Genomic DNA, 72,089 nt, shown 5'->3' with positions numbered 1-72,089 from the left:
TATTTGACTTACGAAAGAAACTTTCCAAGTGGGAGTGTCAGTGCAGTGAAACCAAGCCACATCACTCTTCATGGTTTCCTTGTCTGTTGTTCCTGATTGCCTTGTGCCAGCAGAGCCAGTGGTGTCTCTGGGAACAGCTTGGGAGCTCTTCTCTCATCCAGGCTGTTGCCCTAATAATTCAATCATGCTGCCATCCTCTAACTATAGTTGTTTCCTTTTTTACTGAATCTCAGATTGAATTGCCCTGAATGTTAAATTCTAGTTTTGTTGCAGTTTGAGTGCATGCTGTCTTCTAGGCTGTCTCTGGCCGGTCTTCTGACTCCTTTAACACAGGTAGGTGAAGAGTTTCTTCTGTTGAGACATGTTTCTCTATGAGCAGTCACAAGTGTGAGTTCTTGGTAAAGATGGCAAAGTCGTAATTTCTTCCCTCTTCTATTTTAATTCTTGGAAAAGCTTTCAAAAATTTCTATTTCTATTCTGCCTGACCTCCCCGTACTTTTCCCTTTCTGAAGAGGAAGAGACTGCAATGTAGGAAGTTCTGTTTTGTTTTTTATTCTGGTACCTTCAGCAGTCTCACTGCGAACAGAGAGTTAGGCTGGTACAGTGAAGAAATGCTGAAGCTAAAGCTGGACCAAGCAGCAGGGGAACTTCTTGATCCTGCTTTGCTGCCAGAGAAGTGTTTGTGTAACTATACCATCCACATGGTGTTTATGCTCACGTTGTATAAGACTTATTGGATAGCTGACAGGTAGTAAAGCAAGATGCTTAAAAGGTTGGGGATTGGGCATGTTTTCCCAAATCCAGAGAAAGGGCTATTCTGGGAACTTGTTAGAAGGGTAGAATCTACCTCTAATGGGTGTAGCTGCTGTGTACATTTACATGGTTTTGGTCTGTTCTTGTAGCTCAGATGGAGGATCCATAGCTACAATTTGGTGATATCCAAGATTGATGAAATGGGTGTGACTGTAACTACACTAATTTTCACTGGCACTGACAGCCCTCTGGAATGACCTTGGAGACTTCTGGCAGGCAAGGTGTCAGTCTCATTCCTGGTGTTTCTTGTATGCTGGTGACAGGCTGGGTGGGATCACTCAGATTTGGGTTTGAGAAATAAGGAAAGCCTTTCAACCTGTTTGCACTTGATGTTATTGGAAGATCCCAGTGGAAGACAGACCTGAGCCCAGTTTACTACGACTTTCTCCACAGATGAAGTTACGATTGATCACGTTTATTTTCGCAACTGTTCAGCTGTGACTAGGCAGCACTTTTAGGCTGTTGGATACAGCAGGCCCTGAGCACGGTGTGTGTAGATGTTTTCTCAGGTAGTACAGCTCCTGGGGTGGCAGTTTCATGGCAGCCCACACTGACCTATGGTAGTGCTGGTGTGGCTCTGCTCTGGGAGGGTGTACACAGTCCTTGAAAGACAGAGCATGATTTTGTCTTTGGTGGCCAGAATGGCCATATGGTTTTCTCATACATCACTTCTTTCCTCTCCAGCTATACAAACTAGGTAAATAATTTGGATTAAACCAGAGACAGAGGACTGAGTGGGACCACTCAGACCATGGAGCCTTGTCCCTGTACTTGGAGGCAGTTAGACCTTAGACACTTGGTGAGATGTCACAAGCCTATGCTGGTGCGTGGGAGGAGAGCAAGATTTATGCTGAGCTTCAGCTGCGTCCCACTTCAGGACAAGAGGAGAAATTTCCTTAGATGAAAATGTCTGAATAGTCCCGAGTAAGTACATCATACATCACACCATAAAGGAGGGCAAAAAGAAACAGCTAAAACTGTCTCCTCCAGTCTTACCATGAGAGCAGAAAACAACCTTCATATTTTCAATGAAGGAAATGTTACATAAGTAAAACACTGAATAATTGGCAGATTTTGAAAAATACAATTTAGTGAGAAGTTGTCAGTGAAGGAAGATATGCTTAAAGGGAGGCTATGCAAAGGTCAACACTGAATTCACTATATTTTATATATGCAGCAGTGGATGTTAAATTCCTGCTCCTAACATTTGCAAGTGTATTGGAGAGGGGCTTACCAGACTGAAGAAGAAACAGCCCTTCAGAGAGACCAAGAATACTAAGCAACAGAGTCCATTTATATGAAATGCATTTTAATATGTCTAGAAACATAGAACAAGATAAACAGGAAAAGGAAAGCAGTGGTTCTGAAAAGAGGGCATTGTATCAGTGTGAGAGACCCTGCAATGACAGGAAAGTTGGCATTTGCTTTGGAGTATGGGAAGAAGAACGTATAGCGGCAGCAACATAATTGTCTCCTTGAGTACAAGTCAGAACCTGAAAATTGTTTCCATTTCATACTTTTTAAAAGGATATTAAGGAGTATGAAAAAGAAAGCAATAATGATTACTCAATGGGAAGAGGAAAAGCTGTATAATGAGACAATTGCAGATCAAGTTGTTCTTTATACTAGAGCAGACTGAGAAGTGAATTGATTAGTGTATAAATGTTTCATGGTAAAAACAAACGGATACAAAAGAGCTCCTTAATTTAGCAGAGAAAAACACAACAAGAACTAATAGCTGGAAACTCAATGGGACAAGCTCGAAATTAAGTATTAGGCAGGCAGCTTATATTATTATATTTATTTAGCTGTTATTAACCACTGACAAAGTGAACACAAATCAACAAAGGCAAGGGTGGGATACCTTCAAATTAAGAGCCAACTGTGATCTAGTCTGCTTAATACAGGTAAAATATAAATACAAGCTACAGAGAAAAATTTTTTTTGTCAAAAAATTTAAGAATTGTGTTGTATTTAAAATAATGTAAGCAGTGGGGAAATATTATTATACTCTTTTGGCAATGTCCCAAAACACATCACCTGCACCTCTTTTTCAAATGCATGGCTACATCTAGTTACAAATTATTTTCATCTGAGTGTGGGTTTTTTTTCTTATTATTGATGTTAAATAAATTGATATCAGGATTTCTTATCACCACCTGTAAAACACTGACCTTCCTCTGAGCCTGACTCCTCCTAATTCAGTAGTGTATGGAAGAGGATACAGTCCACCTTCTTTTGTGGTAGTGAAAGTAAATGTGGAAGATGCCAGAAAAAAAACAATATTAGGGGTTTTTCTAACAAATGAGAAAAGAAATCCAGAGAGACTTGTTCCTCAGGATCTGAGAGAGATGCAGAATTGCTAAGGACTCCAGAGCTGCACGAAAGCTGCCACCTCTCTGTTTCTAAAAAGTAACATAAACATCAGTTCTTCTATGAAGAGACACAGGGGACTGCAGACTGTGCTAGTTTGGGCTGGGACAGAGTTAATTTTCTTCCTGGTAGTTCCTATGGTTCTGTGGTTTGGACCAGTGACCAAAACAGTACTGATAACACAGAGATGTTCTTCATTACTGCTGAGCACTGCTTACACAGTGTCAAGGCCTTTTTGGCTTTTCTTACCACTCCACCAGTGAGGGGTTTGGGGGCACAAGAATCTGGGAAGGGACATAGGGGGGACAGATGACCCTAAGTGACCACAGGGATATTGCACACCACGTGGTGTCATGCTCTGCATATAAAGCTGGGGGAAGGAGGAGGAAGGTGCGATGTTGGCATTGGTTTTCCTGAATCACCTGATCCATCATCCCAATACATGATGGATCCCTGCTTTCCTGGAGATGACTGAAACTGCAGCTGCCCATGAGAAATGGTGAATTAATTCGCTGTTTTACTTTGTTTGGGTGTGTACAGTTCTCCATCATATCCATCATTTTAACTTGAACAGTCTCTGTGCTTGTTTGGGGTTTTTTGTTTGTTTGTTTTCCTCTGGTTGTAACTGCAGTTTAAGCATCTGTCTGGACAGCTTTGGATCTGCAGAAGTTAAACATCCTGTGATTTGTCTTCAGTTGTAGCACTTGAGTCATTTTAAAAGACACACATCATGCACTACTTAAAACTTTTGTTTAGCTCATTAGTAATTTAAGTGTAGCTTAATGATATGCCAGATGCTCTCCAGTTCAGAGAAATATGCTTTGCCTGCACTCCCCCATCTGTGTGTGACTCTCTCTTATGAAATCTACTTACTGCAGCAGATTTCTTCAGACAGATCAAATTGCTTCATGGCCCTGAAGAACTGACTCCACATCCACTTTTGTCCAGTTTGCACAGCTCAATTGCTGCTTTGTGCTCTGCTCCCAGCCTCAGCCCAACAGATATGCTGCAGGGTGAGTAATGTGACACATTGGTGGGGCCACTGAGAACAGGTTGCTACACAGAGATCCCTGGAAGGTCTTAGGAGCTTTGAGGAAGATGAATGAAATACAGCTGCAGAGCACCCTCTTGCAAACCAGAGTCTTTTAGCTTTAAACAACGTGGACGGTATCAGCTGTTGTAGATACTGATTTCACTGAACATTTCTTTTTCCTTGGCAGCACCACCATTGTGATGCGCTAAATATTCTATTTGTGAATAGCATGTTTAGTGCTTTTTTTCCTTTAGCCCTTAACCAATGTAGTGACTTTCTCCATGTGCTTTCCCAGCCAGAGAGGAAGATCTTGTCTTTGTAAATTGATCTACTTAAGGAAAAGCCGTGCTGCTTCTTCCTTATTAAGATTCAGATCTCTTCTAGATTATTTGTGTAAATTTCTGGGGAACAAGCAAGAAAGTGAAATGGAGGACAGAAAGGATATTTTAGGCAGCCGTTCAGGAACCTGTGAAATAATCTGAGGTCTTAGCCCTACAGATATCCGTGTGACATACTCCCAATCACTATTTATAACCTTTTTGGACTGTGCATGGAGATGAAGCCAGTTCCCCATGCCTAGATGTGGCACTCCAGTTGATGGGCAGAGATACTGGGAAAGAATATTGTGAAGGCTGTACCTAGGGAACTGGTGCTCTCACACCCCCCAAACTGCACCTAATTTTTGAAGGGAAGGTGGGAAAATGACTTTCAGACTCCAGATTGGTTACAGCAGAGCCTTTCATGAGAATCGTAATCAATTCTGAAAATTCTCCTTTCCAAAAGCCTCAGAGAGAAATTTTTTCTTCATATGTGACAATAAAATGAATGTAAAAAGAGTTCATATGTGGGATTTCACATTGAATTTTAAAGCTAAAGCAGTGTCAGGCTTGGTGTGAAAGTAATTTCATTAATTTCATTCAGTTGATGATCAGTTACAGCTTTTATATCTGCATCAAGGTCAGTTAACTATAAACTTATATGGTAAATTGGTGAGGTAGTATGTTTTAAATTATGAAAAAACAACAACTGCAGTGCCTGGTATGAGCCTGCTTACTGTGGGTAGCTGAATAAAACTGCCATTTTCAACCAGGAGATTCTATGCTGAACAGTTGATTGCATTTTGTTCACATGGAAATTTGCCAATGTGTTTAGCTATTTACAGGATGAATTGCTAATGGAAACCATCATCACCTACTTGAGCAGAATCAGGCTGTGTAACAGTGGTACATAGGATATTTTTTTAATAGTTATTTTTTGATTACTGCACCTTTATGTTTTTGCCTACATGAACAGTCATTTTAAAACCCAAAGTCCACTGCCCACAATGACAGGGTGTTGTTCCTTGACTTCTTTGGCCTCTACCTCAAAAGAAGAATGTTGTAACTAAAATCAGGGCAGACACCTCAGGTGCTTCCAACTCACAGAGTCTTTAAAAGGTGGAGGAGGTCAGTTCATCAGAGTGTAAATTCCAGGAGAATATACACATGCTATTCCAGGCCTAACTATGTAAGAAGGCCAGGTAAGACAGGTGACTTTGATGTCTTATGAGCAAGAAAGACACAAATAAAGAGGCACTTATCTCTAATAAAATCACTTTTAAACCCTCCTCTCCCTCACTCCTCAGATGAAGGTATGCACAGCAACGAGAACCAAAAATGAGTTTTGAATGATTCTGCATTAAATTTTGCTTCCCTGTGTCTTGTGATTAGCTCCTAATTACTTAAATGCTCTACAGAAAACTGCATTGTGAAAACCAGCTGTATTCACTAGCTCAGGCAGTTTGTAACATGTGCCTTGGGTAAAAATGGTACTTGTTCTAAGTTAGCCCATGTGAAAAAATGTTCCTCTTCTAAGAAGGTCACCTTGCTTAATGGGAACTGAGTCCTTTTGCTTTCCTCTCATGAGTTCACAGAACCACAAGGGTCATTAGCATTTTGGTTTGGATCAGGTGCTCACTTTAAGCTGACTGGTTTTATTATCTCTGCCTACCAGGCTTTGCTTCCCCTTGCCAAGTGGTGTGACAGCACATGAGCTGAACTCTGTTCAGCTGAAACCTAACTAGAAGATGCTCTCCAACAGCTAGTTGGTGGTTCATCCACAGAAACAAGCCAGGGCAAATTCAAATCTCACCAAAGCATGCATAATCTGAATTCTGAAGTCCACTGCAGCAGGTATTTCCCTTTTTATTTTCTCTCCTATTAGGATACTTTACATGCAGTTGTCAAAAGCATATATTAGAAATTAACTGTGTTTGCCCAGTTTTCCTCAGAGCACTGATTTATGATTTACTAAACCGTTTTCTGTTGTTTCTAACTACCTTTTTTTCTTCTACTTGTCTTCCACTTACTACTTTGGCTGAGGGACTCCAGTCAGGATAAGAATTAAAAAATTTCTGGTTGTTGTGTGACTGTATATGCAAGACAAAGTTGAGCCTTATTAAAAGGTCAGTCAGTGAAAATAATCAATTGCTTCTCCACAGCTAATGTGATTTTCCCTGGCCTTGCAAAGTCTGTGCATGCTACCTGACTTGATACACCTTGTATTTTATGCCTCAGTGGGCAATGATCGTTTGGTTTTAACAATTAAGTTAGGGATACTCTCTATCAATCTTCATAGTAATCTTCTATTATATCTTAACAAATGAGATGAGGAATAAAACACCTTCACTCTTGTATTAGCTCTGTGCAGGGTGTCCTTTTAAAGGTCTAAATTGCATGATGCAGCCTAATAGGTATTAACTGCTTAGAAGTCCATGCTAAGGAAGAAGTATGTAAAAGCGGAACTCGCTTGTTTCAGCTCACAAATTTTTTGGAACAGGAGACAAAAAAGCCCTTATGTGAAAGCATTGAAAATCAGCTTGTTGAAGTGTTTTAATCATTCCATAGAAGGATTGGGAAGGATGACTTGAAGGATGACTTGCCTCTGTAGAGGTTTATTGTAGCCTTTACTTACAATAATGAAATTTACCATAGGAGTGAGAAATGGTTACAGCCCAGGCAACAGGGAGAAGTCATGAACGCAAAGAGATGGAGTTCCTCTGAAGAGATGATAATGGTATAGCCACAGTCACACTGTTCTCCAGATATTGTCAAGCTGCCTCAGGAGAGGGTGGAATCAAGAAAGTATTCCTATCATAGACAAAAGGCTCATTTTTATTACCCAACAAAATTAACCAAAAACAAAAATTTCATTTTGTAGTGGTCTTGAAGTCAGGTCCTCATTCATTTTCTCTTTAGATATGTCTTTGATAGCTTGTAATATTCACTGGGGAATTACTAAAACATTTTACACATGATGTTAAAAGATTTTCTCCTGGTGCTATCAGGGAGCATGAGGACTTTCTAGGCTCTGAAATATGGAAGCTGTTAAAGCTCCGGGAATATGGAGATCTGATCTTTGACAGTGTAGTAATTACACTGATATCAAAATGCTGTGTCCAATGCTGAAGTCATTAAAAAACAAGAATGCTTTCTTCAGTGAAAGTACACTTCCTAGGTAATAAATTGCTTTTTGAAAAGAAATCCCTGTCAAATTCATTAAAGTTGTCCATTACTCTGTGATCTTGCAGAAAATGATTGATAAATATTTTCAACTTCACTTCCCCTTGCACCATTTAATGAACTCACTTGTGCTTGGTTGCTCACCATTAAGTTTTGTAGGAGTGTGTCGCCTGATTAGGCTCTGGCTTTACTTAGATAGTTCCAAATATATAGCCACATTAAAGACTTATGGATGGCTAAAATTAGCCAATTACCACTTTTAATTTCTCACTTACATATCGTTTAAACAAGCCAGTATGTTTTCCCTACATCATGCAACAGTGAGAATAATAAGTAGATAAAGTTGCTTCCTCTTCACACTGTACAAGGGACTTGGTTCTAACAGTAAAATTAACTCAGAAGGCTCTAGGGAGACTTGAGGATCACTGTGGGTCCAAGCTGAAGTAGCAACTTCCTTCTTTCTAACCCATTACAGCTCTGAAGGAAGTTCCATGAAGATGATATCCCGGAGAGCTACTTTAAAAGTGAGAAAAAGAGCATACCAGGAAAGACTGAGTTTGAAGCTTTGCGCGAGAGCCATCAGGAGGACCCTTAGTGCCAAATCTGGGTTCTTGGGCAGGCCCTGGTGTGAGACCCTGGTTGTTGCAAGGGCTTCCAGAGCAAGCTGTGGGTTGAGGGCCTCACACCTCTGTTTTTGGTGGTGGCAGACAATGGGAAAATATAGAGAAAGGACATAATCTAGATAGAGAGTCTCTGGGAAACTGATCTTCACTGTGCACCTTCATAGTGGAAACTGAGCTTGTTTCTTGAAACTGCCCCATCACTGGACCAAAAGCAGTGTAAGGAAAGATCTAAGATCCCAGATGGACTTTTCTGCTGGATTTATCTCCAGGCTATGTGTAGTGCTGCCCGTCTCTCTACCCTGAACCTCAAAAAGTTTCAGCAGGAACATGCTGAACCTCATGAGCTGCTTGTGCAGATGCCTGAGGATAGAGCTTGAGCTGCTGATGGAGACAAGTGAAATCATGACAGTGAGCTCTTATCTGCTGCAACTGAAAAGCAGGCACAGCTTCAGAAGGATGGGGCAGAAGCAGTCTTGGCTATGCTGCAGAGGGGTTCTCCCCCTCTTCTTTTGGGGGAGACTCAAGTGTTTATCTGTGACCAGAAAAGGATCATTTTAGTAACAAACCTTTAAAAACATTTTTTGCTAATATTGCCCTTTCATCCCCTGAAAGGATTCTGCACTCATCTGCATGCATCTCCTTTTAAAAGGCTTTCTCTGTTTAATGGCTATGTTCCACTTCCTTGAAAGATTAATAGCAGCACAATTATTAATTGCAAATCTATAGCCATTTGCCAAAGGTAGGGAGAGTGTAACTACTCATAAACATTAGCTCCAGATGAAATGCCAAGTTCAAGGTCTCAGCTGTGAATCTGTGCTTTTAATTAATTTTCAGATTTTTCATTCATTCTCAGATATCACAAGAATCTGCAAGCTCTCATTTAATCTCCATAGGCTTTCATACTCCTAGTGACTGTGGTGATGGGTTTCTTCTTGCATAGATGATTGCACTCTTGAGCCCATTGGCACAACAGTGTCAAAGGCTTTTGAAAACTCTAGGAGCCTTTTCCACAAAATCAGAGATCCAAGGGTCCCACCACCTAGCAGGAGGATTTGTCTGCAACAACTCACAGCCTAAGGAGCTGCAGTAAGAAACACCACTCAGAAAAAAACAACCAAATCCAGCATCTAGACACATTCATGCTGAGAACCCATAAAGTTGTCTATTCTAGTGGTTTAATCTTCCTGCTAGAAAGTGCTACAGAACAAAAAACTGTCTACTGCCAGATCATTTTAGCACAGCAATCAACATTTTTGAGTCTATCTTCAACAAATGGAGATGATATGAGTTTTTGACACCGAATGGTACAGGCTTTTCTTTTCCAGCCACGTAATTTTCTTTTTCTTGGCAGTACTCCCATCTATTGGAATTGTTCCAGTTTTCCACTATTTATTATAATAAAAATAATTTTTAAATGTTAATGAATTGGAGAACCCTTCAGCTAGACAATTTTAGGCATTGTGACGGTTATCCAGACTTGTTGATTATCTATACCCATGTTTAATCTTGGCAGATGTGGCCTTTTTAAACTATTTTGAAATGTTTTGTACTATATAAAATAAATGAATTCTCATTTTATAATTCTCATTATAGAATGTAAATATCTAGTGAACATTTTAACTTTTTTTCTGGTGTTATTCATGATATCTCTCTCTGTCTTGAAACGCATTTAACCCTTGGCCAGGCACTTCTTGTTCTTATTAGAAATTCTATCTTATTGTTCTTAATTGTTTTGCCTGTTGAGATTTCACTGAGTTTTTAAATTGCCATAAGTTGCTCACGTCTTTAATTTTTCCTTTCTTTAAATATTCATTTCCTCTATATTCTTGCAACTAAGTCTCCTTATCAGTAGGAAATTTTTTTGCTGGTAATGCATATATAAAATGGGGATGTTTGGAACTTTCCAGTAGTGTATCAGTAATTATAAGTTTATAGCTCTTGAATATTTTTGGTAGTTCTGGTAGCAAATATTTTAAGTGAGGAAGAAATGGCTTTTTATGTTTTCCCCTATTATGTATATTATGACTGACTTTACATTCTGGGTGCACAGTGTAGATGTATATTGACTGTGATTTTCTTTCATGGGTGAAGACCAGTTTTGGCTAATGCTTACTGCTTTTTTACCCATTAAGGTGAAATTCAGTTTCGAGTCAACTTACATTAAAAAAAAAAAACCAGGTCCCTTTGTTATGAAATTTGTCTGTTTCTTTTTCTTTTTTCAAACTCAGACATTGAATTCTAGCTTTTTGAGATTCGCAGTACAATTTTTCAGTTTAAAATCAGCCATGACTTGTTCATTCTGCACGTTCTAATTGGAAATTTAAGGAATAGTTTGTTTAGTTTTCCAGTGGGATTTTCTCATCTGGAATAAATCTCATCCATCTCTTAATTTTATTTTAATCAGTTACAACTTTAATCCTCAAATTTTTAAGATTTATTAATCTGATTTAAATTAAACAGATAAGTGGTAAGTATTGTGAGCTCCAGCTTGCAGCGTTACACTGGAAAATGGAGATACCATGTGCCAACTTAGTAATATGTATTGTTGGTTTATTTTTAAGTGTGTGGTCTCTGTGGAAACACAGCATCTTACAGATAATGGTTTCTCTGACATATTTATAAATTGTAATCAGTCTATGAAAAATGCAACAACGAAAGTCATGGTGCCTGGTACGTGGAAAATCAGGCAAATTCCAGCTCAGTTCTCTCTCCACTGTAGTGTGAGAAATCAGTATGCCAAGTTTTTGTGTAACCCCCAGACAAGCCTGAAAAATATTTCTATTTACATATTCATAGGCTCATCACAACTGGTATTATATTCCCATAAAATTAAATAGTAAGGGGAATGTGCTGATATTCTGGTCATACTCAGATGTTGCTGCAGAAGAGGTTCCTTTAGCCTGACCCCAGTCTGTTGTGGAGGTCTGTATCTCACAGATGCCTCTGTGGCGCCAGCCTCAGCTGCCTTCAGCGTGCCACAGCTCTCTAAGCCTTGGTAGCAGACAGAGTTTAGGATAGCCTAGTAGTTTGTAGTTCCCTGCCTTTTTTTCCTTTGTGTGCAACTGTTTCTGCCTAACCCCTTTGCTTTGCTGAGATTAACTTGTTTTGCATTTTTAAGTGTCTCAAGATGAAGCCTAACAGGCGCAAGGGCCCCCTATTTTCTTTGAAACAATAGATCTAAATAAATCAGGGTTGCAAACAAAGCCATCAGGGTGTCAGCCATCCCAGATGAATCTGTACATCCCAGAAGCTGGAATGCGTTTCCTTGACGCGGTTCAAGAACTGGGGGAAGGCTCGTAGCATGGCATGCCAAAGGGCAGCAGGGGTAAGGTTGCATAGCTCATTCCCTGGCACAAAACAAAGCATGGCAACTGCAAAAATAACCTCCCTGTTCTGGCAGGGAGTTAGAAGCAATCAGGATGCTGTAACAGGTAGAAGACCAAGTCTGTGACACGTGTGAACCATTCATTTTAATCTTCCACCATTCCAGCAACTTTTTAATTCTAATCAGTTTTTTCCTCACATGGTGAACACTGATAGCCCCCTTTGCTTATTGCCTGTCCTCAAGCCTAAGTATACATTTGTGTGTGTGTGTATAAATGTACGAGTGAATATTTATTATATATGAATATACATAGAGATGAGTATATGCGTGTATGCACACATGTTAGAAAAACGTGTTCCTTTGTGCTTAAAGTTACTGCATGTGTAATGTTGTGGGTGTGACATGTTTTGTGTGGCTGGACTGGTGCTTGTACAACTACATCTTTTCCTTTTGTTTCAACAAAGTTGAACAATTGCTCCTGGGACAAGGCAGCCATCTGTCCTTTACAGTCCCCCCGACAGCTCAGCCACCTTATCTCCTCCCTAGATTTGTGTCAATCATTCTGACATGTTAGATGAATGCTTATAAACTATGAAAAAAAGTGGGCACAAATTCTGTTTTCCTTCTCACTGTAGTCAGATCTCAAAAGCCTTCTGAGGTGTCAAGGTGTGCACAAGGTCATTTTGCCCTGTGCAGTGCCAGGTAAGTGAAGTGATTTTCATTTGTGCTTTGAGGAAGGGTGGCAGTATCTGTCCAAGATTTTTCCACAGTTTTCAGGGTCAAAGACAAGGTTGAAATAAAAGCACAGTATGGATATCCCCTTGGTTGCTCTCCCAGTCCTAGAAAAGCTCTTGGGGAGGGAAAATAACTTTAAAAGAGAGTGCTAGAATGTCTGCTTCTAAAACCAGATACTGATCTATTTATGTAAGCTTTTGCTCCCAGATCATGGACTACTTTTGGATGAAAATTACATAGAAACCAACAGAAGAAGCTGAGTAAGTGTACAAAATTCAAGAAGAGATCTGTTCATTGAACCAGAAAAAAAAACAACTAAAAAGTTAGTTTTCTTATTTATCATCACTGTTCTGCTGTTTTGCTTTTCTCATTCAGTGTGCTATTGCCACTCTCTTTTCTGTTGCTATAGATCAGAGCTCTGGCCTATCTTAACCTTGGGACTTCTGCATGCAGACTGAAGCATCTTGTCTTTTCTGTGCGTGGCTCGCTCTGGAAGAACAGAATTTAACTCTTGCACTGAAGCTGATTATTGGCAAGTCAGGCTCAGGAAGCAGCTCTCAGAAGTGGAGTCCTGACCTATGTACCTGTATTTAAAATATCAACCGGTGACTGTGACCATGAAAAAGGCCACATAGATTCCTGCTGCTGGAAGCTACATCCCTGGGCAAACTGTCAGAGATTCGGGAGGAAAATAGGGTCAAAGAGGTTAGAAGAAGCAAACTTTGAGGGTTTACTACTTTTACAGATGGTATCTGAGATTCCATCCTTGCAACCTCAGTACTAGTTAAGATCTTGATGATTGTTTTAGGGTTTATATTGAACTGTGTTCTGGAAGCACAGTTCTTTTGTTGAAGATGAGTTATACCAGGAAGGGTTTTCTAAAAGGGCTGACAGCACCTGCTGATGTTAACCAAATCCCTTCCCTTTTGGACAGTGAGGTTAGGGGTGTGTTCATGGTGGTGGCTTGAAGTTAAAATACAGTTTGTGTGCCTGTGCAACCACTTTAATATCCAAGCACGGTTTGGCACAGGCTCCTGCTCTCTCTCTGTGCTTGGGAGGCAGAGAATACTAGCAAAGGGGGAAACAAAACCCTGGGCATTTAAATCTGCTCAGCCACCACATTTGCCTGGCCCTGCATACTGGAGTCACTGGTGTGGGGGTGGTGGACCACTTTCCGCAGCTGTTTCTCTTCTGTCCTCTGTGCACATCCTCCATGGGCAACCACTAAGAAGGGAGATAAAGGAGGTGGTGATTTTCTTGTGAGAAATTAACAGATACATTCAGCTGAGTCTGATCACTCACCACCAAGGAAGTATTTTTTTTTCTCAGAGCTGTCAACAGAAAGCAAGAGTGTTACATTCAGCTTATGGGCAGTGGGCCTATAGTCTCAATTATCCAATGTTTTTGGTGGTGTTGCGCCAAGACTACACATCTCAGTTTGCGTGGATGTGACCAACCTTCCTGTCTGTGCTACCCTGTGCTTTGGATTCATTTTGCTTTAATACTTGAGTTTGCTTTAGGCCACCATGCTCAAGGAAGATGACAGCAGCATCAGTGTCTGTCATTAAAATTGGAGAAACTGAATAGTTTGTTGATGTCAGCAGGATTATTTTCTATTTTTCAATGATGCGAAAGAAAAGTCAGATCAATTATGCATCTCACTCCTACACTGCTAATGGATGGACAGACAAGGGTGTTTTTCAGCTGACATATGCTAAGTAAGGAGATTACTTCCCTCAGTTTGATTCCTTCATGTAATGAATGATAAGTAGATGAATCAGTGAGGTAAAATGCATGACAGATAACAAATAAGTTAACCACTTTGTAATTTTGCGTGAATGTCCTGACACAGGGAAGTATGTATGTGCTGGTGTGGAGAGTTGCAGTCACTTCTGATTGTCAGTTGTTTAAATAAATTGTACTTACAACTGATTTCCCAGATGTTCCTAAGATTTTAGGATCTTTTTAGGGCACAAAAATCCCTTGATAAAGTTTCTTAATGAGCTTTAGAATTGAGTTTAGTTTACTTATTTCTTTTCAAGGAATAAGACTTTATTACAAGTTGTGATATTTGTAATTATCTCCTGAACTCCCAAGCACTGCTTTGGCTTGTGGGAAACTGGTCTCAGGTGAGTGTCACGCAAACCAATCTCTTGGTCACTGGCTATAACACCAAGGCAACAGCAGAGGAAAGCCTTTGATTCATTGCAAATTAAAATTGCACTCACATTAATAAAGAACCTGGCCTTTTATTTATACTTTGAGTGGTGGGAAGGAAAGGAAACAATTTTTATTCTTTTTCTTGTGGAGTCCATGAGCCCATGATCTTCTGTGATATGGATTCCCAGCCATGGACTATCAAAGCCCTATTTCTTCATTTATAACTGGCCCCTTCTCAAAGCATTGGTAGATTGATTCTGAGCAGTGCAAGATCTTCTCTTTCATTTTCTTGTTCTCTTAAATTGTTCTCTGATAGTACGTTCAATAACTCTGGCAACTAGTTCCTCCACTGACTCTCTTTAGGGATAAATAAAATAATAACAAAACACATAGTAATATAATTTTAAAAAATCACTTTATATAAAGTATCTATTTTTTTTGTACTAACCTGAAAAAGCATAGCTTATAGTAAAAAAGTAAATAATGTCCATCAGTAGCAGTTGTTTTTAAAAATAAATATTTGTCTTATAGTAAAACACAGTACTAAACATTTTTAAGTTTCCAACTTGACTGTGCTGGACAAGTAATCTAAAAAATCATTTCCTGCATTCATAAAGAGTAATTTAACTTGTACGTTGCTTCTGGTGTTCACTTTTTGTGAATAACTCCTGAAGGATATAAAAAAAAAATGGTACAGCAAAAGTAATACTTGCAGCAAAGGATGGACTTAGAACATCTAACAAATTTAAAAGAGGAAGTGTCTCCCACTGGTAACTCTAATGTTTTCCATTCTGGGAATGTTAACAAGGTTGGCTCAAAGTTTTATTTTATCTCAACCATGTCACAATGTATTATGAGATATGTGTTATTTTTCATGTAGTAAACTGAAGCATACCTATATATGAAAGGAAACTGTCCATCAAAACAAAATTTATGGGATTATTATATATTATTCTCTTATTTTCTGTTCACTTGTTTCGAATGATCAAAAATATAGCAACAGTTCATCATGACTAAAATTACTCTATTCTGTTAATGAAGTTATATGGAATAATTTTTTATTACTCATTAGCTGAAACAATTACTAGGAGGAAAAATAAGTACCAGTGTTCTTAAAAAAATGCACAGAGATTACAAGATGATTATTTTCTGCATTTATTTTTATTATCTTACCTGTTTTCACCATTTTTGTTCCTGTTAGGTCAGTAAAGAGGGGAATGCCTAGCCTAGCAATCAGGTCCTACTAGCAAAGTACCTGGGAGCAGTGATCCTTTACATCATAGCTGTCTTTGGCATTGAGAACAGGGGCAGTATTCTCAGTTTGTGGCCCCTATCTTGGGCATCTTGTCCTCAGCTAGCATTTATTTAGAATATTTCGGAGATACTTTGGCTTTCTTGCTGAATCCAATCAAGGGGGAGCCTGAAGGAACCCCTCCTCACATACAAGTTTCTAAGATTAGATTGAATTTTCTTAATATTGAGTGCCTTTTATGTTGCCTGAAGGCTTCCAAAACAACGAAACAACATTGTCTGATGTGACACAGAGCCTAGAGAAGAACCTTGCTTTCCTGAATCAGCAGATGGAGCAGACTCAGGGTTTAGACATAGTCCATGTTGAGTATTCTCCATATTGATTATTTATGACTCCACTGCTACACGTTAATCCACTTAGTTGTTTTGTTGCATAGGGTCTCATCATGTCCCATATTTTATTAAACTTGGTGTACTTTCCTTACTGTATTCTCTTATCCTGCCGACTTCAGAAATATTTATATAGGAGATGTAGATGTGGGTTTTTTAGCAACAGTTTTCTAAAGACAGTAGGTAGAACCAGATGTGAACATTGGGATATCATCTTTTATTTAATTGGCTGGCATAATTTGGAAACGTAGACAAATTTTCAGGCACGCAAGCCTTCCTCAGATCTGAAATAGAATTAGCAGACTTCAGAGCTAAGCACAAAATGAAAGCAATTGCTCAGGTATGTAGCAAGAAAACTGTCTCTGACGGCAAGTGTAGTTAGTATGTGCAGAGTAGAGAAAGTTGATAAGGCATTTACCTCTCTGAGGGAAAGAAAGAAAAAATAATTTATAGTCTCTGGAACATGGAAAGGTTAGTGGAAAGGAAAGGAAATTATACTCTGCCATGAGATCAATATCTCTGTTGAATCTCTGTTTTCAAGTGACCAGTAGAGTTTAAACTGTTAGCTCTAGGCTTGTCTTGGAAGGCATTTTGGAGACCTTTAAAGATCAGGACTGTGAGATCAGCAGTGGCATGGTTGTGAAAAGTGTTCTTTGTATAAAATGGGGATATTAAATCTATGTCAAGAGTCTATCACAGAGCTGAATCTCAGAAATATTTCATTCAGTGCTTCTAGTCCTTTGAGTGTGCCATGCTGAGTCCCACAGGGTGAACTTTTGAGATTGGAAAGGATCTTTTAGGTCAGATGTATGTTTGCTTTTGTCTGCGCTCTAGCAGATAGTGTAATGTATCTTGTTAAACAGGATTTACTCTTGCTAAGTCTACTGACATCTCCCTTTCATCTACAAAATAGCTGTACCTAAGTGCTACTGCTGTTGTGTTCAAATCCTCAAGTCTCTGCTAAGTTTTTATTGACTCGTTTCTGAAATTCCATACTGTTCTTAAAACTTAAGTCAATCTACTTCACTGTGACAGTACAGTGAGCAGGGGAGTCCTAGAGCACACACTGCTGCCCCAAACATGAGATCTGTCCCTGGTCTGCTGTCCTTGCTCTGGAAATATTTCAATAAGAATAAGGACTTCTTAACCCCCTGAAATTATCTTGTAGTTGCAGCCATACGTGACAAACCTGGTATCTTCTTATTCTGCGAAGTTCCCTGCTAGCACTGAATCTGTTTCCCTTGCCTCCCTTTAATCTTGATTCCTTAAGCCTGAAGAAAGGTCAATATATCATAGATTCATAGAATGGTTATGGCTGGAAGGGACCTTGAAGGTCGTCTAGTTCCAACACCCCTGCCATGGGCAGGGCGACACCTTCCACTAGACCGGATTGCTCAGAGTCCCATCCAACCTGGCCTTGAACACTTCTGGGGATGTTAATCTACAGCTTCTCTGGGCAGCCTGTTCCAGAGTCTCACCACCCTCACAGTGAAGCATTTCTTACTTCTATCTAACATAAATTTCCCCTCTTTCAATTTGAAACCATTCCCCCTTGTCCTATCACTGCCTGCCCTTTTAAAAAGTCCCTCTCCAGCTCTTTTGCAGGCTCCTTTAGGTATTGGAAGTCTACCATAAAGGGTGCCTGGATCCTCCTCTTCTCCAGACTCAACAACCCCATCTCTCTCATTCTGTCCTTACAGAAGAGCCCTATAATCATGGCCCTTCTCTGAACTCACTCCAACAGGTACATGTCTTGTGCTGGGGACCCTGGACCTGAATGGAGTATTCCGGATGAGGTCTCACAAGAGCAGAGTAGAGGAGGAGAATCACTTTCCTTGGCCAGCTGGACACGTTTGTTTGGGTGCAACCCAGGATGCAGTTGGCTTTGCTGGGTCATGTGGAGCTTCTTGTCAACCTGCACCCCCAGGTGCTTGGCAGTGCTACTTTCAACCTATTCTCCAGCCTGTATCTGTGCTTAATGGGACCTTCTTGTTGCTCAGGTGAGTCCTGGTCTCTTCTCCCTTCCAGAAGTTCCATTGCTATGGTGGCAGGTCTGTTATTACCACACCTTTTCTGGCCCCCCACATGCAATGAACAGTGGGGAGAACAGCCACCACATCTGTGACACCAGACAAATCATCTCAGGCTTATGACCTTACAGCTGGGTGCCAGTTAGTGAAAGATCTGAATAGCTTTTCCTTACCAACACTCCTTCAGGAGTTAGCTGTCAGGAAGGTGGGGTGACAATTCTCTTATTTCTTCTTTTCTTCTCCCTAGGAGTTTCTTGACCTGTACTGTTCTTCAAAAAGGTGTGCTTACCTTAAACTAACATCATCTCAGCAGCCAATGTGGGATGTTTCAGAGGGATGCATAGAACTCTGAGGGTAGATATTTCAGTGTGGTTCTGCTGCTGCTGTGTGGGACAGGCATTTTACCGAGACAACAGCCAAGGAGCAGTGGCAGGGTATTTCCCCGAGCAATAGTGAAACGAGACTACTAAAGTAATTAAAAAGTTGTTTTACTACTCTGGTGGCCCCTTGAGAGTCTATTGCCATTTTCGCATTAAATAAGGCACAATTAGGTCTGACATGTTGTCTTTATTTAGAGCTCCTACCTGAGCTGATGACAGGGAACAAATTAATCTCAGTTGGATCTAGTTTAATTAAACCATCTCAAAGGTGTTACAGTGCTTTGGGTGTTTTGATTTTGTTATTATTTTTATTTATTGCAAGTAGTGTACCATTCTTGTCTGCCTCTTTCCACAAATAGGATTAATAAGTCAAAGTTAATATTTTTAAATAAGAGTCTGTGATACTTTAGTTGAACAGTATTGTTGTGTATAGATGGTATAACTGGTAGAGATATTTCCAATCTAGGTTTGCAAACATTTTCAATCAGGCTGTTACTATTCTGTTCCTTGGGAAACCAAGCTTGTGATAAGAATGTCACACATGGAGCATTTCTTGTTCCTTTATTCCAGACCCTTTGTGAGCATACCTGATTATTCTTTCATTACTGCATAATTACTGTTATTACCTATTATTTAATAAGTTAGATTGAAAGTAAAAAATTATTTTATTGAAATATTTTATACAATTTTGCAAAGATGGAAAGCTTAATAATGAACTAATCACTTTGGCACACTCAGGTTAATAATTCAACAGTGCATTAGCTATGCCCATGTTAAAAGAATTTTTTCTTTTATGTAGCAGAAAAGCCATACTCTGGCCAGCTTTGTACCTTTTATATTTATTAATATCTTGGTATTTATATGGTTATTATAGAGCCTGTAGTTATTGTAGTGCCTTATGTGGTTGCTGTAGTGCCTTAAGTAGTTACTATAGTGTCTCTGAGTGCCTTGAAATCAATACTATCTGTTTGCTTTGATACAACTCAAGTGGTTTTGTTTCCATTTTATAGACCGAAAAGTGAAAAATGGCAAACCTGTAATTCTGAGGTGGCCCAGCCTCTGTTCATAGGTTTTTACCCATCTTGATCTGTGGCTTTGGACCACTCTTGATGCCACAGGATAGAGAAGTTGAAACAGGTCTTTATTTTATTTAATCCTACTTACATGCTGGACGTCCGCAGCAAGTGTCCTCACCGAGTGTATCAGGTAAGTTACTCGCTTCCTGTTCAAGCCAGAAGCAGAACTTATCATCTCTGAAGACACTGGTTCCTTCATAAGGCTAATGAAGGTGCAGAGAGTGAAGCTATATCCCAAGAGTTATCCTTTGTACCTCCATTTTGGAGAGGTCCATAATCAGTTTCCTTAATCCCTCTTGCAGAGTTTTCCTAAGGGCTGTTGAAACTCTGTAGTCTGCATTCCCTCACTCAGAGCAACACAAGAGCTATGACTCAGAAGTTCATTCCAGTTTGTTTCAGTTACCTTAAATCAATGTATCTCACAACTAAATTTGGTTTGGAAGTGCCAGAAAAAAGATAAGGCTGAATTATTAAAACAAGTCCAAACACATTGTTTGGCTAGAAACAGTGTTTTGCTCTATATTAAAATTCTAAGGTTAATGTTGTTTATCCTATTTCCCAATAATATTATTTGACTTCAACAACAAAACTGAAAAATATAATTTCTGAGCCCAGAATTGCCAATCATAGCACTTCATTCAAAACAGTTATTCTGAAATATGGGGTTTTTTTATTTTTACCCCTACTACTTCCTGTCCAAGAAGTGTTTTGGTCTGCTCAAAACTGCATGTTGTGGAAGACTGTCAGAAATGCTTCTCTCAGCTCAAATTATATGAGTCTGGATATCTTTTTCCTTAGCCCAGTCTGAACCCAGTAAGTGAAATACTTTGCTTCTTGTGGTACCAGCGGTGAAAAAAGTGATAGTAATAATGCATAATTCTGTGATGGGAGGGCATTGGCCAATTTCTACAGCCAGTATACCCCCTTTTCCTGAAGCTGTCAACTTCATGCAAGTGATCTCTAGATCCATCTGTGCTGTTTGTTTCTACCTGTTCAGTGTCTTCTTCACAGCCCTGTAGTGTTTTTTTATAGTCCCACCACAATAACTCAATAAATGCTCTCTTCCTGCACAAAACCGGCTGATGCTTAGCTTTTAGATGTTACTACCAAATTACACATATTCTCATGGCTTTCAATTTTTTTTCTGAATTTGACAGGTTTTCAGCTTCAGTAGGATGTAGGTATTCAATGAGGGCACTGTAGCTCCATCTTCATTTTTCTGTGCTTTCCTACCTCTCGTGCTCTCTTCCGATTTTCTGTTTCAAAAATCAAGTCACTTCCACAATTCTATTGTAATGTGTTCTGTCCACCCCTTGCTCTCCAGCATTTCTAGGAATTCATGCTACCTTCCCACCTGACCTGTCATTTATGGAGTGTATCTGTAATTCTTGGGTGGATACTTGGTAACCATTCTGAATTCTGATAAAAAAGCAGAACATTTCAGATCTGCAATACTTTGTAGACAATAAGCTGTCTGCAGGCAAGGTGCAATTATTGTTATTCAAACTGGTTACTAAGCTGTCCTTGCTCACCAAACATAAGGAACTGTGTGTTTTGAGTGTGAGTTTAATTTGGTCAACTCAATCTATTACATCAATGCTAGAGCTAAATTAATCTTTTCATGCAGGCAGCTACATTTTGAGATAAATTGAAACTGTGTTAGTCAAGGGTAAGAAGCTGGCAGAAAATGCTGGCCTGCCTCATTGCTTAATTAGGTTATAAATATTTATTTTTACAAAATTAAGACAATGGTATTGAAGATCTTAGTCCTTTCTCACTCCTATGAAGTTGTAATCCAAGTTTCTCTCTCATGAGTACAGCCACCTCTTTTTGTTCCTCTTTCTCATGCACGTCTACTTCTTCAACTCTAGGTTTATAAGCAGATCATTCTAAATGACTGGTCTTAAAAAGCAGATATGTAGGTGGTAGTAATTGCTTCTCAGAAGCTGAGATGGTTTACTAAAGTGTGTTAGTTTTTTGGTTTACTGATGTGTCATTTCTATTTAGTACACCTGTTGACAAGTTTTCTGCCAAACTTAACATTATTTTTATGTTAATGTTGCCTACAGCATCCATAGTTATAGTATTCCTTGCCTGACCATAGTAAATAGGGCTGAAAGAGTTGGTATGTTAGGTTGCAGGTGCCCAGTTATTTTATTAAAAGCAAAGCTGATGCAGAATCAACATTTCCCTGACATTCCTTCGCTATAGTCATTGCACATGATCTGTTAATAATAAATTTTGCTAGATCTCTACCAGCATACTCACTGTTCATCCTTCTTTCTGCCCTCAAAAAGAATATGGTAATATCTGTACAAAGAGAAACCTACACAAGTTCACAGGAGGCACAGTTACCCACTGGAGGCCCTCGAGAAGCTGTTTGCTTGCTAGTGTTCAGATATTCCCATTTAAAGAATCATCGCAATGCTATAAGGAGTGCCTTGCTGTTAAACAAATACCCAGGAGTTATCCTTAAGTCAGACCAAGCTCAGATGGACGAGAAATTTGTTTACAATGGCCAGAATCGACAGTATAATTTAAAATATTGAAAAAATATGCGTGTGTATTAAAAAGGAAGCTGTTCTGTTAATCTGTTCACAGTAAAACCAAATAGAAAACAACCTCTCCTATATTAACCAACTTGTTCATACAGGTTTTTTTTTTTTTTTTTTGCTCAAATGCTCAGGAAGGCTTTATTTTCCTGTGTGCTCATGAGTTCTGGTAGGTGCAGGACCTTCCACGTTAATCGCATCAGACTTTGTATCTATTTCCCTGGAGTCTCTTGAGTTTCCACTTATATTCAAATTTACCTCTCCTTTCCTTCCCCATCAAGTGCACACTAATGCAACAAAGAAAGAATCTAGCCCTTTTTCCAGGAAATGGTTATTAAACACTTACCCCTTTTAGAAAGACTAAAGCAAACTTTTGACATATCAGGTGCTATCTTCTAAACGTGACTGGCTCTACTGCCCTCACTAAGGGCATAATACGTGCTCCTGGCTCCCCTGCTCTCACAGCCTCTCAGCAAATATATTTCACTGGGAAATGTCTCAGGCCATTGAACACTGCACTATCAACTACTAAATGGACAGACATACTCCAGGCAAATAATACCCATTAAGCCTTCTATGAGTGGTTGTTGATTTAGAACAGATAATCTATAAATCAGTCACTTTAGAAAGACACTCTGTGGGTTTCAGGCAGACAGTCTTACAGCTGGGGGAAACCATAAATGAAGTTGTCATACGGGGGGAATTATAATGCCAAAAGACAACTGTTGAGAGAACTTCAGTGATCTTAAATTGCTCTGTCTTCCCTTCATTGGGAGATTGGTCAACATACAGAATTGGAACATAGCAGCAAACTATGCAGATTTACACAGTTGCAGAGGCTGTAAGTGCAATGTCCTGTTTGACAGTTGAGGTAGAAATGCCTGTGACTTTATGGTTCCCTTCACTCCACGAAAGTGGAATCATATTGACTCACAAAAGCATAAATAAAAATAAAAGGATCATTCCAGCAAAGCATGCTCTTGAAAAAGTCAACAAAATTAAATACTGGTCTCGGCTTCACGCGAAACACTGAAAGATTTCCAGGTTGTCCTGTCTATGAATTGAAGTCTTGGTTCTGGCTGTGACTCTACTCTGTGACTCTGCATTTGTATAAAAATGCCTCCAGCAGATGATTTCACTGTAATTCCTAAATCAAAACAAAGTGGGAAATACACTGCTGTTTGTGTTGATGTCTAACACTACACAGCATGTGTGAGTGCACAACATTATTTTACATGCTGGCACTAGCAATGAATCAGACTACAGAACAATTACCTTTACTCTAAAATTGTGTCTTCTTTTATAGTGTCTTCAGTTTTAATGAAGATCAACTGTGACAAAGCTACATGGAGTAATGGAAGTACCAGAGAGAAATTGCTTTTTGAAAACAAAAAGCTTTTTAAAAAGTCACAGAAGGACTGGGGGAGCCATGATTGCATTTTCTACCCTAATATTTTGGCATTGCTCCGTGGAACCTTCTGCTATCAGCAGGGAATGAAAAATTGCAGTTGACATCTACACCTGGCATTTTTCTCCATTAACGGTTAATGCAGGGACTCTGTTCTCTTGGCTTAGTCTCCACCTGTCAGCTACTCTTTAGGAGAAAAGAGAACAGAGAGAAACCAAATAGATTTAGGCTTCCTTATTTTGAACCAGGGTTTCCAGGGGAATCTATAGGCAAGGGTTATATCTGCATCCTTAAAGAAACAATTTCATGTTGGTCCTGCTTGTCTCATCTCCTTCAGATCTGCTGTTCCATCCACTCATCTACTATGGAAATTTTCTGCCTGTCTTTTTATATCAGGGGTTAGAAGTCAATTTTTAAACTTGGCCCATCATTCAAAGTTTAAGAAAAGCCTGTGGTATGGGGGTATTTGATAGAGAGAGCACACTTCTGTGTCTCTGACACAGGAGATAAAACAGTGCTGGAAGACAGAGCTTGAAGAGTGCTTCTGTCTGCTATGGGAACAGCAGCTCCTTGGTGGAGACTCAATGAAAAAGTAAAACTGGAAGGTGGTTCCTCTGCGTGTTGCTTCACCCTCAGAGGAACACCTCACACTCTGCCAGTAGTGGGTCTGGTGTGGATGTAACTGGTTTCAGATTCCCCATCTTCTCCTAGCCCAGAAGATAATGTTCAAGAGCTTTGTCCTGAAAGCTGGTGGGATTTTTCTTGCATTGAGTACGAATGACTGCAACGTAAGAAGGCAAAGCAGAAGTATCACACCAACTAGCTTGTAAACACATTGATGTCAGAGGTTATCCATATCATCTTTCTGGCATGCTAGGTGCACAGACTCAATGTCTGCCTATTGTAGCTCCCAGGAGTGCTCCTGAACTCTGAGAACTGGATGCGTGCTACAGCAGTATCCCAGCTCTGTAGTAGTTTTGGGCAATTATCCCCACCATACAATGTAAACCTGGGCTCAGTTCTTCCAAGGGTGCTGGGGCATGCTCTGGTCCTATTCCATGGCAGAAACTTATAATTGTACAATGAAAGGTGATAGTTTGCTGTTCCATTATGGCCAGTTGAAATATCTTGGAAGAAAGCACAGAATGCAATAAAAGAAACAACAAGACTAAAATCTGGGCCAAGGCTGTTGCTGAGTAGAAAAGCAAGAGAGTTGTTATAGCAACACATGAAGATTTTTGTTTTTAAAGAAACACACACATCTCAACCTTAGAAAGCTAACATAGCTGTAACTGTGAAAAAATCTAAATGGTACCTCTCAGGCTTACGTGTGTTTGCTGTGCTTGCACTTCAAGCTGACCAAAGCTGAGTGCCTGTATTATTGTTGTCACAGGCCCAAGCTTTTAAGACCTGTTGAGGAGCCAACCACATTTAAGCCCAGCCCATGGTCTGTTTTAATCCAGACACGCAGCTTTTGGACTACTCTGGAGAACTTGGTGTGGACCAAGCTTGCATCTGCCCACAAGGTACTCTGCAGGCACACCCTGGCTGAATTTGCTTTGTTTTGCTGTCAGCAGCAGCACTCCAAAGATCACAGTGATTTAAAGTGGAGCGGCAGCTGCTGTTTCTCACTGTGCCATCTCTCACTGGTGCAGGGCAAGTCTAACCCACTCACTAATAACCAAACATGAGCCAACTGAGCCTCTGTTTGAACTAGCATTCCTGCCCCTAGTGATGTTAAAATAGTAGTTATCACAAGACAAGGAGTTTCTCTCGCACACACAGAACTAGGGGAAGGGATTAGAAACAGCCTCAAACAAGGCATAGATGAATACACCTACTGCTAGAAGCCAACCAGTTATTTGACCTCAGGTTCATATTTCTGTAAACATGTATCTTGGCAACGTATCATTCAGTTTCTCTGCACAATGCAATGAAAGCCCTTTCTCATTTATCTTGGCTGTCTTGTTGTGTTATGTTACAAATTATTACTGTTAATTCTGTGTTTAATTGTGCTTAGCATAATTTATTTGTATCCAGTGATTCTAATTGTTGGACATAGCAAAATATGGTTGATTTCTCTTCTGCTTCCTTCTGCTTCTCATTTGTGGATGCTGAAAGCAGCTGGACCTGTTCCATGTGAATGGGAATAATTATGGGCATGTACAACAAATTCATTAATCTCAACAAGGCATCTTGTGTGGAGCTATTCCTGGAGTATTCTTCATGAATTATCTTCCTCTTTCCTGCCCCTACAAAATTCTTTTCTTTTAATTTTCCATCACTGATCTGCTCTCCGAGACTCTACCTCCTTCTTCTTACTAATGGGGATTGAAAGCAAAATACATTTCAACTAAAATTGGCAAAAATGGCATGTTTCTTAAACCAAGATGCCTGTCCCAGATGTTCTGGAGAAAAGAAAAGCTGCGAGTCTTTCAAATGCAATTGGAGCACTGGGACCATTTTGTACAATGGGAAACCAAAAGAGAATAATTTTGTTCCGTGTCATTGTCCCTTACTTTTTAAATACATTTATACTGGGTTACAATTACAGAGTAGTTTAGACTCATATATTTTTTTTTGTGAAGTTTAATATTCTGAAAATAACGCTTTTTTATTCTGCTATACTCACTTTTATTTTCCCCCGGTTTTGCGTTTTTAGCCCCTGCGAGAAATAGTCCTTTATCAGACTAGAAGTAAACCTTTTTTCTACTGGTGCCTAACAATACTGCTTGCCCTTGAAGTCACTGTCTGATGAGTCTTTCAAATCTCACCCTCCAAAGCTCCCAAAGTGCTTGAGTAGGAGTCCACATGTAAAACCAAGCACAGGCCAGAGTGCTGAAGCCAGGCAGCAACTGTGAAATGAGCCATGATGGCTTTCAAGGAGGATAGCAACCATGCAGCCACCACAGAACATGGGTGTACGTGTTTCACTACCTACACGTTTGTGTACATATTTCAAGAGGTTGGTTACCCATGCCCTTTCAAGTCTGAGCACGGGGACTTGAGTACATAAACTTATGGTGTGGTGAGTGAATTTCCTGAGATACACAGATGAGAATTGCTCCTCGGTCTCAAAATCAAAACTGATAAGGCCTGCATCATTGCCTTTTAAATATACTGTGTTTGATCCTATCAGGGAATATTTCCAGCTTATCCATATTCCTTTTGAGTTACTTCTATTTCTTATTTACCGCAAATGCACTCGTCTGTGTGAAAGAATGAAGTCAGCACTTGATCAGCACGTAGTGGAAGTTCGCTGTTATCTGCCAGCAGAATAATGACAAAGTAGAAGACAGTGCATGCATTGTATCCAATGTTATTAGTCTTCTTACACTGAGGACGGAGGGAAGAACACAGCCAGCAGGTAAAATACACCTCTGGGTAAATACATAAAGAGTGCAAGACAACTCTGAAATACAAACCCCATACAAAATCAGCAGCTGTAGATTGAGGGTTTATGTATATATAGTACTAATTTACCTTGAGGAGGAACTGCAGCGAGATTACATGGAGATGGAGTATCAGGAGAAAGAATGTGAGTTTGGTATGGGAAGTTATGATTGAATCTTTACACCAGTTAGATTTTGCAAAGGTGTACTTCTGGTAGTAATCAGAATTATGAGAGGTGAATGGCAGTAGAAACTCAGGAATGTATTTGTCTTATAATGCAACACGGGCCTACCTGCATCACACATAAAAAAATGCAGCCAAAAAACTAAAGTGAACTCGGTTAAGAGATGAGTTATATCTGCTACTCAGACTTAAAAGAGCAGTTAGTTTTTTATCTGAATTCTGAGTTCTTGCCCCCTTTTCTGTGAAGGGTTTGGTGTTGGAACATAGAGGTTTCTGTTTGCTTTTGTGAATGGGTTTCTGATCTGTGCACTGAACCCATTAGATGTTAGTGCTTTTGCATGCATGACTGGGAAATGGATTTAAAGATCCAGAAGGTCCATTTGAGGTCTATATAAGTAAAAAACCCAAACCATAATCTACTATCTGCATATGCAGACTGATCTTCACATTTTCCATTTCACAGAGGATGCTTCTTATATTTTCAATTTGTCACTATAAATAGGGCTGGTCAGAAACATCTCAATTTTTAAATTATTATAATTTGATGAGGTTTTTAAAGCCTCACCTAATATTTTTTCCTGAAATACTCCAGTATTAGTGCTATTGATAAAGAATTATCAGCCTATAATGGAATTTTCACTTGAAAAAGACAGGCACAATAGTAGATGTAGTCTGGGAAATCAGCAGACTTGAAGTTTGGTAGAGAGGGGTTTCACTCTCTGTGCTATGCCTTGCTAGTCCTTGGTTCAGGTAGCTGCATGAAGACTATTTTAAGCTGTACATAGACATAATCCCTATCATTCCTAGTGCCTCCTATCAAATGAAAAGCTGTGCAAAGTCTTAGGTTCATATGGATTTAAAACCCTCCACATCTTACAAATATTTGAGGATGAAAAAATTCTTGTTTGGAAGCAAACTTCAGCTGCCCTTTCCTGACCTATAATCCAACCACTGCTTACAACACTGAAACACTGCAACATGATTTTAATTTGAAAAACTTGTTTATTAATTGAGTAGCTTTTCTAGTGTCATGCTTCTTAATATACCTCATTTTTGGAACTGTGGAACTAGCTTCCTCCACACCTTTAGAAACACATGGAGAAACTTTGAGACGTGTTTTCTCAACATTTTGAATTGTTCTGGCGTCTCTTGTGAGCAGAGCTCGCTGCAAGATCATAAACAAGTTTCGCAGAAACATTTCAGTTCTTCATTCAACAGTCTGTATTTTCAGCCTAGTCCAAAGGACAGATTTGATTCGTGGAGAACAGAGCTGTGTGGGCATTAATTTCTAAATGAAACCTGAGGATGGCAAACTGTGTGTGTGCGTATAGATTCACACCAGGAATTAGGGCAATAGACTATCTTGTAAATTGTCCCCAGTCAATTATAATTTTCTTTAAAAAGTCCTTTGTCTCCACAGATATGGTATCTTTGGCTAGGTAATATTTTGCAAGCAAGGAAAAGAAAATCAGCTCTTTCAGTAGGGATACACATTAATTTAATTGCTGCTATTGTATTTTTCCATATCAGCAAAGTACAACCTGTATTATTTTTCTGGTGGTGTAATTTTTTCTAATATTCTTTCCAATTCAGTAGCATTTTCCAAGGTGAAAATCTCAGCTGTTTTCTGTTACAGTCTCCCACCTAGGAAGAGCATTTAAAATCAGTTGTATCAGCAGTTTGTTCTTGCTGGCATCGAGATTATATTTTCTTCCCCCTCCTGTGTATCCTAATGCCACAGCTCCGCTTATGAACCAGCCAAGCAAAATGAAAGCTTCCAGGCTTTCTAGCAACAGGAGTCTTCCAGGCAAAGGAGATTGTGTACCCAAACAGTCGTGTGTTATGGGCAGAAATATCTTCCTGTCTGATTGTGGAGATCTTTGCATAAATTTGGTTATGGCAGGATTTCATGCTAAATCTGACACATAGTGAGAAAGTTATGTGGGGAAAAAAAGGGTGAGTAAACTGCTGATGTGAATGTAGCAGACTTCATTCTGGTTCTTCACTGACTTTAGACCTTATGACTTGAGAGTGTAGAACTTCATACTGTCCTAATTAGGCTGCCAGGGGAGAGAAATTATTTAGATCTTTGTTTAGTATTCCGTAGAAGTGGTAAGTCCTACAAGAGTGTCGGCTAGATCCATGGATCTCTCTAGGGAAGGAGGAGAGTTAAGGAAGCATGATGATAATTTAATGCATACAAATGCCGGACAAGAATATCTAATCAAAATGCTGCTGTTGTGATAGACGTTGTTTTAATTTGTCTCCAGTTATAGGTGATATTTCCTGTATTTTCCCTCTTTGTGGGTGTCTTCTATGGAGTTGTATAATTAATGCACATAGAAATGTGCACTGGCCATATTATTAAAATTTAGCATGGCATTAGCTTTCAAAAATGAATAGCAAGTTGAAGTTAAAGCTGTAAAAAAACCCCAAAACACTGTTCTGTGAAGAGCTCCATCATACAAAGAGTTGAAATTTATCTCAATATTATTTTATTAGAGCTTTTTAATTACTATAGCGGATAAGCAGATCTGGCCATTATCTTTGCAGAACATTTGTATTAATAATGTCATACAATTTACAATGATGGCTACAAAGTATTCTCCTTTAAGAGCTTAGTTTAAGCTGATATGCAAAAGCTAATTTTCTGCAGGGCAGAGAATTCCCTGTTCTCTTCCACTGGGCTCCCAGGTCACAGCTACTTTTCTCAGCTGAACCATAGCCCTCCCTTAACCAGTACAGCCAAAGGAAACACACAAAATCCCTCCCTGAGCATATCGATAATAACACATTTTGAATGCATGCATAGTAGACAGAACATTAGTCACCTTTTGTATTTTAAAGCAATCCTGCTGTTTACAGAATGTAAGACAAGGTCATTTTGCAATTCAAAGCTATAGTTTCAGTTACCTTCCAGATACTTTTTTGGGTTGTGTTTTCTTTCTATTTTTTTTTCTTAGATCCATAATATGAAGCCCAACAATTTATTTATTTCAAAGTGCACCTTTGTTACTTTGCTTGTTAGTGGGATATTTGTAGCTATGATAAGGAATGAAAGAAAGAGTTCACATACCATATATTCTAGCTTACCTATCCTCTTCAAAAAATTGTGTTCTTCAAAAAATCAAGTTCTAACACTGGATTTGAATTTGAAGTAGTGACAGTCTTTTTGTAATGTTACAGAACTTACTAAAGTCCTACACATGCTGTTCATGCTTTGGAATGATATCCATATTTAAATATTTCAGGTAGGAGTGATATTTTTGTGAAAAACTAAGCAAATAATTATTTATGGATATATTTCATGCTATTTTGTTCTGTATTTTATCTCTGGGAGATCCCGTCTCTGTATTCTGAACACACATAATGATACAATGAAGAAATTCAGGGTTTGCAGTAGCACCACAAGAAATAATACCCATTTCAGCTTGTAATGGGAATTTTAAAGAACTGCTGAGGAGATTTCAAATATCTGTATTGGCTGCAAACAAGTTTTTGTCCTTGAATTATCTTGACTTCATTTAATTCAGGACTGTTCCATGTTTACATTATAACTTCACAGTGCTCGGAATCAGACATAGAAAAGGACCATTAAGATGTGTTAAATTCCCTCTTCTTTGCAGGTCAAGGCAGTATTGTTCTTTAAATAGCATTTTTCTGTCATTTGCCTGCCCTGGATAAAGATTTATTGGGCTGATTTTGAAAAAGAAAGAGCTACAGGAAACAAGCCACACAGAATGAAGATAAGAAGGCTTTCAATTCTGAAAGCTGATAAATGTGGATCCTGATATTCATGCTAAAATACTGCAGGAGTGTCTTGAAAAGTACTTTGAGGGTGACTCCTGCCAATAAGTGTAGAATCGTAAGTAAGGGTGTCCACTTATGTTTTCAGGGTATGAAAATGTAAGTACTTTATGAAACAATCAAGTTTACAACCTTAAGATGCTGCAGTTGTGTGCTGTGAGGAATGAACGATCTTTTAGGAAGCTGATACAAAAGAAAGGTTGAACTCGTAGTCGTATCTGTTCAGACTTTTTTCTTTGAACTCTGAGTCTTAGATACTAAGCACCCAGTGAAAAAAAATACAAGATATTATTCCCTCAATTTTAAAAGTAAAATAGATTGTAGTTTTTATGTGGAAACTTTAGGATTTACTCTTTGTCTGCTGACTAAAGGGAAGTGCTTTATCAGAGGGAGAAGTTAGGAAAATTGGATTTATGCAACTGAGGGTACCCTTCCTTTCCAATTCTACTGCAATTATTAACAAAATAATAAATAGGAGTATAATTTAGCATTTATGAGAAATAGCTAATATGATAAGTGCTTTGCACAAATATCCGTTTTAAAAAGCTTTCGTACAGCTCTTTCTGGTCACAGGCCATGGGTCTTATAAATAATTTGCAGATCGATGTGGAAAATGGCACAGTTTAAACAAAAAAAAAAAAAAAGAGATAACAAATGTAAGCTGCAGAGTTCAGTGATGATGGATGGTTTATCATGAGATATGACTCAAACAGGTTGGGTATTTGCTAGTTAGAATGTCTTTACCTAAAATTCCCTTCTTCCAGTATGTTTATTATTATTATTATTATGTTAAATTCTGTTAGCTAGTTTTGCACTATTAGCAACATTCTCCACACTGCCCTCCAAATTTTTAAAGCCACAACTTCTTCAGTGAAACAAAGGAGCATCTCCTACTGGCATCTCCTTTCATGTGAGCATTTTATTTTACAGTTTCATCCTGTCTTTAAAAACTTTTTCTCCTTGATTTATGCATCCTTTGTCCTCCTCTTTTCTGTAAATCAAGGGCCCCTGTAGGTCTTCATGGTCATCTTTTAGTCCTTTGATAAGCACTAGAAAAGGGAAAAAGACTTAAAGTACTATCTAAAATCATCACTGATGGCACGTGAGGTAGTGATCCTTGAAATGAGCAGGGCAGCTCAAGGTTGAGAGTTACAGTCCCTGATCAAAATCGCAAGGAAAGCTCTCCATAGCTGAAATCCCTCTTTGCAACAGGAGCAGTTATGGACAGCAAACTGCAGCGTAGTGGGTTATCATGCTCCAAGTTACTCCATTCCAGCTCTGCTGAGGTAACTGTCCTCATGCTTACACACAGCATATGTGAAGTAGTGCCACTTATTTTGAGCTTTTGTCATCTGGAGAATCCTGGGTCCGTGTTTGCTGAGTTTCTTTGTTTTGCTTTTCCTTGGCAGAGAGATTGGCTTCCAAGAACAGGATTCACACTAGTCTGTTAGCACAGCACAACATTCCATATGGCCACACACTCCTCCTCACTGTTTGCAAAAGGTTGCCACAAATGAGTTGATGTGTTCATCCATTTCCTCTGAAATCCTGAGAAGAAGAGAAGCCCTCGCCTGGGTAGGATGGACATGAGATACAGCTCCATGATGCACAGCTTCTGGGAAAGGGACTGGGGCAGGGGCAGAGGGTGAAATACGATCTTGAAATAGAGCTATTGTCACAAATCCAAACCTCAGCACTGTATGGGCTGCCGTGAAGAAAATTAACTCCATCCCAGCTAGACCCAGTACACACACCAGGGATGTTCAATTCACAAAGAAAATAAATAAATAGCTCATTGCCCTGACCTTGAGACTATCCACAGCAGCCCTACTAACACCCCTGCGAGATCCCAAATCAACTTGTCCATTTTCTCCAACATGTAGTGCTGGACGTTTTCTACAGGCCAAATTCTGCCCTAATTGGTGACACCTGTGCAAAGACACTTGACAGTGGGGTCTGAATCAGATGGGACTGATTTCCTGATGATGTTTACTTAGGGTCATAAATGGGCAAGCAGCAACAGCCTCCTTCCCTCTGTAATGCGGCCTTAGTAACTTGGCAAGCTAGAAAAAAAATTACAGAGAAGTTTCTAGTCATGGTAGTCTGCTACTATGATGGTTAAGGGGGCATGGATCTGCAACAGTAAAAATAATGATCTTAAAGCAGCTCTTCAGAGAGACAGCCTACTTGGAATAATTTTTTTCCCTTTTTTCTCTGTCTCCACAGGATGCCTTACATGAAGAGGCATAAAAATACTAAACACATGTAAACTCGTGAGCTAGAATTCTCTGGCTGCAGTTAGGCATGTAAGTCAAACCTGAAAATAAACCATTTAAAAAATAAGGCCTGTAGGGAAGACAAAACAGGTGTAGAGTGGCCACTGAGAAAATCATTTGCCTGTTCATCTCCTTTAACACCTGATATTTCCTGGGGGTTTCCTGGGATCCATCAGGTTTGCCTTCCATGTGGGCCTGCTCTCCAAAAGACTTCAATGTAAAGATCCAGAAAGAGGAGCTACATAACATGAGTCCTGCTGGCTCCATGTAGAAGGATGCTCTGTATTTTTTCTTCCCCAGCATTTGAGAAATAGCAAGCACTAGTTAATATCCTGAAGCTCTCCTTCAATATTAATTACTAATCAACTTTAAAAAATAACATCCCTGACTAGAAAAGATAATAGGGTTGTGAAGACCATGTTTGGTCCAGTGGCTTATAGTTAGCCTTTTTTTTTGTTGTTTGGATTTTTTTAAGTTATTAAATACTGCATTGGTAGCTTCATTACACCTCAATTTCAAGCTGCTCTCTGTTCCACTGTTTTCTGTAACTCTAGAGGTGGCATTTGCATAGAGCAGGATGAAGAATGTTACTCACAGGGTTAACTCTCTTTTTATATGCTTCAATGTGTCCATCGCAGGGGAATTAGGCAAGGCTGGAGGAACTGCAAACCAAAGCCGAGTGATGATTGATCTCTGTCGCCTCTTTCCTGCTTTTGTCTCATACTCTGCAGATGTTCAGCTGTGTCAAAGCATCTTCATAACTTCTCCAAGGCCAAGGGTAAGCCTGCATCGAGAACAGCATTGCTTCACTTTCTTCACCTGTAGCTTTATTATACAGGTGTGCCTAAACACATATTGTTGAAGTCATATCCCTGATATGTTATGGTTCAGGGAAATGCCTCCTCCAGCCTGCTGTGGACTTGTGCCTGCAAAGATCCTCAGAGCTGGGAAAAATGTCAGGGCTGGATGGGAGTTCAAGGGTGAAGTGACTTTTCAGAAGAAACAGAACGCTGTGAATTAGTCTGGAAAGTGAATAATTTGAGGTTAGTTTTCTGTATGTTCCTGTGCTGTTGCTTGAGACCATCTTTCTGTGAGGTCTTGTGAAGAAGGATTGTGATTTCTCTGCAATGAACATGTGGTTTGTTGAAGGAATCACGTATCAGGAGTTTCTAATGTGACCGCAGAGATCCAGGGTGGGGTGAAGAAGTCCTTTGAGTTTGGTGGGGGTTTTGTTTTCCTTTGATCAGTTGATCCCTTCAAAACAGTATGGGCTGATTTATTCATCTGAACTGATGTCACTGGTATTCTGTTTATCTACTGAAAAAGTGCAGCTGAAGCTGCCACAGGTATAAGAGCTTTTCTATTTTAAGCACCTGCCCATCAAGTGTATTACTATAAATTCATTTCAAGTATAGAGGTCATTAAGTGACACCTTTTCATCACTATCAAATTAGATTTGGACGAAGAACATTGACATAAGACTCATTGATTTTGTCATCACTTCTAAAGCAAACACCTTTCCTATCTCTGCACAAAATTTAAGGCAATACAGTTGTGTTCTCAAACATAAAGTGGTTTGCTTTTTTTTAAAAAAAAGAAAAATCTGAAGGTTTGGATGTCAGCTGCTCTTTCTTCTGTCTGTGAGAAACCTGCTTATCAACTGGAGAAAGTAGTTAAAATGGCTCTTGCATAATGGAGATACTGATCTTTTATAACTGCTTTCAAAAAAGGCCAGGAAGCCCAAATAGTCTGTCAATGAGTGCTATGCAGTATTCTTTCTTCACCTCAGACATTTGTTTTTGACAAAATGATGATGGGACTGTACGTAACACTTGAACTGCAGAAGAAACACTATCATTTCCCAAACAGGGCATGGGGAATGCAAATGGCAGTCTAGAATAATGAGCAAGTGTTAGCTAATTATATTTTACCTGTACCTGCTTTATTCTGATTCTTTTTCCTATTTTAGATAGAAGACTAAGACATGGATGAGTTGCTTAAAATTAAAATAAAAAATAGAACCAACATAGTGCTTTCATCTTCAAACTCAATTAAAAGTAGTTACCATTTTTTAAAAACTTTTTCAAGGCAGGGAATTGCAAGATTACACTTTGCATGTTCTTGCAAGTTCCTTTCTCTTGGCACTCAAGCAAGTTGCCAGTCATTGTAGAAAATGTTTTGGCAGTATCTTTCTGACATTTTTGTGTGGGAAGTGTAAGAAGAAATAGGGAGTTCACTCTCTACTGTAACCGTTCTTTCAAGAAGTGATTTTTGAGGTGGAGTTGCTTTCTGAGAGCTAAGCAAAGGGAGTTGTCAAAGATTTCTAAAGGGAAGAATTGCAAGGGTTATAAAGTGGCCTTTAAAAATATATATTTATGTAATATTTTTACTACCTGAGCAATAACCGGTTGTGAACACTTATGTGCTGTTCATGACCTTTCTTCTACCCAACTCCAGTCTCCTAGAATACAAGTTCAGTTCCTCAGATACCTTCAGTGGCGCTTTCCTGACTTGTGCATGGGTCCTTGGAGCCCTTTGGGTGGGGAACAGCAGGGAAGCCAGAAGCAGAAAGGAGGAGTGATGCCTTCATGATGGATATCACCTCCATGATGGATATCTCCTCTATGAGGATACCTAAAACCCTAATAAGACAGATTTCTTTGGAAAACAGACTCAGCAACAAATCCTGCAAGTTCCAGTGAAGGGTGGGTGGTCACCACTTCCTCTGACATCATGGGGCTCCCCAGCTGCAGATTGAGCTGCCTCTACAGAGCCCCTGCTGGCTTCCCCCTCTCCTGTCTGGGCAAGTGGTAACACACACCAGGTGATCACAAACACTCTGCCTCTTGTTTAAAAACCACAAACCCTGATTTGACCCCATCCCAGTCTCTTCTCTCCACGCTGGCATGAAGTCTGTTTTGCTCAGTCTCAGGCCTGCAAATAAGTGAAATCCCACAGCCCTGCCCCAGTTCCATCATCAAGTAAAGCTCTGTCATGGGGTGATGGCACTACCCATTTCATGGCATAATTTTGGGAGTTACCCCATGCAGGGCCTTGATGATCCTTGTATCTTCCAACTCAGGACATCCTGTGATTCTATGACTTCTTCTTGCTTCCTTCTGCCAGGAAGGCAGATATTTACAGCAGTGACCGTGGCCACACCTGTAACCCCAGAGCAGGACCTGAGCCACTTTTCGAATAAAGGCTGAAATCTCCTCTGTGATCTCTTTCCACCAGGCTTTCCTTCTTCCATTAATCCTAAGGAAGGAAGTAGCACAGTGACACACTGTTATCACTGCTTGTGTAATGGCAAACACTGCTGGGTGACTGAATTACTTGGTCTTTCCCAAGTTAACCTTGAGCCAAAAAAAGAGAAAAAAAATAGACAAAATAGACTAATGCAAGTCGCAAGAGGTAGGAGAAAAAAAGGCTTTTAGAAGGACAGCGTGCAAACTGATTTCTGGAAAAGAGTGCTCTGTGTGCAAGATCCTTAAACTGTGAAGGTTTTAAAGGGCACGGTCACAGTTCTGCCATTGAGGAGCTGTTGGACTGTGGCAAGATGCAGCCCAGCTTCAGTCAAAGGAAACTTTGAGTCTTGCTTCAAGCTGATATGAAATTAAACGCCAAAGGCCCAGGACTGTTTCACTACCTTGGAAAGGAATAAATGAAGAGGAGTTTGAATGCGAGAAAGTCTCACAGTCATGAAACAGTTGGCATGCCAAAGGGATTAGTCCAAAATCCAGCCATTTTTTGAGAGAAATATTTTCCAAGCCTTCTAGTTCATTCATTTTTCCTATTTAGTTTCTTTTGTTCGGTCATTGTCAAATGATAGTACAACAATAGATTATTAAGACAGTTTCAGGGGGGCATTGGAGCATTTTTGTGTATGTCTGTGGTTTTGTTTTTACTGCAAGCTAAGCATTGGTCTAAGGAAATAGAAGGAGAGTCAATCTGGATCTGTCTTCCACCTACTTTGGAATCAAAGCAGAGAGCTGAAGAATAACATGTATCTTCAGGCTCTTGGATTCCAACTGAATTAAAATCCTGTGAAGGGCTTATCTTTGTCAATTTACTACCCTCCTCTTGTGCAAAGTGAAAGGTGTTTCTTTAATTTACACTGTAGTGCTGTCAAAGGCAGGGGAGTCATTTGTTGCCCTGTTTGGTTGGTGCTGTTATACCCGAACTTGGTACTGCTGGTAGCTCAACAGCAAATGCTGATCATCTGGTTTTATTGAGGTGAAGACAGAGGTGACTAAAATCAAGCAGACACATGTAGATATGTGAATCTCTGTCAGGGAAAGCAAGAAAATTGAGATTAGTTCATTCTTCTCAGCCTCGAGCCCAGATGTTAGACATGTTATTGATCTTATACTCTCACGATAGGCAGGACTTCTTTGTTTAATCATTACTTTTTCCTGAACAGAAGCTAGTGTGGGCATTTGACTTCTACCACGCTTTTGCTAAGAAAGTTTGGTTCAGATGATCCTTGAGATCCCCTTTCAGCCTGCTATTCTATGATTCACCACTTAAGTTATAATCTTCCTGGTTTTAATGCCTTAAAGCTACTATTTCACCCTAAAAAGTGATTCTGTTTTATTTTTTAAGGCCTTACTGGGCAGTCCCCTTTGTCACCCTCTCCTTTACTCCTGGGTGGCATTTGAGCCTTTCCTGGCTGTGGAAAGGTTCTTTCCTTTTTCATCGTGTCTGTCTTTAGGCCCTGTGAGTTTCCAAATCCTATGAAACAGGATCAAAATCACAGCCTTTGCTGTGACCCCTGTTCCCCTCCACCTGCACATGCTGCATTTTGTCTTTTCTCCTCCCTGCCCTCCTGCTCACTGTGCCCTTTCGCATGGGATGCCTGGACACTTGGCTGCTGTCTCACAATCACTTTCCACACAAACCATGTTCAAATGAACTCTGAATGAAAGAATTCATCTGCAGTATCCGAAAGGGGGAACAATGGCACAATTATTCATTAAATTTGGTTCTGGGGAAATTCAAGGAAATTGCTGCAAATCTATTGAAACTACATATAGAAGGTCACCCTGTGCTTTACTATTTCCAACTGCCTCATACAGATACTTCCCCTCCTCTGTGCTCATATGTGCCCCAGCAGAAGGCTGCATCTGGCAGAGAGGAGCTCTTCCCAGCCCAACCCACTCACTCCCATGGATGATCCGCTTTCCTGAAAGGAGACACACTTACTTTTCAATTCAGTGTTTCTTTCCAATGTGTTCAGGAAGCTGTGTTTCCACTAAAGAAGGTCTCACTCTCCTTTTTGGAGAAGAAGCTCCAGGAATATTTCTGTAGCACATTATGTCCCATATTTGGAGTTTAAACTAGCTAATTTAACTGTTTCTGGAGCTATCAAGGAGTAACACCTCCATTTTCCTCTGCTGTTTTCCCAGACATAGCAACATTAACCTTTCAATGTGAAATGTCTTTATCTCCTGAAATTTCTAGTGCTGGATTGGATACCAGCTCAAAAACTGACCACAACACTTGTCCAAACCCCAGCATCAGAAGAATACATGCAACTCTCTCTTGAGACTAGGTATGATGGTAATCAGTTCATTCAGGTTGATGATTGGCTGACACTTTGGAGGGGCTTTATAGAAGGTGTTAGCAATGAAATTCATGTTTTGTCAAGTGATGTGTAGAATGACTTTCAGGACTGCCATCATCTTGCAAGAAGAAATTCTTGAGTACTGTTGTGTAGTTTTTAAAATTTTAGGCTCTTTTGGTAAGAATCTTTCTCACTGCTAGGATAAAGTTAGTGATTTTAATTCAAACAATCTGGAGCTTTATAGGACAAAATGAAGCTCTGTCCAGAAGTCATTATAGCCTAGAGAACCACTGGTTGTGGGTGTCTCTTTTATAGGCTGTTTCAATAACTCATTTTGCAGATTTAAGTTAATTTCATAGCCTTTTGACTAACCTGATGTCCTTTGAAAGTGCTCAAAGTATTTACTGCATAAGTGTTCCAAGTGTGGCCACAAGACTGTGGGTTATTGCAAAAAAACATCTCTACTAGAACACAAAAGGGAATTCAGGTAATTCAGATGGCTATCTATGCATATGTAAGTAAAAATTCAAGTAACCTGCCTTCATTTTCAAATTTCAACTGGAGTTCAAGTGGCATGAGTGTCCATGCTTGAGTATTTGTGTCTGAAAACTTTAATTGTTTTTCTGCTGGTCAGTAAAATGTGAATGTCCTGTAGGAACTGTGCTCATTCCACATAGAAGCAAAGACAACACAATATAGTCCACTGTAAAAATTGCAGCTAGGCACTCTAGAGTAAAATATGATTCTGTGGTTTCCCAAAACCGTAATATTAAAAAAAGATGTAGAAGCTGTCTAATTAAAATAAATACATAAAGCCAACTGAGAAAAATAATTTTGATTTTCTTGAAGTTATTCAAATCTTCTGCAGTGATGTTGAGCCCCAGAACAAGATGAAACTGGAAAACTGAGCTTCATTCCCTAACGATACACTGCCAGCCTATTAATGGATCTGTCTATTATAGCAATCATTCTATTCTACCTGTGCAATCTTTGCATGGCTTCATCACTCTCCAGTGTTTCTACTGATGAAGTACCTGTGCAACTTCTATTGATAATTATTTCGAGAGGCATAGTCTGGCACTGCCATACCAAATTAGCAGGACATCCATACATGCTGGAAAAACCTCAGATCTCATTTCCACTTTCTAATTCTATGACACTTCCCAACCTTTTTCGGGAAATCCATGTTCTCACTGTGAACCGTTATGCCATCTTAACAACCAAATTTTCTGTGTTCAAAACAAAAAATCTGTGGTATATATTTACTTGTATTAATGCAAGTTTGGAGAACTCTAAAGACCACAGTTTAGCAACAACTGATTGGTTCCTTCTATCTAGGACACTTGCTCTCTATGCAATCTAAGCAATGGGAAAAAAAAAAAAGAAGAAAAATAATCGGGTATATATATATAGCCTATCCTTGAGGAGACTTTCTATAAAACTGTTGGGTAGTCACAAGTTAATAACAATCCTGTCACAAGATAATGAGACAGAAACACTTATAATCCATTATTTGCACTGGACGTAATGATTGGTAGTGCTGTTACACATTGTATGATCTTGTACTAGAAAGGTAATGAATTCACATTTGTATTCTTCAGTACTGTGAGCCATTTTCTGTGAACCTGAAACATACATCCTTCAGGATGCTCAATTTTAGAGCATGGTAAAATCAACTCTTTAACTTGATTGAGTCCTGATTCTGCAGGACTTGTAAGAGATGACATATCAGTTGTATCAGGGTCAAATGCCAGTCTTTGCCAGCCAATTTATTGACATAGATGAGCTACTTTCAGTCTTTGCTCAGAACCAGAACTGACAATTTCAAAGCATTTCTCTGAGAGTTCCCTTTCTGGACTAATAGTAGCCACAGTTTCAAGACAACAGATTTCAGGGCACATTAGTTCAACTTGAAAAAGATTCAGAGAAAACTTGGGTTGCCCAGGCTATCCAGGGAGCTTCTGAGACAAATACAGTTATCTGTTATTGGTTCTCCTGGAACTCATTTCTTCTAATCACCTAGCTACAATGCAGATGATTGCAGTGTTTTCTGTGTTAGTCTCTGCTTATTCATTAAGTGTTCTTCCAGAAGCTGATTTTAGGGGCGTGCGCCTAAAATTTTCAGCATGCATTGGTGACTGTCCCTTCATTTCTAGACATGCAATTTTACATGTTGGATAAGACCTGTAAAGGAAGTCTTTGCCCATCTCAAATAAGTCTCTGTGCTCTGTTGACACTGCTCCCACTAGTAATGTAACTTCAAAGCTTTCACTGTGGGAAAGAGGGATCGTGTGCACAAGCAATTCTCTGAAAACCCTCAGCTTCCATTTCTGGTTTCAAACTAGCATGCCTTTATTACAAAGTCTATCATTTCAGGGAAAGGGACTTTTTTGTAATTACCTTATTTTGTAATTGTTGCTGAATATGCTGTTCCTGATACAAGACAGCTTGAACATTTTAGTGAGGCACAGAGTAATCTTTGGTTGCTATAAACAGTACCTGTAGTTGTACTTTGGCTAGATCTAATCCTTTGGCAATTATTGAGGGAATGAAAACAGACCTTAGCCTGGAGCAGAGAGGATGAGACAGGAATGGGGAAGTGTTAACCCCAAGTAACGAAAAGGGAGGTTATTTTCTCATTTGTAGAAAAAATATTTCTGTAGTCCACAAAGTAAAGTATCTCTAATTTAATTGTTTGTACACTTAGCAGAAGGTAATTGTTCCAAATGACACATGAGTAAAAGCATGGGGGCTTTTTTAATTTTTGATGCTCTTATGTTCACTATGGTAAATGTTTATAAATAGTCTATTCCTCATTACTACAAGGTCTTAGAAATTATAAACCCAATGTCAGTATAGGTAGCTTTGCTATAATGCAATGGTAGTTGCCTTGTGAAGAACCATAGCAAAAATCAGACTACATCGTGCCCACAGTGCAATGTGGGGCTGTACAGGTCCCATTCCATCAGAAAGCCTGTGGTAGATCTCTCGGCACTGAGCCTTCTACCTGAACTCCACAGCAAGGGTAGCACCATAAATACTTCAACATAGACAGCAAGAGGAAGCAGCACTCTATAGTTCTCAGTGCTAGGTTCAACCAAAGCTGGTTTAAAATTGCAGACAAGATTCTTTTTAAGTCATTCTTCTAAATAACTACCAAATTAGTTATATTTCAGTGCTAAGCAGCAACCACCAACATCCCTGGTTGTCTTTTTAAACCGCTTCCTTTCTGTGGTTGTTTTCTTGCCCTTAGATAGTCCTTCCTGCATTTTGAGGATGCTGGACTAACGCATTTCTCATTGCACCTTGCACAGTCAGGCCTTGGATTTATGATGATAATATTGACAGCAATTGTAAGGATGTTTTTTAAGCTTTCCTTGAATGAGCTCTCTGTTGCACAGCAGCTTTCAATCACAACCAGGACATAGTTGAATTATTCAGATAGGATCACACATGCTTATTCAGTTCTGCCAAGGAGACAGTGACTGGCATGAAATCACCTTAGCAGTGACTGCTATGAACAGGAGTAAGTAGCTGAATAGAAAGTGTCACTCCAAACTGACTATCTTGTAACACCTCTTAGAGAAAGAAGCTTTTACAGGTTGACCCTAGAAGGCTGACATACACCAGGCAGTCCCTGCTTCCTCCTCCACCCTGTATGGACTGACAATGGCATAGGTAAAGCTCACTCCCCTAGAGAGGTGATGGTTAAATTATCATTGCAAGTCTCTATGAGTATTTGTTTTTTCTCTCAGGTGGTCAGCCACAGCACTCAGCCTGCCTAGTGCTGTGGGAGGATGTGACTTCGGTTTGGGCTCAAAGGGGACTGATCACCTTTACAGATATCCAGCTTAATACCACTCGCCTCTCATGAAAAGAATTGTTCCTCTTTTTTCCAGCCAGTGGAAATCAGACTCTACAGGTTTGATGTCACTATGTTTGAAATACATATCTCTTAACAGTTTTGGGGGCAGAGCAGTAACTATTGATGTTTATATTTTTAACATAATAATCACATACAAAGAATGCTTATTTCCTGGATGAACTTTTCTTTTTTTGGATAACTTTCTATCTTTGCATTCTAACTACCAATCTCATTGCTTCCTATGGACGATCCAAAACACAGCAATTTATTTTCCATTCTACATGAAGTGGTTACAGTAATGCACCTGCCTCAGGTGGGTGGTTTGTATATTTAATCAGCCAACATAAAATTGATTTGAACACAGCTCACTTTTACTGGCAACTAGCAGCAGGTATACATTAGATGGGTATTTTGTCTCAGCTGTTCTGGCTTAAATTAAGAAGATCAAATGCAAAGAAGGGACATAACAGTAGTGTGATGCATTAAAATCATTTGGGACCAGGTTCAATCATATGAATTACAGCAGTGATGAAGTAGTGTGTAGAACTTTCATTGAATATCAGTTGCCAATGTTCTGTTTGAAGGAACCATTTCAGATCATAAAATAAATGGTTCTTTCTCATTATATGCTCACCTGTCCTGCTGAGTTTATAGAAAACAGTGTATCTTAGTACTTATCCCATTTTAGGCATTTTTAAGTGGTTGTGTATAGGTTACTTGGGTTCTACGGTTGCCCCTATTTGCTCTGTTCAGAATGACTTGTTTTTCTCATTAAAAGAAAGCTCGTGGAGTATTAATCTTTTTCCTCAATTATTATTGGAGACATGGGATTTCTTATTTCTCCTGTGGCGTCAGACTAAACTTGAATCTTTCATCTGTTTCTCTCACAATGCAAGGTTCCCACAATCATGTTGTCTCAGTAGGTACCTGCTTGTCCCCTGTGTTTAGCCCCAGTAATTTTGTAACCTGTGGGCTGTTTTCAGTTCAGCTTGACAGAGCAGCAGAGATTGCAAAGGCAGTTTGGTTCTTCTAAACTTCGTAAACTTAGGGATAGAAGAAGCTGAGGGAATGGGCAAGTGGTCTGACAGAAGAAGAGGCTGCAGCATAATTCAGATCTGACTTGGCACTTCCATGGAAGTAAGGGCCTTGCCTGGCAAAAAGTTTCTGCTGGAGCTAGAAATCACCCGTGAGATATTTGGACATCTTGATTTTTGTCATTGTGTCGACCTTAGACAGTCACTCTGTTCACGTGACTCAGAAAACATTTGGAAACTCAGACTGCCTGGCAGATGTTCTCCTGCTAACAGGAGATCCAGTTAACATCTCTACAGAGACAAACATGACTGCAGTTTTCTGTGACTCCTCTTCCTCTCTGCCTATTTGCCCTCTCCCCCAGGACCTGTGTTGTCTCTAGACTCAGGGAGCTCCAATGTTTGTGTGGTTTAGGGGCTTTTTGCCTCAAAAAAATTGCAGTACTCAGAAACTACTTAGAGAAACTGCTCTCCATTGCACCAGAAGCAAAGATACTGTGTCCTGAGGCCTCTACTTCCACCCCCATGATCAGCATAGATGTACTTGAAGTTCTCTTTAGTTTAGCACTTTTCTTTGGTTTTGTCATGGATAAGTTACTGCCTGTGTATCTGTGCTGTGTAGAAAAAGCACAGAGATAAAACCTGTAGGTGGCAACATGCAGATGTGTTAGAAAAGGCATAAAAGAAGGGTCCGAAGTCACTTGTGTTAAAGTGCTGAAAGAATATGTGAAGATAAATAGGGGGAGCAAATTCACAGGGTAAATATTTTTCCGAGTTATTAATAAATGCAAATGGAGGTATTTAATATTCAAATGCTGTGAAAGCCATTTGCTCATTGTCATGAGTGGCATGTATTTCATAACATGAAATAAGCACCTCTTCCTCCACCGCTACTCATGCGTGCACAATCCTTCCCATTTAATTCAGCAAGACTAATTATCTGAATTAGTGACATTAGCTTGAAGCTATGGATTTTCAGATTGAGTCTCTGGCTTTCAGAACAACTTCTTTAAAGGAATTAGTCATGTCTAAGTACAACAGAACTGTCAAATTGCATCCCCTGGCTTTGTCTGATGTTTTTGTTGCAAAGCCAGCCTTATGCAAGACTGTCCTTGTGGCAATAGACAGTGGTTATTCCAATTTTATGGCTCTGACAACCCTAAAATGGCTCATAAAGGTTGGGCAGTTACCTCACTAGCTAATAGCAGATGATAGCTGATAGCACTTCATTTTACCTTCCACCTCATTATGGACTTTGTCATCCTCACTCCAGGGATGTCTGCTATCTGTCTGCAAAGCAACTCCTGAACTAATCCCCGTTTTCATGCAGGCATGAAAACTGCAGCTAATTCGCAAACAGGTCACAAACCCCTGCTTTGGCAGCAACATCAATCAGAGAGGCAGGGCAGAAAACAGCAACACTTCAGGAATGGGTGCAAAAGTGGCTTGAGCATCACTGCCTGTGGAGCTGCAACATCCCTGGGACTAGCAAGGTGCACAGCTGGAGCAGGTGCATCTTTTGAGTTTTACTGGATATCCATTAAATAAAAGGGGATGCTTATCCTTACAGTCCTGCATTTTGCTATAAATTGTAGAGTTTCAGTAACTCTGTCATGCCTGCACTGTTACTGAGGAAAATATTGGAAGGTTTAGGATCTGGAACACTAGCTTATCCAAGATTGAGCAGCAGAGGGAAGGGGGACAGAAGAGACAGGCCATGACTGTGTTTAACCAGTGAGGTCTTTAAGTCTATACATCACTTGTCACCCCTTATCTTTGAATGAACTGTTCGTAATTAGGTAGTGTGACTGAAGATGTAAAATCCTACATGGCAAATACTAAACTTGCACCTCATTTATCTCTTTCAAGGGTTTAATGAATTTTCAGCTTCAGCTAATGAACAATGGCAATTTCAAGCCCGTTATCCTATGCAGGGAAATTAATAATGGCCTAAGGAGCCTAGGCCTAGGAGCATGGTAGAGATTGCCAAAAAAACAGAATGTGTGTTTCTTTTTAGAAGATCCAACATTAACTTCAAATTTTTTCCAATCATTATACAGTGCATATTTGCAAAGAACGCTGAAATCACAATATGCAGAATCTTCTCTTAGGGGGTAAAAAGTGAGCAAAAATTGCCTTCCTTCACCTACCCTGTTATTATAAGGTTACCATACACCTTGTTTTACCCAACAGGTCCTCCTTGTTTATGCAGAAATTTTGACCAGGGTGGAAAAACTTTTAGTTGTTACCAAGATATTAATAACACACAAAAGAAATATGGCAGCCCAATCCTTTATTCAAAGATGTTCTTAAATAAGGTACAATAATTAATAGGAGCCAGGAAAATTCCAAACTCAAGAACTTGGCAGAAATAACATTTGTCATCACCATTTTTTTTAGAAAAGGAGTAGTGAATGTTTCCATGAATTCCCAACTCCAAGGAGTAAGAAAAAAAAAACCAGCTCACAGTAGTAGCTGTGGATTCAGCTGGTTTGGGAATTCAAGACCAAGTACAGAAGTTTAAATAAGGAAAGCAGAGCATGGACGTGAATGGATGTATACTACACTTCCTACTATTAATTTGACCCCAGTACTTGAAAAAACAGAAATGCACCTGAAGTACAGAACTGTACATGAAGCACACGTGCTCTACATCTCTTACCCACCCAAAATGACTGATTTTCATTTCTTACTTGCCTCTCAGAAATGTAGCTAAAGGAAATATTGAGAAATAAATATGTGGTTTTCAGTCACAGAAGCAGGAATGTACATTTCAGAACAACTGTTTAGTCAAAAAAAATGTTTTACCTGAAAACACTGTATTTTTTTAAGCTCAATCTGTTAAAAGTTCATTATTGTTTTTGTTAAACTTCTTATTCAATTTACCATGAGTTAGATCTTAGTTCTACTTATGAATATAAAATATGTAGTATTTATGCAGAGAATTAGTGTATTAATTTTGGGTTTAGACAATTGGGTGAGATAAAGTTGTCTTATCAAATACATAATGGCAAATACATAACATGCCATATCCTAACATGGCCAGATACAAGACATGTAGGATTTAATAGCTTGTCCTTGTCTGTTGGTGGAGGTGAGTCCCAGACTGCTGCAGCAGGTCCACATAAGATAGGATGTTGTCACTAGAAAAGATGGAATAAATTGCTTTTAGAAAAAAAATCACAAAATTAATTTTAAGATCTTAACAGCTGCACTCTTCAGATTTGTATGCTTTTGCAAATGTTTTCTTCTGGAAGTACAGAACCAGATTCCTGCATATGCTGTATAGGCTGTATAGGCTTGCCTCCTCAGAATAATCACTAATCAGGAACAATAAGGTTAAAAAGAATTGTTCTACTTTATCCATAATGTTTTTTGTAACTTCCAGCTTGATGTCTTTGCTGCTATATGCCTTCATAAAAACTCTGATGCCAATTTCTGTCACATTTGCACTGGAAATTTATTTCAGTCTGGGAGTTAACTAGGCTTGCTTTGAAATCATAAACGTGCTTTGGTGATTGTGAATGTGTTTCTGTAAACTGGTTTTAATCCTGTCATACAGCCATCATTAGGATTATCATTCTGGAGGCATAACTCATCTTGGAGTATGCCTGGCAGCTGCTGTGATCACAGCCTTTGGACATGTGTATCCAACAACTAATAATTATACACAATTAGGTGTTTTCTATCTGAGTAATTTTTCTGATGGAAAAGATGGTGGGTTTTTTTCCAGAGAACTAAGTGTCTTCAGGTAATTTCAGATCTTTCATAAGGCAGAAGTGAGTGCTGCTATCCAAGAAAGCTGCCACCCATGTCAGTATTAGAAATGATAAGAGAATAATCTGGTGCTTCCTTCCAGTTGCCTGAGGTTTAGCAGGAGGGTAGGGAAATCATGGCTTTCAGCTATTCTTTCCTACTTTGCTTCTGCTCAGAGTGAATGAAACTGGTGTCATCTTTTAGGCAGAACAGTCCTGCAAAGCTCAATCTGAGACTCTCCAAATCAAATTCTTATCTTATTTAAAAAAAAAAAATCTTTTCAAAAGCCACATTTCAAAAAGAAACTCACTTTCAAAAAGAATATTACTTTTAAGTCAATTAAATTTAAACCATATTAAATTCAAAGCACATTATGAGAAGTTTACCTATTTTTCCATTGGTGGTTTCAGTCAGAGTGATCAGATTGCTGTCTTAACAAGTATTTTAAGCACTGAAACTGTGTGAGTTTAGTTCTACCCACTCTTGTCCATTTCAAGGGACTGCAGTATCTTCATATGAAAAGTGTTCCACGGGAATAATGTGTGTATTCTACCTCACGCTTGTCCAGCTGAATCATCTAGTAATTTTTCCTTAAATCTGACAAAATTTTGTCCCAAAAATGTGTACAATTTTAACACAGTCCTAAACAATTTTTCTGTGACAGTTTGAGACACTTCATTTCATGTACTCTTGTGCAGATCTATAAATACTGCTTTTACCAACTGCTATGTCTCGTTCTCTTTTTGTTCTGCCGAGGTTTTATTCTACACTGAATACAGTTTTGTTACTGGAATAGATGGAAGTTTTTATCTTGTATTTTTCTCCTCAGGAATTGCTTTCTGTCTGTTTTTTAAATCAACTATATTGAGGCAGTTTAGCTTCTGTGGACTTTTAAAAGGATATATACTCTTTGAGCTTTTACTGAGTTCTCCAAAGCATAATTAAAAAAGAACCTGTCACAATAAAAATGACTGCATTTAAATAACTATTAAACTCGGACAGTAAAAACAAATCTTCTTTAATTTTTCAGGACACCTCTTATAATTGGGTCTTTTAATGTGTCGTTATGACACCATAAACCAATTGCCAGCACTGTTATATGGGTCAGTTTTACTTACTTAGGTACACACACACACTCCAAGCCTATGAAATGCTCTGTTGAGAAACCCCATCGTACTTGGATATCGAAGGATTGAAGGCAAGAGGGTTCAAGTCCATGTAGTACTGTGCTGTGTCTCTCAAAGCTGCCCATGATTCACTAATCTGAAGTAGATAAAAACAGGAAAGAATATTCTCAGCTTCAATACTCAATAAATGCAGTGTGTGATCAGTGAGCAGACAGGAGTTACCGACAACCTTCCCCGTGTTGATAAATCAGACAAATTTCCTCTTTTGCCCCAAAGCATTTATGTGACGTGTTGAGTCCACACCTGGACTTTCTTTTTTTTAATAGATGCTGAAAGATGATGGAAGAAAATACCTGTTCAGCCACAGTGTATGCCCATGAATTCTGGCTACTGCTTGGGTCCCAGGAGCTCTGAGAATACGGTATGTGTCGTTTAAGTCGTATGAATTGATTTGCTGATTCTTCTGCCAGAAAAGGTGCTCCAAGGACACCTGAAACAGAAGCTGAGAAATATTTGTAATATTATAAAAATATTTTAGAATGTGCACTTCAGAAAACGTGCTTATATCCAAGGTACATGGGTTTGGACCTGTAGTTTATTTAATAGAAATCAAAGATGGTCCTATCTTAGGTTCTCAGAAAGAAACTTCTTTTTTTTAGGCCTGAAGTTACCAAAACAGGTGCTCTAAATCATTATTTTGCTGTTGAATCCAAAGTAAATAAAGTTACAGTCTAACTAAGACGTTAATTGATTTTTAATACAAGATTTTGTGACAAAAATCCTCTTAGACTGGAATTGCAATAGTCTCAGGTATGCTGAGAAGCCTAAAGTTTTTTAAAACAACTCTAAACCTACCTATGAATTTAACTACAGTTTCTAAACCTTCTGGCTTATATATAATATTTATTCTTATTAGTATCAGCATAGAAATTGCATACATGGAAATTACTTTATAAACAGAAGGTATTGCAGTTCTAATCTTGTTATTGCATTGCTTCAGATAGCTTCTGAGGTCACCACAGATGCAGAAGTACTTCTTGCAGATCTTCCTGAAATAACCATTCTGCCCAAGAGAAAGGTTTGAATTCCTTGTCAGCTTCGTATGAAAGGCCCTGGTACAGGAAAAATCTTTTTTTTTATTCTTGTGTGTTTGAGGGCTAAACTGGTTCAAAATAGCATACCAATTCAAATCGTTTTTTAATTAACCATGATTAAGTTGGAGCTCGATACCTCGGCCAAGCTGAGACCACTGTCTGTAAACAGCTCTGCTCCAATTTAGGGAAGTTTTAAATGGACACCTGGGGGAGACCTGCACATAGTTGGTACAGATGGGCCAAGAACTTGTATTCCTGTCTATTAGGTCTTACCATAGGAGCTCAGCAGGGCAAGCTATCACCTCACTCACAGCTCTCTAATGACCTTATTTCTGAATTTCTATGGGGAAAATCTAACTAAGGATGTCAAATGTCTGCTTTCCTGTGCAATGATCAGCTGAATCCAGTTCACTTGTAATTATTGTTGGCTTTCCTGATCACCCACAATATCATTGCTCATTAGTTTTTTAAATAGAAGAAAATGTATGCTGAATGCATAAAGGTAGAAGATAGGTGAGCTAGAGAGTTTGCTGTTCTCTTTCCCTTTGTTTGTTGTCAATGCCAAAATTGCTATAAAAGAAGACAGGGAAAAGCTTGATTATGCAGTAATGAACAAAAACAAAAAAAAGGAAATGAATGTGCTTGTCATCTTCACTCTTAACAGACATCAAATGGTACTTTAGAAAATTTACTTAGCAAGCAATGAGAGTCCCAGTAGTTCCTTCCTACTTCGGTTTCCTCGTATTCCAAGTTACTACAATCATAAAATGGAGGTAGAAGTTTTAGGTTAGGAAGTTTTCGAGGAATACCATGTTCAAAAATGTTACCAACTCCATGGAAAAAAGTAAGTTCAGACATTTGGTGTGAAGACTCATGTGTGAACTGCTCTCTCCCTTAGGGAACAGAGGAATAGCTATTTCTGTACTTCAGAAAACAAGATTTTGGCCTGGGGAAGAAGAAAATATATTTCATGCATATGTCTATTAAGCTGCCATACTTCTATTCCAGAGCTGCACAAGAGAAAACTAAGCTTGTGCCAATTTCAATATTTCTCTGGCAATTTACTATTTTCCAATAGAAAAATCTATGATCTGTTAACATCTCTTTAGTGAATTGTGACTTTGGGATTTTTTTTTAATATTAAATATTTTGTAAGCTCATTATTGCATTTCTGGACTGAGATAACTGAACTGGGATCCGAAATTGGCTCAGTAACAGGCTTCTACTTTTGTTTAAATGTCTATATAGTTAGTAAGGGCCATTAAACATTAAATTTTATCACCAGTGTGTGCTCTGGCCTTCCAGATTTAAAGTAAATTGGAAAAAAAAAGAAGAACCTTAAACAACTCTTCTTGTGTTTCTTTTCCTTGTTGCCAGCATCTTCAAAACATGAGCTTGTAATTCCGCTGATGGGACAGTGAGGTGTTGTCTTCACTACTGTGCTGCAGAGCTCTGTATCTTAAGGGTATTATTATCTTTCAATTTTTCATAGTCTGCTCTGGCTGCACCTGTATCCAGCGAGAAATGCCGTTCCCAACTATGCTGAGTATTCCCTTTGATTAAAGTGCACTTGCCTGCTCTGAGGAGGGGCAGGTGTGTCAGCTCTGCTCTTGGCTTCTCTTGTCACTGTTGACACCCAGTTCTTGTGCTCCTCTAGTGGCAGTCTCATCTCCTTCCACCTCTCGCATTTAGCACCTGTGAGCAGTCTCTACAGGACTTTTCCCCAGCTGCTGGGGCACTCCAAAGATGCATAAGTACCAGAAGAAATGAGGTAAGTGCCTTTATGTTCCAGCTAATCCTTGAGGCTTAGCTCATTCTCTCTTCATCTTACTGTAAAACTCATTATAAGACTCTGAACAGGGCAAAATTCATTCACCTACAGAAAAACTCTAGTGAGACCATTTATAGTGAAACCAGAAATAGCCCTGCTGGTCTTTCCCTCTGGCTGCATGGACTAACAGGGTTGCACGTTTGCTTGTGTTCTGGCAGAGCTCTAATGGAGACCTGGGGGCATCAGATCAGATGTCCCCATCTGAGTAGCCCCTCTGAATACAGTGCATAGTCTTCATCAAATAACCTATGTCTTGTTTAAGTTCTTTGGACTGGGTGTAATTTTTCCCCAGCTTTTGAACATCTTAGTAAAATATTGTGGAAGAGTTTGTTGCTCGGGTCAGTGTTTTATAAACAGACTATTCAAGAAGGACTGCAGCTCTGTCTTGTAGAAGATTAGCACACAAACAAGGAGAATGGAATCTCAGAGCATCTGGATGTGAGACTAGAGGGAGTTAGGAGCAGGTGGGTAATGTTAATGAAATGGCTCACAGTGCATGAAGTTGAACCCCAAAAAGATGAAGAATTTCAAATTGTTCTGAAACAGTTAACTCACTGTGAAAAGCAATCAGACATATTGTAAGTTAATGTTTTTATTCAATACCATTTTCCCTCTTTTCTCTTAGATAAATATGTTATTTGAAAAGCACATTTAGGGGTAAATGGCCCAGTGGGAAAATAGGAGGAAGGTGTGTGGAGGGTGAACTATTGCAGAGGTTGTATCAGCTGTTACCAGTTAGAATGTTTCCTTTTATCATCTCTTGAAGATTCATTCAATGTTCTCATATGAAAAGCAAATTATAGAAAAATTGGCTGGTTTTAGCAAGCAGATGCTTAGCTCATGTAATTATTGCCTTCAGCAGATAGTTTTGTCTATCCTGCACACCTAAAGAGATTGTCCAGAGGGAAAACTATTAGTAATCATTTCTGCTACGGTGCCTTCTGAGTATCTAATTTTGGATTACTGTGATCTGATATAAGCCTAAACTTGAGAGAAGGGAGATGGTGGTAGAACCTTGGCATCTTTGTCAAAAAAAGAAAATGTTTGTTTAGCATTGACTATAAAAACTGATTACGAAAAGCAAAACTGATTATGAAAAGGCATACTTGGAATGTCAAAATAAAAAATATTACAGTATAGTAAGCAAACTGTACTTAAAATATAAAATCAACCTGGATAGATCTTAAATCATTGTACATTAAAATCTCTTCATACTAGGCTCAAATGGAAGCATAACCGTCTTGTGCAAGGATAGGTTTCTACAAAGCAAGATATTTAGCTGGATGAAAACAGAAAATCTTCACAGGAAGACACTCATTTCTATTAGCTGGATGTACAATGATCCACTTCATTACACAGTCAAAAAGGTGAGTGTGAGATTAAATTTTGACACATTTTCCTGCTTAGGGGCCTATTTAATTGATATACCTTTTCTTTTTTAAAAGCTAAGCAGCATGAGCCCTTGTGTGCTTAGCAATCTGGGGAGAACAGGCAAGCCACTATTTACACACCTAATGGCGAAGTTAAATGATAGGACAATCCTTTAAACTTGCTTTAGTATAGGATATACTTTTGCTTCTCCTCCCCACCTGAGAAACTTTTTTATCTAGCAGTATTTTGTAAATGGTAAGAAGCAATCTCAAGGCTTAGGACCAAAATTTACCACTAGTGTGCATCTACCACAGGGAAAAGAGGTTTATCTCTGATTTGCTGTGATATTTAAAAAAAAAAAAAAAAAAAAGGTGACAATTACTTAGCAGCACTTCAGTTACTCTCTGTGCACATTGTTATATAAACTGAGACTATTTGTTTCTCCCTTGTTTCTGAAGACTGTTGCAAGTTTCTGACAACCTGAAAATCTATTGCTGAAGTTAATATCAATGGAATTTAAATGTCAAATGTTTGCAATTGTTCTGGCTCCTATTCTTTTAGTTTCATAACTCTTCTTATTATCGGCTTAGGTGACTGCTCAAAATGTCAGCCCATGGGGCTGAGGCTGCCAGTCTTATCAGCACTTTAGGACAGAGTTTGGACAGAGACTAAACTTGGACAGAGCTAAACTTCAACCTTGCTGAGGTGGCAGGAGCTGACGTGTTGGGAACTTTGAAAAAGTAAATCAAACGCTGCAGCTCAGGTGTGTTTCTTAAGGTTAGCAATGGGACAAATTGGACCACCTCCCCTTCATTCTTCAGCTATCTAACTTTCTAAATTTAAATTCACAAAGTCAGACCACAGAACTTGGGATGAGGACTCAGAATACCACAGCACAACAGCACAAGTGCTGAAAAACAGGTGTGGAATTAGCTGGTTTTCTCCTCACTCAAGTATTTCTCCAGGTTATGTGGCACTTCATCGAAATCAAGATGTGATTCTCTGTCAGTACTTTGTATATATGGCTGGATTGCAGAAGGGATAGACTTTTGGATTCTGCAGGCCACATCTGGCCCAGGCACCACCTTTTTTCAGTAGAAAAGTGCGATTACATTAAAGTCTAACACCTGCATATTGCTTTTTCAAATGTTAAAAAAGAAATGTGTGTATGTACGTTGGCTTTGTACCCCACAGTGTTTGGATATTAACAGGCCTTAGAATAGGATTAAATTAGTCAGATTTACTAATACCTACTGATTTAAAGTCACTGATTTTTAAGAGCTTCAACACTGTTCATATCATCCAGTCTTTGAAATTTTGGTCTCATCTGTTTATTTTCAAAGCTTGATGTAAAGTAGTTTTTATTCTTTGACAACTGTAATTTTAAATCACAGGACACTAGAACTCTATGGTTCAAGAGATGAGAGCTCAGTCACTTAACAGTTGTTAGAGCTACAGCATCAGCCTCATTCCCTCATCAGCAAAAGCAGAGAAGTTACAGACACTTAAAGCAGAATTAACTATTGAACATAGTTCTGGTGTGATGCCAGGGGTCAGGAAAGTTGTCACATATGGGTAAATAGCAAGGCAATTAGGCAAAAATCCTAGATAATCCTAAGGAAGGAACTACTTTCACTGTAGCAAAATATATTAGAAAAAGCATTAGTCTACTCCGTGGGCCCTGTTGAAATTTCCTTTCTAAACCCATGTGTGGCTATCAGTTTAACCTTGAATGAATGGGCAAGACACCCCCATCAGACATCCAAGAGACTTTAGTTATTATCCCAGTGCCAAGAGATCACCCTCGTACTCCATCCCTTGCTGCTGCACTCTGCAGAGGCTAAAGGAAAAGGTCCAGAAAGCCTATTTCCAGAGATGTGACTGTGGTTTACTATGAGGTGTGATTTATAAAAGCTGAGTTGAGGGCATGATGAAGAGTCAGATTCTTATTGTTGCTGAAAGGATTCACAATTAATGAAAAACTGAACTGTTTGTGATCAATGAAACTTGTGAGAGTTCATTAAAAATCAGTAATAAGTAAATCTTCCTGCCTTTTGAAGAATAGGAACCTGGGAAAGAGGGAAAACAAGACTACTTTAATCTGCCTTGTGTCTCTTGTCTTTCCCAACAAAGTCTTCCAAAAGGAGGGGCAGCAAGCTGCTGTACTCCCAGTGTGGCTTCAGGTGACACTGCGTCATGATGGCTTTCAATGGAAAGGAGGTGAAGTTCAAGATAGATAAGTACCCAGGAATGGTCCAAGTTCAGGTGCACAGAAGATCAGGAAGCACAAATAACGGGAAAAGAAGGTTTCTAGGTTAGCTCTATCTTGCAGGAGATAGAAAGTCTCTTTCCAACTCCTTACCTTCCTGCAGAGTTTCACTGCAGCCAAAACTCAGGGTCGTGTGACAAGGAAACTAATTTGGCCCAAAAGAGCGATTACACCCGGCTGTGGTCCCAATTCAGAAAATACCTTTTTCATTAATTCATGATTAATCATTGGCTAATTCTGTCTCCCTCATTTTGCCTTAGCTGTTCACATCATTTATTTACTGCATGTGTATTGGAGCACTCGGATCTAAGAAATGCTTTTAATGCATGCATGTGGACGGAGCAACTTTCTATGATGCAGGCAATCACCTGAGAAGTCAAGTCACTGCTTTGTTTGTTCTAATTTAGTGAGAAATAAATTAATCTTGCAGCATGTGCATCACTGATCATTGACTGTACCAGTGTGCGCTGCTTTGGGAAGAGCATGTGACAGCCCTGCCTCATCCATTTTCCCTCTGGTTCAAGTTTTATAGGTTGAGTCTTGATTGTAGGTGCCCTGGTTACAGGGTACTGTGAAGGATCATTGATCAGACAGCCCGAGTGCTTTAAAAAAAATAGTCTCCTTAAGCCATTCAAATTAGGCATCCCAGAAATCACTCACAACATAGATCAGTTTGGGTCCTTATAAATGCATGTGAAATTGTTTCATGTAAACAGTAAATGTTGAGATCAGAATAATATTTAGGGAAGATTCCATAGAAACAGCATTAAGCTCTTTTTACAATTTTAACAGTTCAGGAAATCATCCTGTAAAAATGCCTTTCAGTCAGAAATGCATCCTCGCTCCTTATACATGAGGATTGAGCAGTAAAAGGCTCAAAAGTAGTCACGAAGAGCAGAATCAAACTGTATTTCACAGAATTTGCCATGCAATCTTGTGCTCACCCACTCTCCCATATGTCCCTGCTGCAGTGATTTCCAGTTAATTCTCTTCCATCAGTGCTGTTCTGGTGGTGACACAGGGGTTTTTGCCAGCTGACTATTTAACAAGCCAGAAGGGAATGACATGAGACAGGATGCCAGGCACTTACCTGTAAACAGCAGAGCAGACACCAAAATTTGAAACATTTTCAGAGACATGGCAAATTATTCAGAAAGGGTTTCCTTTGTAAAGTGAAGACAGTGGCACAGTTTTATACTTTGTTATCTTTAGGTTTATAAATCATTCACCAAATACGTGTAAACCGTTGGTGCAGGCAGAGGGCAGGGTACAGTGCTTAGCTCAGATTTGTCCTATATGCCTCTGTTTGTACACTTTGGACTTTGCAAGCTGAGCCTCTAATGAGCCATAATGGCTCATTATTATGTGGATGCATTTACTTCTTCATAAGTTTTATGATGCAAAGTAGCCCATTGGGCTTGTTCTATGAGCGCTGAACAGGCGAGCCTCAGCGTATCAGTCTTCTGTATGATTATTTCCCCTCATCCTGGTGATAGGCACGAGCAGTTTATAGTTTGGTGTGAATACGAATGGCATTTGAATCCACCTGCTCTGAGAGCAGGGCCAGTTTTTAGCTGTATAGTGCTTGGGTTGAGGAAATAAACGTATGATAAAATTGACTGAAAAAGCACTAAGGCAGAAGGAAAGAGGGAGTTGGATTTCTGTCCTGAACAAGTCTGAGGTCCCAGGGTCTCTTGTTGCCTTCTGCTGGTTCAGGACTCTGTAATGTGGGACACTATGAGTTCATGCTCTCTTACCATTCCCACCTCTCCAGATAACTGTTGTCTTTTTATACACTCACTGCCAGCTCACTTGTTGGCAGCAGTCGTTGTACTGCAGACCGGTTTATCTTCATAAGCTCACCTACACTGATGATAACAGACCACAGAAAAGCTGAGCTTTATTGCACAGTGACGTGAGTGATCATCACAGGCGTGCGTGTACCCAAAGGGCTTTACATAACGAAATTAGACTCTGTTGACGTCACAGGTCAGGGACCAGACTCCACCCTGATGGGCAGTAGTACTTCATTCTTACATTCACAGTGAGAACCGTCCTGTCCAGAGAGTGGATGGAGTAAAGGTTTGTTGGGAAGCAAAGGAGCATTTAATTACGTAGTTACAAAGTCTTATAGCTTTTTGTTATTACATATGGGTGGCCAGGAGGGGAGACTATTGAATAGCAGGTCTAACAGTGTAATCCTTAACCTTAATGTAGGTCACATCACAACTTTAGTATTATTTTAGCATTGTTCTAAAAAAAAAAATCAATCCATCCACCCCAGGTGGCGAAGTACGCATGGAGGCAGGTGCTCTGCATTCTGGTGCCATGTTAACAACAAATATTAATTATCCAAACCAATGATCAGTTTTCTCACCTCTGAGCTTCTAAATTAAATTTTAGATGTCAGCATTTTTGTGGACTAGCACAAAAGGTGTAAGGACTGGGATATTTGCCAATAGGTGACACAGATGGCTATGGCAGACAAGCTCTCAAAACCTGTAGATCCCCCAGAAATAAGTTCCAGGAAATCATACAAGTTATCCTTTCATCTCACACACTTTGTGGGCCATCTTCTCCAGCCTCTTATACACTTCTCTCCTACATGGAGCCGCCTTTCTATTGCAGTTTCCCTGCCACAGGGAGGTTTTTCCTCACAGTTCCTGGTATAATGACTGGAAGAACATGTTGGTATGTCATTTTATTTTTATTGCAGTTATGCCTTCTTTAATGTGAAGCCTGCTTATAGAGAGCAGTGCTAGGGATATGTCATAGGTAGAGAGAGAATAGCAGCCAGTAAGACTTCACTGCTACCTGGAAGCAGATCACAGGGAGTTATGCTGGACTGACAGCACAGACCCAAGTCACCTACTCCTCCTAATTCATCTTAAGAAGCAAGTGAAAGAGATAAGAAGGTTTTTTCAGGAGCAGGATTTAAAAAAAATGGTCAAACAGCTAAAGGTGACAGATCCCAACCGATCCTGAGTAAACTAAGTTCAGGCTCCCAGAACGTAAAAACAACCTTGCTCTTGCCATTTCTAAATGAAACTTGCCACGTGCTGGAGAATATGACTTGCCTATCTCCCTTTACTGATGAAGCCTTGACTCTGTTATAGGAAAAGTCCTCACAGAGAGGCACAGCATGTCTTCAGGTGGGGTCACAAAACACGATGGGGATGTTGCAACGCCTGGATTTAGACTCTGAGTTCAGAAGAACACAAGGCTTACCCTTCTGTAGAGTGGGACAGCAGTCAAACAGTTTAGGTTATGATACAAGATCTGTGAAGAAGCTAAATTTCAGACAGCCTGTCCCCTTGGACATATAGATCCATGACACCTGAACACTCCTCCTGGTTTTCTGCATTTCATCCCTTATCCTGTCATGTTTGCTTCTTTGTCTGATTTAGGCCTTGCTCCTGGCCTCTAATCTTTCTTGTCTAGGCTGCCCAACTCTGTGTTCTTCCCTTGAGACTTGTCTTGCCTCTTGTTCTGTGCACTTGAGTTTTACATAAAATGATACTGTGCCCATAAAACCCAACGTCTTTAGACTGAAGAATTTATAGGTCTCTTATGAGGAGAGTGACTTCCCAGTGTCATTTCCCTTTCCTCCTTTCATATGTGTCCTGCTTCCCATATACACCTGGTGTACAGCCCTGAGGTTCATTCCCTCCCTGCCTCCTACCCCACCCTTGCTATTGCTGAGCCTCATTTCTGCTCAGAATAGTCAGTGTTTTTCCCGAAGCCCTATAATGTATGTGTAGTTTGGGGGTTGCATATGCCCCAGTGGCTCACATACAAAAATTTTTAGAAGACAGATGATTTCTGAGCTGTTTTTTGAGGCCATTATATAGAAAATCTGGATATCACTAAAAACCCATGAAAAGCATGAATTTTTTCCTTGAATGTAGAATTTTAGCTGTTAAACACTAACAGATACGCAGGCTGCAATTTTTGGAAGATTCAGAGCTTGGCCCAACAGCTCAAATTTTTATATGGAGTTTAATTGTATCATTTCCATATGATGCCCTGCCTCTCTTGTGAAATTTCTATTCCCTACTTTAAAGCACGGAAGGCTTAATCAAAAGAAGTTGTCATCAGAATATTCAGTGCAAGTTAAACTTCGTATCACACATCCTTGTCTCACCTGGAGAAATAGCCGAGATATTGGTTAAAATGGTTCCAAAAAATATCAGTTTGATGCAGACATCTGAGATAGTAAAAATAATTTAAAATTTAAAAAAAACCTCAGACCAAATTATAAAAGTTTAACTGAGTTATAGGCAAGTGAAAATAAGATTATCTGAAGAGACATTTCAGGCAATCTACAAGGGTATCAGCCTTATCAATAAGGTGTAAGGTAGGCTTCAAACAACAGAACTTTAAGTTAGGGAAAATCAGAACATTTTTCCTGTTACATTTCTTAATCCTACATGGTAAATCATCATTGTAAGGGAAAAATCTGTGTTCTTCCCCTGCTAGTATCAATTACTTTTCTTTCAGGAAAAATATTAAAATCCCAAACTGTAGCTCATTATAGCTGAAACAGTTACAGCAAGAAAAACAACAAAAGAAGTTGGACTCATCTTAAAAAAACATCCTGAGGAAGATTATGTTGACTGGCTATACAGTGAGGCCTCTGTCTTCTTGAATTATTTTTTATTGTATTTTTCACTAGTGCAGGAGTTGTAAAATATCTAAGAGGGGAGCTGAACATCCCTAAGATTGCTTGTTGCTTCAAGTTGATCGAAATCTGATAGCATACAAAGTTATTGGGAAGGAGAAAGCTGGTAGGAAATCTTATATATAGCCTGGGTTTGGGAACAAAAAGATAGATAAAGTTGAACAATTTGGGCTGGAAAATCCGCATTCTTTTTCTTCCTTGACACCAGCTTCACACCTGCACAGTGAAACCTAATTCTTTTAGTCAAATTTCACCATCTAATTATAATGCTAATCCCTAAGATTTTATAAACCACTATGTAACTGTTGAAAAATGTAATCTTCTTCTGGTGTATTTAATATCAAATTCCTCATCTGTTTCAGCTTGTCTAACTTTTGCCAGTTTTGTTTATTTATCTCTAAGGAATCTTTAAGTATACCAGTGTTTAACTTTGGGGTTTGAGTATCTGAAAATACCTGTTGTGTTGCTATGATATCTTTTTGGAATAGAGATGAGAAAAATGCAAGGTAATATTTAAAAGGAACGTGAAACACACGGAGAATGTGAAAAACCTCTCGCAAAACAAAGGAAACATGCAAGAAATTGTACATGGGGGACAATGTACAAGAACTCTAAGCAGAATGTGTATTAGCAGCATAGAAAGACCACAAGCTTCTTATACCTTGTCTTGTTGTTATGTTTGGCGTTCTCTTCCTGGTTTAGTCTAATTAAACTGAGCCAGAAGGCTGTGCAAAGGCAGACTTCATCAAATTAAGTGAAGTAGACCTCTTCCAGGAGCACAGCATAAGACATGTTGTACTGGGTTAAACTGAGAACCTGACATCCTCTGCCTGGCTTAGGCCAGCAGCAGAGGACTAGGGAGGGGGAGAAGAAAACAGTGGCCATTGCTGTTGCCACCAGCACACCTTCTGTACAGCCAGCACGTTGTGGCTAAGGACTTGAAGTGAGGGCCAGTAGCTTAGTGTTCAGTATTTCTTGATGGATTCTCAATACCTTAGTTTTGTAACCACATTTAAAATCCACAGATGAACTAGGTGCAGTATTGAACCCTGCACCTGAAGATTATTTGAGTAACATTTCTTCTGTTACTTTTGTCTCATGGGAAGAGCCTGGATACATAATTCTGCATCATGTTTCTTTTCTGGTGGAAAGGTAGGAAGGCTAAAGTTGGACTGTTTGCGGTGTGGATGCTGCTGCAGTTCACTGGAAAAGACGATCCTTGGCAGGAGTTTTAAGAAAGTACTGGGGGACTTTCAGCATTTTGGGTCAGTCAGTGATTCCAGTTACTGTTTTCTATATTCTACCCTGCTGCCTCTGAGCAGTGCAAGTCTTGGAAGACATCTGCCATCATCCTGGCACTAAAGGCATGTATCCACACACGACCTTGGGGCAGCACTCTGGTTCCAGCCACGAGCAGTGCTATCAGAACTCTGGTTCCAGTTACAGGATGCCTCTCCAGAGTCATCTGGAGAGTGACCTGCCTTTACAAGATTTTCCCCCTCATGAAAATTCACTATCTCCTATTTTTCCAAAGTGATGGTATAAAGGCAGTTTATATAAATCTATGTACAGTGGAATTGAGCTAAGACTTACAGGGAGGTCTAACGTGAGCAAGTTAGCAGGTCTTTTATTGATCATTACTTCAAATGCCTGTCATGTCTTGAAGTAAGCCTACTGGCATATGGTGAAGTATTTAGCACAGCAGGACTGTGCACTTTACACCTTCTGACTTGGAGTTGTGCTTTAGTTCATATTTTTATTCCAACAAGCCACAGCTCTTGATAAGCCCTTGTCTGCCTGTGATGAACAGCACCACCAGTCCCATCCTGCTGCTCTTGTGCACAAGCACTTCAGTTCTTTTTGCCTTTATAGCTCCCAAGGGCATGAGTAACTCTCTCTTCATGGTGGGAGCATGAATGCTTTACCTCGACATGTTTTCCCAGAATTGCACTGTCTAAAACTCTTATCTTTCAACAACAGGTACTCCTAATTTTGCCAATTCCAGGAGCAGGTGCACTTGTGCCACTTGCACAGCATGGCTGTGTCTCAGGCAGAGTCCCCATGCTGGTTTGTACTCCCTCTGTCTGGGTTTCTGGGGTTCAGATGGTAGTCAGCAGGTTTGTTCCTTCCATGCCTCCAGCCATTTCAAGTCCCCTACAAGCACCACCCACAGGCTCAAACCTTGTAGTCCTTTACTGAACATGTGTTGAGTGACCACCACAACTAATGACTCTGGTTTCCTTCCCTTTATCACTACAAAGTTGAAGAAAGTATTCCAAGATTCATACAAGCGGCCTAAAAAGTTATATAATTAGGGCTTTAAATAGTTATCTAGTTCACAAAGTCATGACCTTCATACATGACTGTAATGTCTAATGAATGATAAAGGGAAATGATGGGGTAAATTAAAGTGTAAACAAACAAACAAACAAGCAATTAACAAATGAATGATAAAGGGAAATGATGGGGTAAATTAAAGTGTAAACAAACAAACAAACAAGCAATTAACAAATGAATGATAAAGGGAAATGATGGGGTAAATTAAAGTATATTAAAAAAATTTAACAAATTGATGATACAAATGTTTTAACTGGAAAATTAGGGGAATGGAAAGTTTATAAAATTTAAAATTTTTGTTAAAAGTTTAAAAAACAAAAATTATTGATGATTAGAGGGGAAGTCCCTAGATCATTGCAAAAAATGGCAAATTTTTTGCATTTTTTTGCAATTTTTTGTGAAATTGATGACAAAAAACATGTCTGGCGTGCATTAATTAAACTGCAACTTGATGAGAGACGTAATGGAAAAACCAAGCCAACAGCACGTGACGGTGCATCAGTACATCAATTATGAGACCGAATAGCACACTTGGAAACCATATCATTAATTTTCACGCAAAAGTGAGAAAACCGTTCGCCGACCATAAGGGGTACATGTCAACCATATATGGGAGCCCCCTGGCGGAGCACTCTGAAGGGCTTATTGAGATCTACCCAAAAAAAAAAACCAAAAGTTTAGAAGAGGGAAAATGCCGCGATCACGAGGTCCAAATTGGCCGAGCATCCCCAACCATTAGTAACGGAGCGCAAGTTTAGGAAAATTAAGCAAGTTATGGCCCTGACCGAGGAACCAGAGGCGACAAAGAGCAAGTTATGAGAGTGGGTTATTGGTGGAGAGGGAAAGAATACACCTGAAGCTGGACATGATGGACATTACTAACGCCGGGTTGCTGGTTTCTCGTGAGGAGTACGACTAATAAATAACCCAGCACTTCTTGGTTGGTACATAGAGCAAGGTTAAGTGGTGAGTGGTCCATGGGCCATGGATTCTAGGTCCTGTGGCGTTCCTCGTGTTGAGGGGGATTTTATGCGAAAATTGGCAGTTTTAGGTTTTAGTTCGGTTAGCGGTGTTATTCCTAGAACATGACATGTTATGTCCTTGTGTGGGAATGTGCCTAGGTCTGTTGATGACAAGTTTTGGGTTGTATGGGAGATAGTATGAAATATTTGGATGGATTTGCAATAATATTATGTCAGATTTTCCTACATGCATGTTATGTCTAATGTGGTGGAGGATACTATGCAAAGTAATACATACCGTAGGGTATGGGGGGAGGGGGGGCCCCTCCCCTTGATGTACGTGTTGATTGGAAAGTTGGGGGGTGCTTGGGTATTTTTTGGAGAACTCTAAGAAGGGGGCAGCCTTCAGTCTTTGGTTTACAAGACCAACGTTTTTTATAAACTATTAGAGTAGTTAGAGGTTGAGTATCTTATTTTCTAGGAGGCTGGTGATGGGAAATAAGATGAGAATGATTGTGAAGTAGGTAGTTGAGGCAAGTTGTCCGATGATAATAAATGGATGTTCGACTGGTTGGCTACCGATTCATGTAAGGATTAAAAGATTTGTTACTAGAATTCAGAATAAAAGCTGGGAGAGAGGTCGGAAGGTCATAGTTCGTTGTTTTGACATGTGGAGGAATGGGGCTAGAAATAGGATTAAGACGGAGGCGGCTAGGGCTAGGACTCCTCCTAATTTGTTGGGGATTGATCGTAGGATAGCGTATGCAAATAGGAAGTGCCACTCAGGTTTGATGTGGGGAGGTGTTACTAGTGGGTTTGCGGGTGTAAAATTCTCTGGATCTCCTAGGAGCCTTTATAGCTCCCAAGGGCATTTCCTGTTGCTGGGATTGTAATAACTGAACTTCTAACACCCTTTGCAGAATATTTACTACTGTATGAACAATGTTTTTCTACAATTCCAGCAACTTCCTTATTCTTTACAATATGTCTGACTTGGTGCCTATGCAGTGCCTTATTTTCATGGGATAATGGGTGTCTTCAATGCATAGTGAAGCTAGAGGAGCAACAAGCACCTGGATTGCCTAGATTTTTTGAACCATTGAACTCAAGTACAGATCCGAAGGTGTAACTAAGTGACCTGCTCAGTCACCCTCACTGATAACTTGGACACTGGCCTTGTTCTCAGTTCACCTGAATGCAGCTGCCCCAGTGTAACAAGAAAATATAGTGACATCAGACTGCACAAGAAGGTGAAGCAGTATGCAAAATCTCCAATTGTCAGTGCTTTATCTTCTGAGTGCTCACTTATTCTGTAGGAGATTATATAGTCCAGGTGCCTTTTTTTTATTTAAACTTCAGGTTTCTACTTTAAAACCTCTCATGATAGCATGACCTGCAGTTCTTGTGGTGGCAGCCAGAAATTGTCACAGCATTCCAGAGAGGTTGCTGCTGTCTGATCTTGCTGTAGTATAGATATTAGCTGACAGCTCTTGGTGCCATTCTAATCCATCACTCCTGATCCACAATAGAGCAACTCTGACTTGCAAAGACACATAACATGACCCTCTTGATGTAGCATAAGGCCACATCCAGAATCTTCTGTATGTTTTTCTTGCCTTTCTGCCAGCAGTGATGTAGGAACTGTGGTAATTTCAACTTGAAACAATTTTAAATACAGAATTCTTTAAGACCCCTCCCTCTTCCCAAAATTAATATATATTGCTTTTCCTATACAGATTTGGAATGGTGTTTATGAAGTTGGGATGATCTAGGCAGGGCAGGATCTGATGATTCTGCTTCCTCTAACATGATCCCTTGGAGGCAGGGTGTGGGGATACCATTTCTCAGCTAAAACAATAAAACTGTTGGGAGTGTCTTGCGCTGTCACTCCCTTTTTACTTACATAGTGCAGCAATTTCTAACAGCTATAAACAAACAACTGTTTTAGCTTGTTGTAGAGTCAATTTTTATTACTTCTTCTTAGAAGCTAAATAACATAAAGCCAAAAGATTTGACTTTGATGTATAGGGCTGAGCATCAAACCGTAACCTGTATTCTCATAGTCCTGTCATACAACTGGGAAAATTAGAGTCCCGATGAGAAACATGAAAAATTGTATAGCTAGAGCAATATGAGAAGCATTTAAGTGCTGTCACAGACTGTAGTGGGAATTAACTGCTATTGGTGTGACTTATGCCACAGGTGTATTTAACACAGTCAAGTTAAATCCTTGTTCTGTGAAGTCCGTCTTTTAATCTGGCTTCGATCCTCCTATCACCTGCTGCTGGGGAATGTGGGATGTGCACTTGGAAGATAAGACCTGGGTTTAAATCTCATTATGCTGGTAAAACAGGAATAGATTCACTAGGAATGGAGCTATACAGCTGTGAAACCTGATTAGATCACTCTAATTACAACAACGCAAGTCTGCATAGCACCAGCTCTTCATAGATCACTCTGTCACACTATCACAAAGGGGTGGGGGTGTAGTACTAAATTCAAAAATATGTATAGAAGCCTTACAACAAGGTAGAGATAATTGTGTTGCACTTAAAGTGTTGTTAATGAATGTACAGAGTACAATATAGAGTACAGTACATAGTTTGAGGAAGGGGATTAGATGACTTGGTCAGCGTTTTGCTGTTTAGAAATCCTTAACAGAACCTGTCACAATCATGTGTTTGAATCACCAGACAAAGCGACTTTTACTTGACTCTGTGTGTCTAAAACTGATGATACTGATTTATTTATTCTAGCTCTAGTCATTACTTCCTTTTCAGTGACTGCAGAGATGTTCAATAATGCCTAGAATTACTATGTTTTTAAGGATGAAATACTTTTCATTTTTATGGAATCTCCAGTGGCCATCTGAGTGAGGAAGATAATGACCATCATCTAGTCAATAAAAGCTTTAACAAAATCAGCCACGTTTTACCAAAGCAGTACAGGAAATGGTAAATGATATGTGATCTGAATGAAGTAATGCACTTCAAATGTTTTGGGTTTCAGCTTTTTTAATTATTTTTTATTTTATTTTTCATTGTTTGCTAATGAGAAAAAGTATCTTATTTGGCCAAAACATACATGATTGTGTTTCCCTTGCTATTTCAACAATGACTGACATCTGTAACTACTCCATCTCAAGAAAATACTAGAGACGTTCACTGTATCTCATAGGAAAACAGGTCTTGGAAAAGTAACTGCTGCAATATTATTATGATTCATCTGATTGATTGAAATTACAGTAATTATCAGCACTAAATCTGGGAAGCTATAACCTATGCTGGAATGATGGAGGCATAGATTGAAGTCTATGAGCCTCATGTCTTGAACTCTGTTCCTGTTTATTGTGTATGTGTAGGAAATTAAAATTTCTCTTTCAAGTTAATTTATGTACCACGTTATCTAGACTAGATTCAACACTTCCAAATGCAAAAAATATGTTGAAATTGGCATGTTACTTAAAGGCAAAAATGAAATTTTATCTATAATCCGTTGCAACTAATTGTTTCATTAAGAAGTTCCTAGTAGTCACTTCAAATAGTTTACAGGAGACCCATTCTTTTAGTTGCTAGTTTATGTTGACTTAACTTGTCCTCTTAGCACAGTTCCTCAAAGAAGCAGTTCTGGCTGACTGTGTGTTTCCCATCTCCAATGACCAAAGAGTATACACCTCTAAAACTCCTTTATTGTGCATGTCAATTTATTGTCTTCCATTTTGCTATTATATTAGATGAATACTTTAACTGCCAAGAATGAATGAGAAATCACACAGTGGGCAAGTTGCTAGCTGAAGTTAATTCATATCATGAAAACACGATAGTTTGGTAGCAGTACAGAGGAAAATAGTAATTTTTAAATAATTTTTAATGAGCAGTAAACAAACATTTTGTAAAGTCATAAGGTCTAGAAAGTTACTCTTTATAATTCAAGCATTTTGAAAGTGTAAAGTGCCTGGATCCAAGACTGAAATAGTATCTCAGGATAACAGAAAATGGTGCGCATTATTTAATTTTCACATAGAGAATCTGTGCTTAAACAGGAGGTGAGACAAATTTCTTGTAACTGAGTATTTCCAGAAAGTCATTAAATAAAATGTGCCATGAAAACATGGTATAACAGAAACAGTATACTGACAAGGTGTTAACTCATCAGTGTGCTCCATGAGCTCAAAGATGCAAAATATGTTGTCCAAGTTTCTTAATGCCTTCCTGGTAGGCTGAAGGCAGGGGAGGAGAACAAGGTTCATTTCAGAGGTACTTGTGAAATAAAGGGTATTGAAAGCAATGTTATACTTAACTCCCTCTCTACTTTGCAAGAAACTAATGTTCTTTGAGTTACCCATTGTCAGGCTGTGTCTTGAGGTTCATAGTGAGGTTATCATAGTCTAGAGCGAAGCAATTGCAAAGAGATTCCTGCTGTGCCTTGCCTCTTGACACTGACAAGGCTACAGAAAACACCTGGGCTTACCTCTGCCTTGTTCCTTTGCTACCAAATACATGTAATGTAAAGTTCTTCTACTGTCCACTTTTTCCCCCGGACTACCTAGTCTTGATGGTGGTGAGATGTAAGGGAGAAGATCTGCTAAACCATGTCACTAGAGGATGAGGTAGGAAGAGGTAACTGTGAGAAGGAGTGGGTCTTTGTGAAATCTCTTCCCAGTTTGGATCTCACCAAAATCTCGCGTATGAAATGTGAAACTCCATCCGCATAATTAACATTTAGGTGTTAATAAAAATGATCAATAAAGCGACAAAGTATCAGCCTTCAGAGGCACTCTCAAATGTCACATCGTTCCTTGGATGCTGTAGATGTGTCCTGGCAAACTCCCTTGGCACATGCTGTATGTCACTGATGCACATTCAGTGAAGCACTCACCTTGGTAAGAAAATGAGATCGAAATATCAGGATCCTAAAAGCTGTATATCAACATCTGGAATGCCTAATAGCTATTTTATTATTTCTTAACTGTCCCTGAGATGTTTAAGCTTTCTGACCTTCCCGTTGCATCAGTGGCACTCTCAGCTTCATTTCTTGTGAAATATTCAGTAGCTTGCCTTCTAAAGCTTTCCACCTCTTAATCCTCTTATTGTCTCTCTTGATATCAACCTTAGCTGCTGACATGACAGCTTTTTCTAATATGTATGTGAACTAAAAGGTTTGGATAAAAGCCAAGGAACATCTTGCCTCTTGGAGCATTGTAGTAAACAGATATTGCATTAAGACCTTGCTACCCAGACTTTAAAAAATAATTTAAAAAAAAAAGCCTAGCAAAGTATTGCCTGAACAACAACTTAATTCTACAAAGCTTGTGAAGGACACACAGTGTTCATTACTGTTGGTCAGTCCCACTTGCTGAGAAGTGCCCAGCATCACTGAGCTTGCCAAAGATGAATAGAAATGGCTTTGAAGTCTAAATTGCATCTCTTCCATGGAGTGGTTTTATTTCATCCCCGCAGACAAGTTGCTAAAGTGAAAGCTAAAGCTTTTTGCCTTTTTGTTTTGTTCTGGGTTTTTTTACATTTTTTTCTTTTAACAGAGGCTTTTATTCAGGAATCCCTCCCCTCTTGGAAGAGTCAGTCACAGGGATTTCTGGTAATACTGGCTGCAAACAGCGGCCACCAGGTGCTGGCAGTGCCACGCTGCTGGCTGGTTTGATGTGCCAGACATCCCTGTGCATCCTGAGGCTCAGCTGCTCCCTCTTGCCATTGCCCCTGGACAAAGTTGGGCACGTCCCTGCTTGTCTAAGGGATGCCATCAGTTTACTGAGGGCAAGTCCAGGATGGCGCTTGAAAGGAAACACAACCTATCTCCACTGCTGCTTCCCTCTTCCTGAAAGGGGAGTGACCCAATCATCAGTATTGAGCTTTAAAGGAAGAGCGAGCTTTCTTTCCCCCACTGTTGGCATCTCAGAAGGAGAGAGTGAAGGGGGAATGTGTTTGTTCTCATCACTCCTGTGTGGGGGAGGCCTTCAGCTCCAACTTCCCCTGCTAACACTTTGTTAGTGTTGCCATCCACCCAACTCATCAGAGGTGATGTTTTTCGTAAGTAAGGGATTTCTAAATAAAAATAATTTAAAATAGTTCTGTGGATTACTGAGAATTCTAAACCTTTTAAAGCCACGTACCAGTGCATTTATGCAGCACAGCACTAGCTAACAGGTCCTCCAAGCAGCCTGCTGTCAATTAGTGCCCCAGTCCTCAGGCACTCTGGGGGCTGCACTGAGGAAGGGGCAAATTCCCGGCATCCCACTGGCTTGGGGCACATCAGTGTTCAGCTGGTGCTTCCTGAATTCTCAGGAGAGGTCTCTATGGCATGGTGCTCATGTGTTTGCAGGAAGGGGAAAGTTTCTGCCCCTGCGTCAAGAATCCAGCTGTACAACAGGAAAGGAGGGGATAGATTAGGCAGCCCAAAAGCTGGCTTGAGACAGGTTTTTGGCTGAATATGTTCTGCTTCTCTGCCAATGTCACAAGGGAGTTCTTTCAAAGCACTGTTCAATTAAACTTCCTTTTTTGAGACTGTATGAGTAAGAAGGATTCATTTTTCAACCTAAAGGTCCTGTCAGTGACTTTGTAGTGTTTATTTTCAGAGACTCGTGAGTGACCAGACTTGACATATTCACTGGTAAGCACGGTGAGCCCTGTGATAGGGGAAGTGACACTAATTGCCCCAGGGAAACATATGGAAAGTGTACTGGTCTGTGACCAGATCTTCTATTTAACACTCCTGCCGGCATACTGTCTCAGGATTTGAAAACTCAGCTTCAGAAATGTCAGGTGATGACATTTTCATTTCCCTTTGAAAACTATCCCACAGTCAAATGGATATTGCCTTTTAGGAAGCTTTTTTTCCTCCCTTTTTTCTCCCCCTAAACTTTTTTTATCCTTCAAATAGAAGGCGTGCAAAACTGTGTGTTTTGCATTTGGGTGTGAGAGCCTATTTCTTGTTAATATCGACACCAATAAGCCTGTTAAAGTACTGTCAGTTCAGCTTCCTTGCAGAAAAAGGTTTTTATTTTTCCAGGTGAGCTGTTTTCAATTGACCTTTCTACTCTTGGTCATTGATAGAAAAAAATATCTGCGGCACAGACCTGAGCATTGTCAAATTTTTTCTGGCTGTTATCTTGCTAGAAACTGGAGTTGAGCTGATCTGATTCCCCTAACAGTTTCTGACAATAAAAATCAAACCATACTTTTTATTTTTACTATTATTATTATTATTACTAGGTGGGAGACTTCTAAAATAGCTCTTTTCATAGTGCTGTGATGTCTCAGAAGCCAGCCTTCACTTGTGCTCCTCCTTTCTTCCTCCTTATGTGTCATTTCCTTCGCATGCTGCCAGGAGCATCAGATGTGGCCTTGAACGAAGGCCAGCATTTGCACAGATCTCATCAGGATTGAAAGGGATGCCATGACAAGTTTCCTTTCTGCACAGCTTGGAACAAAATAAAATATGCCCATATGTAAAACACAACTGCAGTAAATGGCAAAAAATGGAGTTAGAATAGCACATCAGAACATTTTATCAGCTCTCTTCTGTGGGTGTGAAGAAAAACTTTTAACAAAAAGACTGCTAATTTCCTGACATGTTTTTTTTTTTTAATTTTTTCCAGTGGGTGGAGGTGAGCTGAAAGCAAAATGCCTACTGTGCTTTTTGGACAATAGATATGGCATGACCCCAAGTAAGGTAGTTATATAAGTGCTGAGCTACATAGTTAAATTTCTTTCTTTAAATTAACGGAATACCATACATATAGAGTAATTTATTATAAAAGGAAAAATATGTCTAGATCAATAAACATTTGTACATTATTTTATTAGAAGAAAAAATTAATATGAGGCTGAGAAGTTTGCTTTTTATTGTTTCTAAGATGACTGTGCATTTTTTTAAAGGAATGAAATGTCAAATTGATCTTTAGAGAAGCCTATCTGACTTGCTTTAAGCAGTAGCACCACCACATGTCAGGAAGCAGCCAGAGGTCCAAAACACAGTATTAACTCTTAATTCTGTAATTAGAAAAAAAAAAATCAAGAAAGTATGCTATAAGGAAAATATTCAGTAGTTTTTGTTAATTCTATAAAAATAGAATATTAGTCACAATTTGCAAGTCAGATTAATTTGCCTGCTAAATATCCTTCCTACAATTCTTCTTCCTTCTTTTCTCAGTTTTAACTCCTTTCTTATACTGTGGCTAAATTGTGTAAGGTTGCAGAGGGTCCTCCCTAACTGCTGCATTACTCTCTCTCCAGAATTCACATTTCATTACTTACTTGCTGTAGCCCTTGCTGCATTGTCCTTTAGGTTTATCTGTGCATGTTGGGATCCTCTGGCATATGAATTAAGGTGAAAATATAATGAAAAAGCACAGGTGTGTAAAAATTAAGTCTGGGACTCTCATGCTTCTTAAAGAGATAGCCACAGTGAGAAATCAGAAGAGCACTTGAGAGAGCTTTTTGTTCTAAATTCTCCAGCTCCCTTGTGATGTATAGTTAGTGCCATGGAAAGCTCACCTGCTGCAGTGCAGTTGTAAGGATCAAAAATAGTAGTGGCACAGATGAATGTATATGACCTTTTTCTTTGAAGCTAATGAGAGAAGAAGCTTGCAAGGGATTCTCACTTATTTTTTGAAAAATATGTGGAACTTTAATTAAAGTATTATTTAAGCAGTAATTAATGTACTCTAATTGTTACAGAGATGCAGCTGGCATCTGAATTCCCAGTCCCTGTATTGTGCTTAAGCCAGGTAAATTGTAACCATTGAAGATCAGTTATCTGGACAAGGCCATTTATCATTGAAATCCTATATTTTAAAGAAAACTCCTACCAACACCATCTGCTTGTGAGAAAAGAGTCAATATAAGCTTACAGCACTGCATATTATAATTTTCTAC

General features: G+C 39.4%; 1 protein-coding gene across 3 annotated transcripts; it reads right to left on the bottom strand.

Moving 5' to 3' along the window:
* Positions 1-46,697: 46,697 nt before the first annotated feature.
* Positions 46,698-56,418, bottom strand: CUNH3orf85 (chromosome unknown C3orf85 homolog). 3 transcript variants are annotated; one of them, XM_025895585.1, is made up of 4 exons: positions 56,309-56,418; positions 49,007-49,155; positions 48,645-48,789; positions 46,698-46,913 (listed from the first exon to the last, which is right to left on the bottom strand). In XM_025895585.1, exons 1-3 carry the CDS (start codon positions 56,355-56,357, stop codon positions 48,670-48,672), a joined length of 318 nt encoding a protein of 105 aa, XP_025751370.1. In that variant the 5' UTR covers positions 56,358-56,418; the 3' UTR covers positions 46,698-46,913; positions 48,645-48,669. The 3 variants fall into 3 exon arrangements, with proteins under 3 accessions (XP_025751370.1, XP_025751372.1, XP_025751371.1); XM_025895587.1 differs by having other exon boundaries at positions 48,704-48,789; XM_025895586.1 differs by having other exon boundaries at positions 49,007-49,143; positions 56,309-56,412.
* Between the last annotated feature and the right edge of the window lie 15,671 nt (positions 56,419-72,089).

The sequence above is a fragment of the Manacus vitellinus genome, unplaced genomic scaffold, assembly GCF_001715985.3.
Source record: "Manacus vitellinus isolate BGI_N305 unplaced genomic scaffold, ASM171598v3 scaffold_34_pilon, whole genome shotgun sequence".
Classification (NCBI taxonomy): domain Eukaryota; kingdom Metazoa; phylum Chordata; class Aves; order Passeriformes; family Pipridae; genus Manacus; species Manacus vitellinus.
Note: the sequence above shows the minus strand (reverse complement) of the source record. Positions and strands in the feature narration are given on the sequence as shown.

What these genes read in the sequence shown, in the direction of transcription:
- CUNH3orf85 (XM_025895587.1), bottom strand. Translation starts at nt 56,357, where the DNA reads ATGTCTCTGAAAATGTTTCAAATTTTGGTGTCTGCTCTGCTGTTTACA. An exon ending in GTCTGCTCTGCTGTTTACAG is followed by an intron (nt 49,156 to 56,308) that starts GTAAGTGCCTGG and finishes AATATTTCTCAG; the next exon opens with CTTCTGTTTCAGGTGTCCTT. An exon ending in CATACACTGTGGCTGAACAG is followed by an intron (nt 48,790 to 49,006) that starts GTATTTTCTTCC and finishes TATCTACTTCAG; the next exon opens with ATTAGTGAATCATGGGCAGC.